Below are 72,089 nucleotides of genomic sequence, written 5' to 3'. Positions count from 1 at the left end.
TCTCTCTCTGCAAAGACAAAGAGGCTGCGTTTCTGATGCTCCTCCTCCATCCCAGGGTGAGAGCGGACCCACAGGAGAACCAGGTCAGCAAGGTTCCAAGAGCCATTCCATCGTGGGGCTGCAGGAAAGCTTGAGGCGACATCCTAAAGGAATAATACATGACAAGGTGACTTTGGAGGGTCACAGGAGACAAATACTGGAAGCCTAGACTTGTAGGAAGAAGATACATCTTACATCTATTAAAGAAGCAATCTGTCGCCCTGGCCAGGTGACTCTGTTTTTTTGGAGCATCGTCCCATACACCGAAAAGTTGCAGGTTTGATTCTGAGCAGGGCACATTCCTAGGCTGCAGGTTCCATCCCTGGTTGAGGTGCGTACGGGAAGTGACCCATCGATGTTTCTCTCTCAATCAATGTTTTTCTCTCACACACCTCTCTCTCCCTCTCTCTCTCTCTCTCTCCTCTCTCTCCCTCTCTCTCCCTCTTCCTCTCTCTTCCTCTCTCTCTCTCCCTCTCTCTCCCTCTCCCTCTCTCTCTCTCTCCCTCTCTCTCTCTCCTCTCTCTCCCTCTCTCTCTCCTCTCTCTCTCTCCCTCTCTCTCTCTCCTCTCTCTCCCTCTCTCTCTCTCTTTCTCTCTCTTTTCCTCCTCTCCTTCTAAAATCAATAAAAACATATCCTCATTTTCTCACAGTTCTGGAGGCAGGAAGTACTCCAGGAAAAAAAAGAAACCTGTCATTTGCACAAGGACCACCTTTAGCACAATAAGCATCCACAGGGACACACTCTCTGGATCCCTGATATACCAAGGACATATCAGTGTGAAGAAATAGCCTGCATGCCGTCACCTCTGACCTCTGTCACACATGATGCCATTTAGCCACAAACATATTTTTGTTAGAAAACTAAAGGTCTGTACAGAGCATATAATTGGAAAAGAACGCAATAGACAAAAATAGCTGCCAAACCCTGCAGCCTTGGAGGAAAATATTGTTCAGGCCTCTTAGCATTTCCACAGCATTCACCCCAGGAAGCAGCAGGACTAACTGGTTAGTTACCACCAGACCCACCTCTCTTGGGCTTACGGGCCTGAGTGGTTTGCCTCTCATTTTGCCACAGGCCAAGAAAGGAAAGAGTATAATCTGTATTTATACACAATTTTAGTAATCTAGATGCAATTTTATGTATTAAATATATTAAATGGTCTCTGAAAAGAGGAGAGAGTGAATTGCATTCTACTTTTTATTTCACAGAAGACATGCAAACCCCGTCAGTCAATGTCATGGATGCCTTAGCCGCACACTTAGAACACGGGTCAAGTCCCTCATCATTCATCATGCACCAAACAGGGCTTCCCTGAGAAGTCATTTTAAAAGTTTTCATATCAAGTAAACTCAAAAGCTCCTCTTATCAGTATGAAGAAGGAAACGTAAGAATATATCCAATTTCTGCACCTGTGCTATTTATGGTGTCATTTATATGATCCCAGCGTACAATTTATATATCAGATTAGGTGGGTCTTCCCACTCTATGCTGCACTGCAGAAAAAGATTAAGTTCCCTGAAGAGGAACTGTTATGGACTGATTTATGTCCCCACAATATCCCTGGGGTGAAGCCCTAACCCGCAATGTGACTGCATGTGGAGATGGAGCCTTTCAAGAGGTAATTAAGGTTAAAGGAGGTCACAGAGTGGGCCCCTAATCCAACAGAACCGGTGTCCTTATAAGAAGAGGAAGAGACACCCGAGATCTCAGCATGCACAGAGGAACAGCACCTGACATTACAGAGAGGAGATGGCCGTATGCAAGCCAGGAAGAGAGGGGGGGACTCATCAGAAACCGACCGACGCTGCTAGACCTTGAACCTGGACTTCCTGCCTCTAGAACTATGAGAAAAGAAGTGTCTGCTGTTGCCCCCAGCCTGTGGCATTCTGCAATGGCAGCCTGGGCAGACTTATCCAGGCGCCAAGGTGGCCAGACGAGGGGACAGAGAGAAAGCCTTGAACTTTCCTGTGAGAAGCGGAACCGCGCTCCTCGGGGCACTGTTTGCACGTAAAGCAGAAACACCCTAGATGTAACCCAGGAGCAAGACACGGGCTCATCTCTATACTTGGCTACCTTGTTCATGTGAAGAGGAGGATATTTTAAAAGTGGGCTTAGGTATACAGATCACTTTGACTTTCACACTTGCTGATAAAGCAGAAAGATCACACGACGAGGGTGGAAACTCACAGGTGTACACAGACAAGGCTGGAATCCAAGTCATTTTAGACATGAAATCCGTAATGGGAGAGATAAGAATATTGAAAAGTACCAGAATGTCTCATTTAGCCTAAGTCTAAAGCTTGTCTTATCAATTATTTTATGTTATTTACTTGTTCTGAGATAAACGAGGATATTTTTTCATGGGTTTAAGAAGAAATGTTTGACGTTTTCTTTTTTTTTTACTGTTGAAATTACATGAAATAGTGGTAAAAGGAATTGAACACCCCATCACAAATCAAGGCACTGATGCTAAGAGAAAAACTCCTTATCCCAAAGTGGGTAACGACACTCTTTCTTTCCCTGGAGAATGACTCCTGGTTCAGACACAATAAGGCTGTAAGTCATACACTTGGCAGCTGTCCCTTCAGCCTATGCACCAGATATTCTTGGGTATACATAGTATTTTTTATGTTTAGTTTTGTTTGGGTCTTATTTAGCATTTAAACAATTGGGTGACTTTACAAAACCTAGGTCTGCACTTTTAAATGATTATGTTTTGTATATTTTACCACAATAGGAAAAATAAAAAGGACTCAAGCATGCACTTTCTTCATGAAATAAAGATTGCAAAGTTAAAAGGGGAAAATAAGCAAGAGGCGCTATTGAGAATAGCCAACAGGACGGAAGGTGAGTAGAATAAGGGAGAATTGTAGATTAATTTCAAAATGGAAAAGAACATTGAAATTGACACTGGAGATACTACACAACTAAACTGCTGCTACAGAAAATTGCATCTGAATGACAAACATAAAATGAACCCATAATGTACAGAGAGCAGTGTCCCTGGCATATAGCAGGCACTGTAGAAGAGGTAGTAGCCAGGATTGTGTTTGGGGGAAGAAGGTGTAAGATCTTTATGATTCGGAGAAAAGTATAAATAAATGCAGTGGGAACATGTGAAGGGCACATAGCCCAGGCTTCCCAGGCACTATTCATGAAGAGCCTCCACACTCCAGGCAAAGTCAATCCAAACAAAGCAGATGGGCCACAGATTTTAATGGCAAGAATTTCTTTTTAAAACCACAGCATCTGGCCTGGTAGCTCAGTTGGTTAGAGCACTGTCCCCATATGCTAAGGCTGTGGGTTCCAGGCCCAGTCAAGGTACATGGAAGAATCAACCAATGAATGCATAAATAAGAGGAACAACAAATTGATGTCTCTCTCTCTCTCTCATAATGAGAAGTACTCAATCTTCAAACTACCAGACTCAACCTGTACTTCCTACAAAGCATGTATCATTGTAGCATTTTCCTCGATAGAGTATCTACTTTAGGATTTGCCTCAGATTTCAAGCTATTTTCTTGTTCCACACTTTTTAATCTGATCACTGTGGGTCTTGTAATCATTCTTCAGGCAGCCAGGATTTCCACTGGGGTCCTGTAATTCCACTTTGCGAGTGGCTGATGGCATGCCTGACCTGGGAGGCATTCATTCCTTTTGCAGGAACCTCTAGGCGCCTGCACTTCTCCCAACTTTTCTTTCCCGAATGTTTTCTTCCCCACCCCACCCCACCCCCATTTTTCTCCAGAACAATTTATCAGCACTGTTGTCCTAAGGCAGTGGTTCTCAACCTTTCTAATGCCTCGACCCTTTAATACAGTTCCCCATGTTGTGGTGACCCCCAACCATAAAATTATTTGCGTTGCTACTTCATAACTGTAATTTTGCTACTGTTATGAATCATAACGTAAATATCTGTGTTTTCCGATGGTCTTAGGCTACCCTGCTAGCGGTTCTCAACCTGTGGGTCGTGACCGCTGCTGTAGAGCCTAAGACCATCAGAAAACACAGATATTTACGTTACAATTCATTAACAGTAGCAAAATTACAGTCATGAAGTAGCAACGAAAATAATTTTATGGTTGGGGGTCACCACAACATGGGGAACTGTATTAAAGGGTCGCGGCATTAGAAAGGTTGAGAACCACTGTCCTAAGGAATCACATTTGTTTTAATTGCAAAGAAAATAAATTGAACTCTGCCACAGTCACTTTGGAAAATTATCTCTCAGTTGAACTGTCCAATTATGGCCTAGAGAGCTCCTAAAAATTAAGGTCAGAATCACTCCATTTCGAAAGTGTTTCAGAGCAGGAAAATCTTCATTGTATAGAGAGAAATGTGTGCCTGCGTTTACTCATAATGTGAAGGCTTTTCTGTACGTTTTCAAATATTTTGATTCTCATCACTGCTCTCAGAGTCTCAAAACTCTGAGATAAGGGCAAGATCATAGGTCAAACTTGAACTCTGACCCACATTTTGCAGCAACCAGTCCAGGAACCCAACCCATTGCCTTCAGTAACCAGCCCAGGAAACTAACCTACTATGTGCAACTCTGACTTGAAGGAAGTCAGACCATTGTCTTTGGCAACCAGTCCAGAGAGCCAAACAATCGGCCCTAAGCAGCCAGGACATGAATAATCCTATATAATAAAAGGGTAATATGCAAATTGACCCTAATGGTGAAACAACTGGTTGCTATGATGCGCACTGACCACCAGGGGGCAGACGCCCAATGCAGGAGCAGCCACTCAGTCAGAAGCTGGCTCATGGTTGGCCAGCACAGTGAAGGTGGTGTGAGCCTCTCCCACCTCCATGGCAGCACTAAGGATGTCCGGCTAATGGCTAAGGATGTTAGGCATGCAGGGAGCAGTTCTAAGCTGTTAGTCAGACATCCCCCCAAGGGCTCCCGGGATGCCAGAGGGATGTCTGACTGTCAGCTTAGGCCCAATTTCCTGGGGAGTGAGCCTAAGCCAGCAGTGGGACATCCCCCAAGGGGTCCTGAACTGCAAGAGGGCACAGGCTGGGCTGAGGGACCCCCCTCCCCCAAGTGCACGAATTTTCATGCACTGGGCCTCTAGTAACTAATAACTAGTTTATGTCCCCACATCCAACTGAGGGTCACCAGGAGAAAGCCAACAGGCCCCTCGAACCGATCAGAAAGGATGCCCCGCTCCTAGTCAGCCCACCTGCAGCTTCCCCACACCTGCAGCGGGGCACACCTGGAGCCTCCCTTTTGTCATGATGCAGCTTCCCACTCTCCTGTCTGCTTCTGAGTCTCTGCCAAACCCATGTGACGGGGGCCCACCCACTTGCTAGAGGAAGCTCTGAAGAAATAGCTTTGTTCTTACTTAGGGCATCTGTGTTTATAGCCAACTTAACTTTCAAAAACCCTGGTAAAACGTAGCCTTTATGTATGATGCCAAACCTAAAATGTTCACTTTATTTTCTATTTTATTATTCCTAACAGCATAAGGCCTCAACTTCTGTTTTGCTACATATGTTCCGTTCAAATCCCACTTAGAGCGGCTTTGTCCTTAACATAAAATAATTACTGCCTTTTTATCCAAGGGCTTGCTGTGTGCGAGGCGCTGGGAGAACACAGGCGGATAAGCCGTGACACCAACAGAGGTCCTGACAGTCCGGTACAGAGAGGACACCCCTGGGGTGGTACAATCCCACCATCTACTTCAGTGAGCATCGCCCTCTGGCTCTCACATGGTACCCTCAGTACAAGGCAGCAGGGGTATTTTACGTCTAATGGGGACAGCGTGGGCTCTTCCTCAGGTTCCCGCAGCTCCCACGGGGACATGTGGGTGAGGAAAATCAAAGGAGTGTGGCATTGCCACTGAGGACCGATCAGAGCCGTTCTGGTCTCCAGAAAAAGCAGTCACAAGGCTGAGCTGAGAAGCAGCGGCTGGCCAGGTCTGTGATGGAAACCCAGAGCTCTGTGTCCCTCACAGGCAGTTTCCTTCTGATCCCAGAGAAGCACGGGGCCCTCCTCTGGGCTGTAACAAAACCTCCACAGCAGAGCCCTTGGCAAAGCTCCGCACCGGCTTAAAGGGGCAGGGGGGAGGCCCCCTGCATCTGGAACGTCTCCCAGACTGATGGACAGCGCTGGTTGTCCCCTTTCTTTCCTCTGCTGACTCAGAAGTCAGTGAGAGCCGGCGGGCACAGTCACTGTCGGGGACATGGGTCCCGGTGTTTCCACACCTGCTTGAATGCGCCGAGATTAAGAGTTTCCAGTATAGAACCTGCTCTCCTTCCTGCACGCCCACCTTGCTTACTCCACCCATTGGGGACTGTGTCTGCCTCCCCATCTCTCCATCTCCACCTCTCCTTGAGGTCCACGCAGGAGCAGCCTCCAGGCAGGGCTAGCAGAGAACACGCCGAATACCAGTGAGGTCAAACCCATCTTCAAACAAACACATTGTGACCGTTCAGAGGAAGAGTTACTCGGCCAAGGCGCATGGAACTCAGTACAGGGGTCTGCGGACACAGGGGTTCTGACCCAAGGCAATCACTAATGACACCCTGTGCCGGGCTCATGCATTTGTGCTGGTGTCCATCTACCCTGACTGGGATGCAAACGTCCTTGTGTGGTGTGGCGTCTGGAGGAAACTGTTAGGCCTTCTCATCATGTGCCCTGTAGGATTTCCCCAACGCCCTGCCCCCCCCCCCAAAGGAAACTTCCAGGGGCATATACTTCTGGCTGCCTCCTGAAAAGGGAATGTTTGTAAATCTTGGTTATGAGGCCCAGCATGAGCATTCGAGAATATGCAAATTTCAGCCCCGAGCTCCTGTGTGCCTGTCAGGCAAGGACATAAAATTCACACCAGAGTCAGATTCTAAAATGAAAATATTATGCAAAATACTCTGATTACCCCACAACCCCCACAACTGCTTTGGGGATGTATCTATAGAGATTGCCTAAGTGATGGTTTCCTAATCATTAGCGTAGGGTTGGAAGACGTAATCAGGAGAGTTTTATTACATTTTCCTCTTTCTGGACCAATGACAACCTCCCCTATTTTTCAAGACTCTGGGGAAGGACATGACAGGTTCCCTCCGGGATGCTTCATCTGGCCCTTAGTCTAACCCACTCCCTGGGGTCTTGCTATGAGTTTATACTCATACTAAGGAAAGAGCTCCCAAACTATAAAAATTCGGGCATGAACCTTGTTTAAGATGATGCATTTACATATGCACATGCATCATAAGTTGAAGGATTTAATTATATATTCCTCCCGCCCATAAACCGAAATGAGGCAGTCATGATCCCCGCACGAGAAAAATAAAGAGGCCGCATCACCTACAGTTGCGTATAAGGTGTGATTTCTGACCCCACCGTTTTAGAGCCGAGGACTTGGTGCAACTTCCACTCCACTGAGCCTGCACGGAAGCATTTTACACTCTCCCGGATTCGTTACAGGTTTGTACCTTTAATTAATCCTCCCAGTGTAATATGAAGCTGAGCTCACACCCAGGCTCCTGCAGCGGCGGCTGAGCAGGTGACCTGGGCAAACAGATTGATGCCCGGAACCTGACTGGGGTGTGGGGCTGAGGGGCAGGGGTGAGGAGAACGGGCCACGGAGGTCCCACAGGCACCCACGCAGCCGCTGTATTTCCAGGGAAAGCAGGCTTCACTGAAGTGGGTAACAATGGCCGAGAAATTTTATGGCCCGCGTATTTCCCCAATGTAAACATTATTAAATGAAGGAAACAGGATACCGAATTCGGTTCCAGGGTGGATATCAATAACAATAATGGGCAGTAGCGAGCACCACGGCTGACCTCCTGGGCCCCAGGCTCATAAGCGTTGTCTGCTTATGATGACAAATGCCCCAGGGTACGTTCCACCTGGGAAACCGCCAGGGAAACCGCATGCGGAACGGAACAACTTCCAAGCCAGGACGCTTGGTCATTCTGTGCCGGGTGATCAGAAGGCTGCCTTCTCCAAATTTTGCTTGCATTTCAAATTCTTTCCAGAGAAGCGACTGTCTGCCCTGGGGAATAATTAGCTGTTATCATTGATGGATGAAGCAAAAACTGGAAATGCAGATTCTTCTGAAAGCATGTGTTCTTTACAAATATTTTTAGAATTATAATGACCAGCTAATGTGAAGGTTAACATGCTAAAATCACACCAGTTTTATGTATGTAGGAGTGGGTACTAGACAGACTGTTTACTGACACTCATGATCGCATCACTAAATCGTTTGTGTAAAGAGAATAATTCTGAAATCTGGTCACGGTCATCATGCAGTTTGTAATCTGGAACGAAAACAAACCATTTATGAAACAACAAAGATCGCATGGAATAGCTTAATTGTGTCAGGGGACTGGACGTCTTTTTGGAGAGAAGGGAAAGGAAAGGGGTTTTCAGGAAGACTTTCAGGATGGAAGCCAGGGTTTCAGCTGACCCTGGAAGGAGAAGTGAGAGAGAGAGAGAGAGAAGAGGCAGGGAAACGTTTCGGATCTGATGGAGAATAACACGAGTAAGACGGAAACCACAAAAAATAATTGAGTACAAAATTAACAGAGAAAAAAAAAATCAATAACTTGCCCCTATACTTATACTAAACAAGTGAACAACACAACAAAAAAATCCCATTCATGAGAGCCATACAATTTTTAAAACTATAGAACTTATGAATAACTCTCTCAAAAAATGTGCCCCACTGGGAGAGGAGGTTAAAACTGAATGCAACATCTGTGTCCCCACACCCCGAAGAGACGTGCTCAGATGGGCACTTACTAGAAGTCATTCACCCGCACCCACTGGAACGTGTGTGACATATGTTCCCACCGTGGCACTAGGCAGGGGGGCTTTGTCGGCGCTCTCTTGGGGATGATGGTTCTATTTACCGTGTCCAAAGGTATCTCAGCCAAGAGCAAAACATCTTCATAGCAGACTGAGTCCTCTGTGAATGTACCTGTCAGGACACCAGCTTCCCACACAAGTCCCCGCGGCTCTGGAGAGAGACTGTGAGGACCCACAGCATTGCGGACGTCCCTCCTACTCCCGGGCTCAGCATGCAACAACCCAGGGCCCCAGTAGGCCCACCGCCGGCTCTCAGGCAGCATACAAGCGGATAATGGTTTTTACATTTTTAAAGGGTTGGAAAAAATAAAAATAAAAAATATTTCTGATGTGTGAAAACAGTATGAAATTTAAATTCCAGCCTCCATAAATAAAGCTTTATTGGAACAGAGCCCCGCTCATGCATTTTCCTCCTGCCCGAGGCAGCCTTCACACTACGAAGACAGTGATGAGTGGCTGCAAAAGCTTGAAATATTTGTTATCTTTCCTGATATAGACTGAATTGTATTCCCCAAAAAGTCATATGCTGAAGCCCTAACCCCCAGTGCTTCAGAATGTGACTGTATTTGGAGAAAGGCCATTATAAAGGGGTGATTAAGTTAAACAAGGCTGTTAGAATAGGCTCTGACCCAACATCACTGTGTTCGTATAAGAGGGGATCTGGACACACAGAGACACGAGGGACATGTGTGGGCACGTGAGACAGCCCTAGAGAGGTGAGGACACGGCGAGATGGCGGCATCTGCAAGCCCAGGAGAGAAGCCTCACAGGAACTGAACCGGCGGGCACCTTGATCTTGAACTTCCAGCCTTCAGAACTGGGGGGAAACAAATGGTGTTCAAGCCCCCTAGTCTAGCAGTCGCCAACCGGTGGTCCGTGGACCACTGGTGGTCCGTGAGGTCCGAAAGGTTGGCGACCGCTGCCCTAGTCTGTAGAGTTTTGTTAAGGCAGCCCTAGAAAACGAACACATATCTCTGTTCAGAGAAGTGTTCTGCCCTTGTCCTATAGCATAACACCCGCCAAAAATTCACCTATGTATCCAGTAGTCCAGTGTGTCCTCAGGGGCCCAGAGAGGTTTGGGCCTGGTCCACCCCATCTCCTTCCAAGATGATGGCGAGGGGGCATCATGCAGTCGCTATCTTTTGGGGAGGATCATGATGGGCAGTGACCCAGGACAGGCCTCCAGATGCCCCGTCAGGTTGGAGAAGGAGGACCCTGTGCTGCCCTGAGATGGGCTGAGGTGGAGGCACAATGTCTGACAGCTGTCCCTCCCTCCAGCAGGCCCCTGTCCTAAAGCTCTGTCTACAGGCTCCAACCTGTTCCCTTCACTTGGCCTCAGCAGCCCAGGCTCTAGTGGACAGTGCTGACCTAGACAATCTCCCATGTAAAACAGTCTCCCAGTGACAGACATAAAATAAGTCAGAGACCCACAGACTGACAGGGCTTAGAAACATGTCCTCGGGCCATGACATATAACCCTCCCACAGCATTTATCTTGATGATCCAAGGCTCTGGGTCTTCCTTGCCTTCCTCTCCCTGGGAATTCATGTAACTCCCTGGCTGTTCTGCTATCGGATTGGTCTCTGCGTGTGTCACGGTAAAGAAAACACTCCATGGTTCACCTCTCTCCTGCTCTCACAAAGAGGATGGTTTATCCGCATGTGCTCTCTCGGCTGACATGTGCTTCACAGACACGCGAACCCTGGTATGGGAATGATACCATCCTGCCAGGCACTGAAACCGCAGCTGCCTCTCAGGCCAACGCCATACTTGCCAAGCACAGCCTTGCTCAGACACAAAATACACTTGAGTGTTCTAAGTCCAAGCCAGACAAAGTGCATAGACCAAGGAAGCTGTCTTGATAAAAGCTCAATCTTTTTTGGTAAATACATAGATGGAGATTAATGTAATGTATCAGTTATGAATTTCTGGTATTTATCCTCATTTTTATTTATTGATTGATTTTAGAGAGAGGAGGGGGGAGAGAGGGGCACTGATTTGCTGTTCCATTTATTTATGCATTCATTAGTTAATTCTGGTATGTGCCCTGACCCGGGATCTAACTGACAACCTTGGCGTATCGGAATGATGCTCTAACCAACTGAGTTACCTGGCCAGGTATTTTATCCATATTTTTAATGGCTCCAAGTGTATATTAAAAACAAGAAAGGTAGGTCCTTTTTATCAACCTCTCATAATTAAGATAATAGCAACCACAAACACACTTGGATATTAAACACCTACATCCTAGGCCATTAGTGCCATATTAGCAATTAATAGGAATAAATGAGTCAGTAAAATGATTACACTCCTCAGGTGTGATGCTAGGGTCCAGAGATAAATAGGATATGATGTTGTGTTGCCTTCAAGGAACTCGTGGTATTGTGGAGAAGGCATGTGAACCTTATACGGAGGTGGGTACGGGCAGTGTGAGCAGAGTGCCCACCACACAGCAGAGTGGGAGGCTCATCCAGGCCGAGGGAGGGTGAGCCTGGCATGGGACCAGTGGGCAGGAACCAACGACACCTCCTGGAGTACATGTACCTGGGCTGAAGCTCAAAGAATAGAGAGATTAGCTAAGTGACAAAGAGGACAAAGGAAAGGTCCAGTGTGCCATCTAGGTAGAAGGAAAGCTTCACATATCAGAAAGCTTCTGAAACGTATCAGGAGTTGATTAAAATTCTAAATAAATGCATATGCAGCATCAGAAGCATGACAATATTTACTTCTCTGATGTTCCTCAACACCACATACACACAAAATACACCAGCAAGACAATTTACAACAGCTAATATCTGGAAACAGCCCAAGTGCCCATCAGTAGATGAGTGGATAAAAAGCTGTGGTACATTTTCACCATGGAATACTATGCAGCAGTAAAAAAAAAGAAGGCTCTCTTACCCTTTGAGACAGCATGGGGGGACCTGGAGAATATTATGCTAAGTGAAATAAGCCAGTTAGAGAAAGACAAGTATTACATGATCTTACTCATATGTGGAATCTAATGAACAAAATAAAATGTTAAACAAAATAGATCCAGATACATAGAAGCATGGAACAGACTGTCCAATCTCAAAGGGAAGGCGAGGGTGGGTGGGTAGGAAGAGTTCAAACAAAGAACTTGTATGCATATATGCATAATCCATGGACACAAACAATAGGACGGCGAAGGCCTGGGGTGAGGGGGGCGGCACAGGTGGGCTATAAGGGGCCAATGGGAGAAAAAAGGGGACATATGTAATATTTTCAACAATAAAGATTTTAAAAAATAAACCAGCAAAAAATGTTCATTAACCAAAACAGACTAAATTTCTCCCTCACAAATGTTATTTGTGAATAACATTTTCACAAATCAAGTTGAACATATTTAATCACAGGTTTTTTAATCCAATGATCCCATTCCACTAGATACATTTTGGATCCTGTTCTAAAATAAAGAAAACCTTTAAGTTAGAAAAGTTCTCAGAACTTGGGATGAAAGCTATTTGTGCATAAAATAGTTTAGAACTAAGAGGCAGAATTGAAAGAACTAAAAGCAAAACTAAAAAGAGAAAAAGGAAAGAACAGATGACAAGGATGACTGACTGTGATTCAAGTTCAAATTAAAGAAGAAAGCAGTTATGAAATGAAAGGAACAGAGAAAAAAAGGAGAGAGAGAGACAGAGGAGATCTGGGTGCCACCAAAGATCCCTGACAGCAGAACCATAAAATGAAATGGACCTGGAGAAAATGGGAATTTGAAAACCATCATTATATTTGATTTATGTAATCCAGTTTAGCTACCTGTTAGAAAAACATTTGGTTCACATCCATTGGCAATTTTTTTTAGCTGTTCTCATTTTAGAAGATTTATTTGCAACAAAGCTATCTGGTTGAAATTTCGTAACAAAGGTGAATGCAAGTGTGTGTATTTCTGTAGGTCCAAGTTCTAAAAATTCCTCTTTCTCCTCTTTTGGAAGAGCAGAAAGTTCTGAGATATTTTTTTAAATAATAAAAATTAAAGATGAAAGATTTATTAAAATAAATCAAATTAAGTCCACCTCAAATCTTCATGGCAGCCAGTGGCATATTAAATGCCATTTTTTAATTATTCCCTTTTAGGTCTTGAAGGAACACAATATAAAAATTAAGATATATGTGTTCATAGAAGTGCAAGTCACTACATAATGTACTTTCAATTTTGTTGATAAAATAAGATCATAAAGTATTAAGAAGCAGTCTCTTCTAACCTACGTTTAGGGTTAGACACCTCCGTGGCTTCTTTCTGGCACAGCCATCTCTTTCCTGGCATTAATGCAATGCCCAGTTCTGTGATCATTATTACTATTGAAATGTCAATTCAGTATCCACATTCATTACCATTGAAAAGCCTTAAAATATAAGCAGACATTTTATAATGAAATTATAGGCAAACATTACATAAAATTGAAATTGCCTTTGATCAGTTCATTAAAATTATTGGTAAGTCATCCATTTCCCCTCTAACCACCTTACAGAGAAGGACATTTATTCACTCGTGTTGATCCAATAACAAGTCCCTGTGCCTGATACACAGTAGGATTCCAACCAATGGCTGTTGTACCAAATTGAAGCCAGGTCCCTAACAATGTTTTCCTAGTCTTTCTGTATTGTATCTACGTGCTGCTATGAAATGGATATATGTGTCCGTCCCCCACCACCCAAAACTCATATGTTAAAACCTGGTCCTCAGTGTGATGGTATTGGGAGATGGGGCCTTTGGGAAGTGACTGGGCCATTTATTTATTAAAATAAATCTAATTAAGTCCACCTCAAATCTTCCATGGCAGCCCCCAGCATATTAAATGCCATTTTTAAATTATTCCCTTTCAGGTCTGGATGGAATACAGTCTAAAAATTAAGATATATGTGTTCATAGAAGTGCAAGTCACTACATAATGCACATCCATATTCATTACCATGGAGAGCTCTCTCTTGTTCCTTCCCCCAGGGGAGGTCATGGCAAGAAGACAGCCAGGAACCACCGGACATGGAATCTGCAGGTGCCTAGATCTTGGGTTTTCAGCCTCCAGAGCTGTGAGAAGTACACGTCTGTTGTTTTAAGTCCCGCAGGCTGTGGCGTTTTCTTACAGCAGACAGACAGACTTCGTGAATAAGATCCACTTGATTGTATGTGATCCTCAGGTGTTTGATCATCAGCATGCACGATCACTGACACACTGGGAACACACTTCTATGAAAACAACACTATTCCTACAAAACTAAACAGACTCTTACCATAGCATCCCATTACTGATACTTAACCAAAGCAGTGAGAAACAAGACCACACAACACCTGCACATGGAGGCTTATAGCAGCTTTGTTCATACCTGTCAGACCTTGAAGAACCAAGATTCCCTTCTGTAGGTGAGCAGGTAAATAAAGTGCGGTGTATTCAGACAATAGAATATTATTCCATCACGAAAGAAATGAGCTATCAAGCCAGGAAAAGACATGGAAGAACCTTACATGCATGTTGCTAAGTGAAAGCAGCCAATCTGAAAAGGCTACATACCATATGATTCCAACTAGATGACATTCTGGAAAAGGCAAAACTATGGAGACAATAAAAAGATCAATGGTAGCCAGGGGTTGGTTTGGCAGAAGACAAATAGGAAGAGTTAAGACAGTGAAATACTCTGGATGATCCCAAAATCTTGGATCCATGTTGTTGTACATTTGTCAAAATCCACAGAATGTGCAACACCAAGAGTGAACCTTCAGGTAAACTATGGATTTGGGGTGATAATGAAGTCAATGTAGGCTCATTGATTATGAAAAATGCACCTCTCTCTCTGTAGGGGATGGTGCTAATGGGGAGGCTGTGCATGAGTGAGGGCAGGGTCTATGGAAAATCTCTATACTTTCAGCTTCATTTTTCTGTGAACCTACAACTGCTCTTTAGAAAAATTAGTCTATTAAAATTGAAAAAAAATATTCATTGGTGATCTGAAATTCAGTTATAACAGGTGTCCTGTATTTTCACCTGCTCAATCTAGCAATCCTATTAGGAGAGCACAGAGATTTCAAATTACAAAAACCCTAATGAATATTTTAATGTGTTGGGCATATTTTGAGCCTCCGTCTCCACCCCCAGCAGGAGCTCCCCCATTATCTATCCAGCCGAGACACTCAGGTGAGTGGAAGGCGAGGTATCGACGGGCTGCATACCCCAGTGCTGGATTAATTTGCCGGAGTTTGGCTCCCTCTAAAGAACCTCATGATTTAAAATAGAATATGTACATTAATTTCTAATTTCCTAAACTAACACTTTGTTTACATAAGGTTTATTTTACATGGGTCACAGGCTTCTTTGTTCACATGTGTTATTTCAGTAATTTCATTAAAGCCTGTGAAATCGGAAAGTGGGGTTTCAATTATTGCACGCTCCCCAGTAACCTAATGCGACACCCAAAAAAGGCTCTCAATAAATGCTTGTTAAATGATTCTTCTCTTGTCTCAGATATTTTCAAAGTCACACATCTGATCTTTAATGCAACACTCTTTATTTCCATTAGCAGGGCTATTTCTTAGAAGCCCACTCACATGGTACCAGTATAAATTTAATATTTAATTTATTCAAGCGGCAATCGCCACCAAACTTTGCAGAGCCAGGATTGGAATATCTATGTTTCTGAAGTCACCTGCCGATGCAACGTTGGCTGAATAATTACAGTTAGCAATCTCTAGCCTCAGGCAATCCCAGTTGCAACAGCTCTGCCGAGGCTGAGATCTCAGGCACCATCACATCACCAAGATAACAATAAAGCTCATAAAACTGAGCCAATTATCTGCCAAGCACATCTCTGGATACTCACATCTGGAGAGAAGTCTATTATGGAGATACTGACGCACATCGCAGCTCCGCCATCCAACTACACACTTACAGTATTATTACTGACAGCAAGCTTGTCATCAGCCACCCTCGGCTGATCTGCCTGGGACAGATTTCATTTCCTGACATAAAACATTCTCATTTTCTGCTCTCCCAGGTGAGACACGTGCCTGAGAGGTCACCTGGAGGAATAGTTCCCACCCCAGGGGCTGACTGCGGGCCGCTGATTACTGCTGGACACTGGAAATTCTTTGCTACCGCAAAACTATTATAAATATGAAGGGACTTTCGAGCTATTCATAGACTTTCTTAGATGCTTTCACTCAGAGGCTTTTCCCAAATCCACAGCCAAGATAAAACAGCTCAGCATGGCACTCATTTTTAATGACTCTCGAGCTAGAATAAATCCCTGTTCAGTGCATTAACTCTCATCAGGACTCTAACAATTGGCCTCGGTCCTGCCTTTGCCCATACTGGGCAAAAACCCTCGGCCTCACCGTGATGCCAAGGCAGGCCTGAGCAGAGCCACAGAATTCCTAACAGCGGTCTGGACGCTGGGGAAGCACCTGCGATTCCCACATAGGGGAGCTGGCCTCTCCTTCCCCGTGATGCCTGCACCAGACCTCCCCACGCACAACACCTGCCCCCCAGCAAAGACAGAAACAAGTGAGGGGCTTTACTATTTATTCTCAGTGAACAGAGAAGCCCTCAGTGGAGTCAGACATTAGGAGCAAGTACCCCAGTTTGGGAGCAAGAGCTATGTTCTTAGTGCTTCTGTAAAGAAAAATCTAGAAAGTAACACCCTTGAGCAAAACCTGAGAATTCAGACCCAGCATTGCCACCCATATCTTTAGGTGTATCCGTGAAATAATACACAGCGATGCCTAAGAATAAACATTAAAGTTGGCATCAAAATATAGAGGTGGGCGACCCCATGCTAATTTAAAATGCACTCGCACAATAAACGTCACTTCCAATCAACGATGCCCGCCCTTCAGCCTGACAGAGCAAATTAGCCACCCGATGTCCAATGAATGACATGACCAACCCTCTCTACCTGCCAATGACATGTAAACCTTGTTCTGTGTGTGTGCCTTTAAGGATATCTGCTGGTATCTGGAAAATCCCACCAAAAGATAAAATGTTATTAAAAATAAATGACAATCCCATGTCTGCAGGCAGAAGCCATTCTGTGCTTCGTTGGCCAGGCGCACGCACCTGCTTTCACATGTGGGTGTTCAGCACTCCTGTATAAAACTGAACTTTGCCGAAACCGGTTTGGCTCAGTGGATAGAGCGTCGGCCTGCGGACTGAAGGGTCCCAGGTTCGATTCCGGTCAAGGGCATGTACCTTGGTTGCGGGCACATCCCCGGTGGGGGGTGTGCAGGAGGCAGCTGATCAATGTTTCACTCTCATTGATGTTTCTAACTCTCTATCCCTCTCCCTTCCTCTCTGTAAAAAATCAATAGAATATATTTTTTAAAAATATAAAAAAATAAAACTGAACTTTGATTTCACATCTGGTCCACTAAATGGTCAGCTCAGTAATCATCCTTGACAGGTGTTTGGTGTCTCTTTGGTACTTTTCTCTTCATTTTCTCTAGTACAGTGGTCGGCAAACTGTGGCTCGCGAGCCACATGCAGCTCTTGGGCCCCTTGAGTGTGGCTCTTCCACAAAATACCACGGCCTGGGCGAGTCTATTTTGAAGAAGTGGCGTTCGAAGAAGTTTAAGTTTAAAAAAATTTGGTTCTCAAAAGAAATTTCAATCGTTGTACTGTTGATATTTGGCTCTGTTGACTGAGTTTGCCGACCATTGCTCTAGTACATGAGGCTTGTGCCTTTTATGAATTCTCTGTATGGCACTCAGAGAAAGTGATTCAGAGAGCAGGATGGAGCCAAACCTGAAACAAGGAGTCCCAGCCCCACACTAGATCCCTAGCCCAGGATCCCAGAGCTGGGAAAAGAAGTCCCCATGGGCAGTAAGAACTACAGGCTGTAAAAACCAGTGCGGATTGGGGCTCAGTGACACAGAGGCTGCTGGAGACCCAGCTGTTCCACTTAAAAGGCTGGCACCATGAATTGAACTTACAAGGTCCTGCTTCCTCTGAGCTCCAGCACCAGGGAGAGGCTTTGGGGAACACAGACACACACAAGGAGGACCTGGATTATCTGGCACTGGGGCAGGAACTCGGGAGCAGCTTTCTCCCAGATGGAGGTGCTCATAGTGATCATTGTTCCTGTGCTGAGACCTCCCCGATTGCAGGGCTGGCAGCCATTTCTGTTTGCTCCACCCTGGTGATTCCCTAAGACCTGCCTCATCCAATTTACAACCCCACCCAAGCTGTGTGCACTGGCTTTTGCATATGAATGGCCTGTCCTTTTTCAGACTAAAAACCTGTCAAATAATCTGCAGCTGGGTCAGGGAGCCCCAAACCTATCAATAAAAGGCCCAAGACCCAGCACTAGCACAGCCTGCCTTGCTTCATAGCTTGGGTCTCTTCTGGGCACTTCCAACCCCAATACAAAGAGGAGGAATCTGCAGATTTCTCTGGAGCTCCTGCTGGGTAGTTCCAGGCTGTGGCTGACTTTGCACCTCCCTGGAGACCCAAGAGCCAGTGTACCCAGTGGTCAGTATGAGACCATACCAGATTACAACTCTACACATCCATAAGCAACATACTCAAGCAGTAGACTCAGTGAGCACCAAATCCCCACTGAAGCAAGTCCTGCTCCATAGGGATGTCTCTTGCACAGCAACTCTCCCACTGTAGTCTCAGCTGGTCCTCACAGCCAATTGGCCTGGAGGTCAATTCCTTCCAGTGACACCAACAGCAATTAAGTCTCAACTACAACAAGTCTATGCTCACAGCCTACAAAAGGGTGCACCTAGAGCACACAGTTCAAGTGACTGGGGAGGCTGAGCCACTGGGCCCTATAGAACACCCACTACACAAGACCATTCTACCAACTCACTGAGGTATAGCAGCTCTACCCAATACATAGAAACAAACACAGGGAAGCAGCCAAAATGCAGAGACAAAGAAACAAGTCACAAATGAAAGAAATGGAAGAAAGCAAACTACTGGATATAGCGTTCAAAACCACAGTTATAAGGTTACTCAAGAATCTTCTGCAAACCTCCAAAAAAAATGTAAAAGGACCAGTCAGAAATTAAGCATACACTGACTGAAATAAAAAATAATATATAGGATTATGAGGAAGCAAAAAACACCCAACCAGAAGAGCAAAAAGAAAAAATAATCCAAAAATATGAAGATAGTGTAAGAAGCCTCTGGGACAACTTCAAGGGTACCAACATCTGAATTATGGGGGTGCCAGAAGAAAAGAGAGAGCAAGATATTGAAAACCTATTTGAGAAATAATGACAGAAAACTTCCCCTACCTGGTGAAAGAAATAGACTTACAAGTCCAGGAAGCATAGAGAGTCCCAAACAAGAGGAACCCAAAGAGGACCACACCAAGATACATCATAATTAAAATGCCAAGGGCTAAAGACAAAGAGAGAAGCTTAAAAGCAGCAAGAGAAAAGCAGTTAGTTACCTTCAAGGGAATGCCCATATGACTATCAACTGATTTCTCAACAGAAACTATGCAGGCCAGAAGGGAGTGGCAAGAAATATTCAAAGTGATGAATAGAAAGGACCTACAACCAAGATTACTCTACCCAGCAAAGCTATCATTTAGAACTGAAGGTCAGATAAAGAGCTTCACAGACAAGAAAAAAGTAAAGGAGTTCATCACCACCAAACCAGTATTATATGAAATGTTGAAGGATATTCTTTAAGAAGGGGAAGAAGAAGAAAAATATCAAAAATATCAACAACAAAATAGCAACAAATACATACCTATCAATAATTGAATCTAAAAATAAAAATAAATGAATAAGAAATCTGATGAACAGAATAAACTGATGAATGGAATAAAATCAGAGACATGGAAATGGAACAGACTGACAATTCTCAGAAGGAAGGGAGGTGGGGAGACCAGGAAAGAGATTAAACAAAGACCTTATGTGCATATATGCATTATCTATGGGCACAGACAATAGGGTGGTGAAGGCCTAGGGTGGGGCAGGAACCAGGTGGAGGAAGGCAATGGGGGGAAAAAAGAGGGACATCTATAATAGTCTCTACAATAAAGATTTTTTTAAAAAAGACTCAGTATTATGTGCTGGCTTGACATTCAGTGAAACCAAGAGTCTAACCCATCTCCACTCTGCCCCAAAAGAAAAGATCCCCTTGCCAATGTCCCTTATATGGACCAGGTACAGCCACTGCTTATCCCACCTGTGTTTCCATTTCCAGCCAGTCTGTGACATTGTTCAAACAAGCCAATCACATTCCTCCCATGGAAACCAGGGACCACCTCCCCTCATGTTACTACAAAGCCTGCCTTCCACATCCAGCTGGTCCCCCCTCCCCTCGCCAGCTCCCCGCCCCTGAGTGCACCCCAGGTGGTGTGGCAGCATGCCTCCTCTGGGCAGTGACTACTAAGCCTCTGTCCATCTCATCTGTCCACAGCCTGGTGCTGTGCATTCAGCCATCCCCACTCCCTAGGGAGGGACTCTGTCCCTCACCAACAGGGGAACGAGGAGGTGATTAAAAAGACACATTTCATAACTGATAATAAGAATGAGTATATATCTATACTCATCTACTCTTCCTTTCTCTTCTTTCATGCTCATAATGTTGATGTTAAGAACAACTTCCCACCTACAACAAAAATTATGTCCTCCTTACTTTACCTATGAAAATACTAAAATTTCTGCCACAGCCATTAAATAATGAATGCTTTAGAGCAACACTTTTAGCCTAGACACTCCAGGGTTTAGAGATGTATTTATAGGGATCCCCAGGGAACTACAATTTATCGCATCACATGCTAGTTTGTCTCCATAACCCCCAACCACACTCAATCTTCTCTGAGCAGAGGTGTGACAATCACCACCAAGCCATCTTCCAGGGAGGTCAGGGGTCCTCCCAACAGCTGGAAACATCTGGAAATATGTCCAGCTGACCCATGTCCCAGGGTCAGTGCAGACTGAACAGCAAAGGGTCTGTTCCCAAGACCACCAAACCCTCCGGGTCCCCAAGAAGAAAACAAGCGAATGACTAAAATCCATTCACAGCAGCACCTACCACAGTGAATCCTACCAAAGCTGACTTAAGAGACCTTTCTTTCTACTCCTTGTATTTAAACAAACATGTATTGCAGACCTGCTATTTAGCAAGCACTGTCCTAGATCCCAATGCTACCGTGATGTGTGGTACTGTTCTTCTTTGGCTCACAGTTGTGGGCGACACAGCAAAAGAAGCAGTTAAGATTCTACAGGAAACAGGAGATGAATGGATAAACAGTGTGGAACACCTACACAATGGAATATTATCTATATACTAGAGTCCCGGTGCATGAAATTTGTGCATGGGTAGGGTCCCTAGGCCTGGCCGGTGATCAGGGCCAATCAGGGCCTTCTGGCTGCTGGCCAGGACCTCCCTTCCCCGACTTCCATGCCACCCCCTAGTGGTCAGCACACGTCAGAGCGAGCGATAGGACTCCTGGTCTCCCAGTCAAACTCCTGCAGGGACACTTTGCATATGAGCATTTTATATATATAGGAGATATAAAAGCCTAAGCAACCGAACAACCAGTCAACTGGTCACTATGATGCACACTGACCACCAGGGGGCAGAAGCTCAATGCAGGAGCTGTCCCTGATGGTCAATGCACTCCCACAGCGGGAGCACCGCTCAGCTGACCAACAGAAGCCAGATACCAGGCTCACGGCCGGCAAGCACAACTGCAGTGGCGTGAGCCTCTCCTGCCTCTGAGGCAGTGCTACCGAGTGGCAGCGGCAAGCACAGTGGGACCAGAATGAGCGGGAGCGGCACAGGGCCCAGCTCAGGCTCCTCCCTAGTCACCGGTCACTTTACATACTACAACATCCCCCAAGAGGTCTTGGATTGCAAGAGGATGCAGGCCAGATTGAGGGACCCCACCGGTGCACAAATCCGTGCACTGGGCCTCTAGTTCCTGGGGTTGGGGGAGGGAGGGATGAAGATGTGGACCAGAGGATGTTTATGGCCCTGAAACTCTTCTCTATGATGCTATAAGAGTGGATACATGACATTATGCATTCATCAAAACTCACAGAATGTACAACAGCCAGGGCGAACCTTAACGTAAACCACAGATTTTAGTTCATGATAACGTATCAATATTGGCTCATCCATTGTAACAAATGGGCCATCCAAATGGGAGATGTTTGTTAATGACAGGAGAACTATGTGTAACGTAGAAGAGTATCTGGGAAATATCTGTACTAGTTGATCTATTTTTCTGTAAACCTAAAACTGTTCTAAAAATAATATTAATTTAAAAAAAATTTTAAGTATATAGGAAAGTCCAGTTTGAGCACCAATTCTGATGTTAACAATTAACCAGTAATGACTGCTCAATGTTTTACATACATATTGGCACTTAATCCTCACAGCAGCCTGTTATTATGCCCATTTTACAGATGGTGAAACTGAGGTGGTGAAGTTGAATTGTTTGCTTAAATTTACAAAGTTTGTTATTGGTAGGCCAGAGTCTATTTGATTCCAGAACCTAGGTCCTCACAACAATCTAAGCATATTTTTCCTATGGAATGCCACATAAATGCTATCAAAGGAGGAAAGACTCACCCTGCTTTGGGAAGGGTGGAAATGGAATCCTTGAATTTTTACTGTGTTAGGGGCACTAACGTTATTTATACAAAGAGGACTGGACCCCTGGCCAGACAGCTAGAGTCCACAGTATTCACTCCCCAGGATAAAATAGATCAGGCCTGAGCTGAACATTTACAGGTAATTACGAAGTAATGACCCACTATACTGAATCCATTACCAGTCATTGTTGATCTGGACAAAGAGAGAAAAGGTTTTCTTAAGATAACAATAATTTGCAAGCAATGATCATTTTAAATAAAGGATTGTTCAAATTCAGTGACTCAAAGCTAATCTTCAGATTCTCTGCTATAACACCCCTGAGGCTGTCATTACTCTTCCCAGTGGAGCCTGTACCAATATCTGACCTCTACATAATGAACCAGCCCCAAGTAATTCTATTCCAGTAGCCTCACCAATCCAAAATGAACGTAAGATGCCAACCACCTAGCGGTATGGAAGGATTATGTCTGCACAAAGATTGCCACAGGTACCCCAGCAGCCACCTAGGGCAAAGAGGCTAAATCCAATGACCCAACGTTAATCTTCAGACCTCTCGCTATAACACCCCTGAGGTTGTCATTTGCTTCCAATTTAAGACAAGTCATGATATTTAGTCTAAAGTAGTAGTTTAATTTTTATCAAAATCTCAACACATACTGCATAACTGCTACTTGGCATTATTCCAAATTAGAAGTATTTCCCTTAAAAGGTTCCCCAGTAATATTTAATGGTCTGAATTTGGCAATATCTTTAGGGGGAGAGGGGCAGTAAAGCACAAAATATTTATCTGGTTAAAATTTCTATTGTGCCAACCCATAAACCTAAGTAAAGTTAGTAATGACACTGACTGTGGATTAAAGCATCAGAGAAGGGTTTTGATTCCACACAACAGCTATCAGAGTAGGAACTTGCTACAAACTGTCATTAAACATATCTTGATAAATTAGTAAGAAATCATCAGACCATAGAGTTTATGTCTTTGGAAATATGAATACTGTCCTAAGATGAGAAATTTGAAGTAGGTTCTCGACAGTGTTTATGACTCAGGGCTTGGTGCCTGGAGGCTGTCTTCAGTCTGCACATGTGATGAAATCCATATTTATATCAAACTAGAGACCCGGTGCATGAAAATTCATGCATTGGAGGGGGTGTGGTCCCTCAGCCTGGCCTGCCCCCTCTCACAGTCTGGGATCCCTCAGGGGCAGAAGGCAACCCAGCAGTCAGGGGAAGGCAATGCCCCCATCACACCTCTGCTGCTGCCACTGCTGACAGTGCAAGCCTCGGCCGGCCCTGGTTACCTGATCCTTGGGCGGCCCTGGGTGGCTGGGCAGCTGCCATCCGAGGCTTGCCTGCGCCTTGGGCCTGTCCTGAGCAGCTGGGGGGCTGAGGGGACTGGGGGACTCTGGAGGCAGGTGCATGGAGCGGCCAGACCCACCTAGGGGTGGGCCCAGCCGTGCTGCGTGCCTGCCGCCCCAGTGGGGCTGAGGGGACTGGGCGCCACCATCTTTGAGGGTGTGGCAGTCAATTAGCATATTCCCTCCTTATTGGCTGTGGGTGCCGCCATCTTTGCGAGGGTGTGATGGTCAATTAGCATATTCCCTCTTTATTAGATAGGCTAGATGAGCTTCAGCAAATCAGAGCAGTGGCATTCATGGGGCCAGTTTAACTTGCAATTTAAATGAAAAACATGAATGCATGCATTGACTTAAAGTGCCAGCCATGCTAGCCAAGGGCTTTCCAGATTGCCACCAAGTGCAGATGAGTTCAAAAACATGATACCTTTTAAAATGTTTTAGCAGAAGATGGAGGGGAGGAAATTATGCTCTTAAAAATATTTTAGAATACACAGATTCATAGGTGGGAACAAATTAAAATATCTTTGCAAACAGATAAGAATTTTTTGCAGAACCACAATATGTTGCTACTATTCAAACAATATGCTACTACTCAAGCAATATCTACCTCAATGTTTACAACATAATATACTAGAGGCCTGGTGCACAGGATTTGTGAACTGGTGGGGGGCATGGCCTGCAGGGATCAGCCCGCTGTGGGAGCACTGTTCATCCTGGTCAGCCAAGCGGCGCTCCCACTGTGGGAGCACACTGACCACCAGGGAGCAGCTCCTGCATTGAGCATCTGCCCCCTGGTGGTCAGTGCGCATCATAGTGACTGGTTGACCAGTTGTTCTGGTTGTTGCGCCGTTCGGTCACTGGGCTTTTATTATATAGGATTAGGAATTGGTCTTTTATCTTTAGTGTAAGATTGAAAATTAAATCACATAATGGAATAAAAACCATTTTCAAGTGAATTTAGAAGCAGTGCTATTTATCAGAAAATTAATGTTTCATATCACCTTCCTAAACAGATATAGGTACATTCATAATCATGTAGACGTGGATGCACAGACATTTTTTCTCTTTGTTCACAAATAAGAAAAACTTATACCATTTGTCTGGTTCCTTCTGCGCAGTCCTCTTTTAATTTCTGGCACGTATTTTCATCTGAAACAGTAGCAAAGCACTTGCAAACACACCTGAAGTGCTGTGATACCTTGAGCAGCCTGTGTGGAGGCACGATCAGTGGGCAGCGCCCTCTGCTGGCCAATTTCTTAAACACTGCATTAAACAAAGTCCCTGAGTGTTAAAGTTACAGTGTGAAGACAAAACCTACTAAGATTTTTTTGGTATTAGAGTTATAATTCCAGAAAGTCTCTCTTCATTGCTGCAATTCCTTTACTAAACAAAGGTTTACCTTTACTCAACAAAACAGATGGAAGGCCTCGTGTACAAAGAAATATCCACTGCAAAAAATAGGACATATTTGAAGAATTCAACTTTATATGCCCGCTTCAGGTCCCAGGTCAAAGTCACATCACCTGCACCCTCCTTCTCAGTGTATTTCCTCGGTGTTCTCACAGCCTCTCCGCGGTGGCACGAACCACCTGTACTGCAATCTCTCAGCTTGTATCTTCTCCGTTGGAACTGTGAGCTCAACCATGGCATGGGCTCGAGTGGCTGATCTTTGAAACCTCGAATATTATAAACATTCAGTAAATGCCTAATTTTTTTCAAAAGCTGCAGAATAAACCACAACACCGGAATGCAGTGCTGCACTAAGCTTCCTGGTGATGAATTTAGAAAGTTGTCCTGAGTCAAGAGGCATGTGATCTTTAGTCATAAGAGGTGACAAAGAACACAGTATGTGCTGCATACTAGCCTCTGGCTGTGTATTCATTAATTTCAGGAAAGAAAATAAGCATAACACTGTGCTAGACTTAAATGGGTTCCTGCCTGAGAATCCCATATGAGGTGTAAGCCAGATTCTTTGGTCCAGAGGCCAGTAAGGAGGCTGAAGGAAGGAGGACAAGGCGCTCTTCTGGGACAAGGCAGGGCAGAGCTCTGAAGGAGGTGGAGGCAGACCTCTGGGACACAGAGGAGGGGGAGGCAGGCTTCTGGGACAAGGGAGAGAGCATTCTGGACTTGATTTTATCTGGACTAAAACAAAAGAAGTCACTTTCACAAATCCTGGATTCACTTCCATATTCACTGCAGGATTGTTCACAGTAGCCAAGCTATGGAAATAACCCAAGTGTCCATGACAGACAAATGAATAAAGAAAATATGCTACATACATACAATGGAATATTATACAACCATAAAAAGAAGGAAATCTTGCCATTTGTGACAAGGTTGGAACTTGAGGGCATTATGCTAAGTGAAATAAATCAGAAAGAGAAGACAAATACTGTATGCAGTGAACAGTTTGCTAGAGGCAGGGCTGGGTGGTCAGTGAAATGGTGAAGGGGGCAAACGGTATAAGCTTTCAGCTGTAAAACAAATAAGTCATGGGGATGTAATGTACAGCATGGTGACTGTAGTTAATAATACTGTATTATACCATATATTTGAAAGTTGCTAAGAGAGAAGATCTTAAAAGATCATCACAAGAAAAAAATATTGTAACTGTGTGGTGACAGGTGTTAATGACACATTATGGTGACCATTTTGCAATATCTATAGATATAAAAGGCTAAGTGACCAACCGTACGTCCATCCAACTGTCTAACCAACCGGTCAGTACCTAAAACACACACTGGCAATTTAAAAATAAACATTGACTTGCACATGCACAATACATATAAAGCTCTCACTGGCGCCTATCGCATGTGTGTGTTTTAATCTGTCATTGTCCATCATGAATTTGGTTGACACTTCTATTATAGAGAAAGGGCAAATAGTGATATTAAAATATTTCTTCTAATTAATTTCCTTTCAATGTGCATGAATCCGTGCACCGGGCCACTAGTATGAACATATCGAATCATTATGTTGTATACCTGGAACTAGTGTTATATGTCAATGATACCTTGAAAAATAAATTTTAAAAAACTAAAAAAATTGTGAACAAAATTTGCAAATTAAGAAATTGTTCGTTTGTGGAAAAGAGATGATTTTTTAGAGAGGACAAAAAGTAAATGTTAATTAAAAATAGAGAAATAAATTCTTGAGACTCACACCCTGTGAGCTGCAACAGGAGGATCAGGAAGACAGAAAAATTCACCAAATCTTTGCAGATGGCTATTTAAACAACATACCAGGATGTCTGAAGAGTATAAAACAAAACTTATAAATCATAAAGATAAAACTGTGTGATTTGACTACATAACAAGTTTTCACTGTGCGAAACACTATTACCCAAATGTCAAAACACTAGTGACAAACTGGGAAAGTTCTTGCAACATATATGAAAAGGCTAAAGTCCTTACTAATTAAAAAGTGCTGCTGCAAATCAGAAAGAAAAATTCCAGCCACCAAATGAGACACATATGAGCAATTTTCAGAGAGAAAGGAAATGCAGATTGTCTTTAAGCATTTGTAAATATGCTCAACCTCACTAACAATTAATGATATGCAAATAAGATACACTGTTAATCTAACAACTATCCAATTGATAAAAATAAAAACATTTTTTAATCCTGTGTATTAAAGCAGATATGGGCAAATGACCTCTCTAAATATACAGTTGGAAAAATAAATAAATTTCTACAACATGGCCATATTTATTATAATCAACCTTACAAATATGCCCACATATAACTAAGCATTTATATTCACACTGGTACAAGGATAGTCATTGCATCATAAGATGTAATAGCAAAAATGGAAACAACCTAAATGTCCACCAGAAGAGGCCAAAATGAAAATCTTGGTACATATATACATTAGAATTCTTTACTGACATTTGGAATGGGGATGGAATTAAGACACACCAATATGAAAAGGTTGCTGAGACACTGTTCACTGGGAAAATGTGCATAATAAAGAATATCATTTTGTGTTTAAAAAACAGATATACATGATTGTTTAAAACAGCATCTCTCTGGAAGTATCTGGAATAACTCCTGGGAAGTTGGGCTGAGGAGGAAAAACCAGGGAGAGCTGTAATCTTCCTGCTCTGGTACTGTCTGGTCTTTTTAATTTTTCAGTTTTTTACTCATTTTTTTTTTCATCCTTACCCAAGGATATGCTTAGGGAGAGGAAGAGAGGGAGAGAAGGAGAGAGGGAGAGAGGGAGGGAGAGAGGGAGAGGGGGAGGGAGGGAGAGAGGAGAGAGAGAGAGAGAGAGAGAGAGAGAGAGAGAGAGAGAGAGAGAGACATCGATGTGAGAGAGAAATTTCAATCTGTTGCCTTCCATATGTGCCCCAAATGGGAATTGAACCAGCAACCAGGTATGTGCTCTGACTGGGAATTCAACTGGCAACCTTTTGGTGCATAAGACGATGCTCCAACTCTGGCTGAGCCTGTCTGTCATTTTTTGCCTTGTTCTTATATTATTCTTTTTTTTAAATAAAAATTTTAAAAACATGTTAGAAAGAAAAAACTATCTCCAGCAATTCTGCTTCTACAACATGAACTGCATATGCACAGTGACAGTGAAGTCATTCTGTCATAGCTTCTCATTTGTGACACTCGGCACACAGGGAGCAAGGATGGTGAGACTGAGAAGATAAGCACATAGCATCTTGGAAAGAGGTGAGAATGAGAACAGGAGGTAGGAACCGAGGCTGGTTGCTCAGTCCCCCACAATCCCTGTTACTCAGAGTGGAGAGTTGCATGGTATTCTGCAGAGTAGGTTTGTCTACTTCTAATGAACAGAACATCCATGGTCTTTTGCAAGTGTATCCTTAGGCTTTGGGCTCCAGTGGTTGACTGTAGTAGACAAAACTGCTCTAGGGCAGCCATCTTCAGCTCCACAAATTCCCTGGTTCTATGGAGAATGAGGCCCGTGGAGCTCCAGCACAGCTCAAGGACAGGCAGCAGGAGGCTGAGGTGGCCTGCACAGACCCCAGGAGGCTGAGGAGCAGCCTCCTGCTGGTGGACACCTTTGACCATTAGTGTGTGAGTTCTCTCTATGGTCATTGCTATCCAGGCAAAACACAAGTTTGATGGTTTGCAAAGTTGATGTGATTTAGATACTTTTAAATGACTTAAAAGAAGCAAACAATTCCAACAATATGTATATGAATGATTCCTAATGAGTCTGTCAACTATTTTCAAACTTTTTGATTGAGGGTCCCTATCCATTAAAAAAAATGGAGTATGTTTCTGCACTCTACATATCCTAATATATAAAAACCCTGGGTCTGTCACATCCACAATGACCGGAGGCTTGACCAACCAGAAGTTAGTCCTGCAGTCAGCACTGGGTTGCTGTAGCAACCCAGTGCTGACTGCTGAGGGGGCTGTGAATCAGGCCTGGAGAGAGGCCTGAAGAGAGAAGCAGGGTCTGATCCATAGCCTCTGTGGCAGCTGTTGATCAGCACTTGCCTCTCTCTTTCTCTCTGGGCCTGGCCAGCAGCTGCCTCGCCTTTCTGATCAGGCCCCATTGATAGGCCCAGAGAGGCTGACTGGCATAGAAACTGACCAATCAGAACTAAATCTGGGTGAAATGTGAGGAGCCAATGGCTGCCTAGGAGGCGTAGCTTTTGACACTGACTGGCATAGAAACCGACCAATCAGAACCAAATCTGGGTCAACTGTGAGGAGCCAATGGCAGCCTAGGAGGTGGAGCTTTTGACGCTGACTGGCATAGAAACTGACAATCAGAACCAAATTGGCCAGCAGAGGAGGACAGTTGGGGGCGAGATCAGGCCTGCAGGGAAGAGCAGTTGGGGGCAAGATCAGGCCGGCAGGGGAGGGCAGTTGGGGTCTCTCAGGCCGGCAGGGGAGCAGTTAGGTGTTAATCAGGCCGGCAGGGGAGTGGTTAGGGGGTGATCAGGCTGACAGGCAGAAGCAGTTAGGGGCAATCAAGTAGGAAGGCAGGCAAGCGGTTAGGAGCCAGCAGTCCCGGATTATGAGAGGAATGTCCGACTGCCAGTTTAGGCCCGATCCCACAAGGGACATCCCCCGAGGGGTCCCAGATTGGAGAGGGTGCAGGCTGGGCTGAGGGACACCCTCCCCCCACTGCATGAATTTCGTGCATGGAGCCTCTAGTATTCACATAAGTATACATACTTATCACTGTACTTGATATTATGCACATTATTAAACAGACACAAACAGAAATTGTTAAAGTTTAAGATGGACTTTAAAGATGAATGGGCCCTAGCTGGTTTGACTCAGTGGATAGAGTGTCCGCCTGCAGACTGAATGGTCCTAAGTTCAATTCCAGTCAAGGGCACATGCCCTGGTTGCAGGCTCGATCCCAGTAGGGGGCATGCAGGAGGCAGCCGATCAATGACTCTCTCTCATCATTGATGTTTCTATCTCTCTCTCTCTCCCTCTCCCTTCCTCTCTGAGATCAATAAAAATATGTATTTTTTTAAAAAGATGAATGGCAGTTTTGCTATTTTCATGTTCACCATTGGGAAACCAGGTAGAGAATCTACATGATGCTTCTCAAATGCTGGCATCCACATACCATTAATGGGTTTGGGGTACAGAGTGGGGCCACCAACTTTAGTAAAAAAATTTCTAAGTCATACCAATTTTTAAAAAATAAAATCAGCATTAAATGTGAAGTGATTCCTCTTTCCAGTCAAAGGACGACACCTTGCTCAATAGGTTGCCTGACGCACAGGACAGTAGGTTCATCTACTTCTAACAAACACAACATCCCTGGTCTTCTGCCAAGTGTTTAGGATTGCCAGCTGGTTCTATACCTCTGGCTTGCTCATGGCTTCAGGAATTATGAAGAAGTTCTGACTACAAATCAATTACAGGACTGGAGAGAGACTACATCGAAGGCCTTTCCTACTCAAGAGCCAGAAGTTTGAATTACATAAATTTAGGACATCGCAGCAAATAGATTCCTAATCCTCTCTTTGATTGATTTAGCTCCAGAAAGTATTTCGTCATGTTCTGTGGCAGCATTAGGACGTGGTTTATAAATATTCCCAATAAGCCCTCATTGATTTCTTTCTCTGAGTAGGGGAGAAAATCATCAAGGACTGGGAAAGAGTCAAGCTCTCAGAGGCTGTTATTTGGGTAGTGGAGTCTGGGATCTGGAATAAATCCTAATATTATATTCTCTACAATAAAAATGGTGATCATTCAGTTGAAGATGACAGATTCAGGCTAGCCCAGAAATTATTCCCTTAAACCACTTGATATCAGAGAATCATCTGTACTATCTTTATCAATAACATGGAGAAGGTTTTACCTCCGTGAAAATTTATGTGGATAACTTTCCCATCAGCTGACAATGTATTTTGACATTAATAAAATGTAGTTTCATAGCCTGTTTCTTCAAACTATTGTAAAAAACACACACACAAACAAAAAAAAAAAACACTCCATGGCAATGATTTCATCTCATTGACAATTTCCTTCAAGAGTAGATAAAAATGGAGAGTCCCGTATTTGACCACTACTTTTCTCTTTAAATAAAGACTGCCCTGTGAGTGTCCTCTCCTTAACTTTACATCTTGTTCACTGGACACATTTCTGCTCCCTTAAAAATCGGAGTTAGTCCCCATGATGCTGCCCCAGGCTCATCAGAGCTCACAAAGTAGTTGTGAATGCAATGAACAAAAACTCACATAGTTTGTGTTTAAATATGTGTGCAAATAACCCTAACACTTGCTCACCTGCTGAAAACAGCTGCATGACTTCCCATTTCACTGGAAGTCAACTCCCACTCCTCCCCATGGCTCGGGGCCCGGACAACAGACTGGAATAAGTCCTCCTCCTCCTCCTCCGTCTTGGCCTGCCCCTCCTGGCACATGGGCCACACCCCCACACACAGGTATGTGAGCAGGGGCACTTCTGAACCCTCACGTGCTCCCAGCTCTTTGGAAAGCTGGCTGTCTCCTCCTTCAGCCCAGTCAGGAGAGGCCCCCTGACCACGCAAGCAGTGTCTGTTCCTTTCTGTTCTGGCATCACTGTATCCACCTCTTTTCCTCCATGGTATTTGCTACGTGTTACAATTTTTTCTTGTTAACTAGTTCACAGTTTGTGTCCCCTACCAAATTATACATCCCAGAGCACAAGACCACATCAGTTTGTGCACTGCCTCGTGCTTCTGCCCGAGGCTGGGTACAACATACAGTCTACCATGCACTGTTGACTTTATGAGCTCAAATGCATGTTGCACGATAATGAGTGATTCAGCAGCTGACTACATGTGGGAGGCTGGAGATGGCACAGTTCAGAGCTGAGTGGTCTTTGGGGTAATGGAGTTCTCCCTATAGTCAGTCTCCCGCCCCCTAAAGGGCCATGAGACTGGCACTTTTACCTCCCCCATTGTAAGGATGAGGAAACTGAGGCTTAGTGACATCTCACAGCCAATGCACAGCAGCAACAGAATTTAAATCAAGTCGGTCTGGTTCCAAGGTTCAAAATCTTCAGCATGAATTTATATTGCCAGTGGCCCCCATGACTCCGTTCAGAAGTGCTGTCTTCAGTTTGCCCCACAAATGTGTTCCCTCCCCCTTCCTGCCAAATCATTATCGACCACAGAGTTCAAGGTTCAGGATCCTGAACTTCTACAGGTAGAATCTTTGTCAAGAAAGGTCCCTAAATTAATACCATTAATTCATCCAGAGGCTTATTCATCCAAAGGTTGGTTCCAAAAATAGTAGAGATATTGGACAAGGGCATTCTCTTTTCCTTCTGTCTCTGTAGATATTAACATCTTAAATACCAATGATGATTGCACATGTAGATGGAAAAGACACACACAATGGTCTGAAACTTCTGCCTGCAGTGAGATGCATCAGCCGGTGGTGATTAGTAAATAAAAAGGCCACATTAAAGAAAATAGGTTTAATAAAATGTTGATGAGCTCCCTTTCTTCAAAGGTTAATAACCAGGAACAGTTCCAAGCTGGTATTTCACTGGTACCGCTAAGCTGTAAACATGAAACTCACTTCCCAAGCTCTGATACTAACTCATCAACCACAATTCAGCGCTCCTAAAATTAGTGATGTCCAGTTGCCATTAATGGCAATAAAATAAAATAAAACAGTATGTGCATTAATCATGAACATAAACTGACCAGGGATGAATTTCTTCTAAATCATCTTGCTCACGAAAGAGGATTGCCTAAGGAGAATCATAATTCTATAGAATTATTAACTGTATTTTTTCTTAAAGAGAGCATCAATTTCTCCTTCAGGACATTTGTGTTTTGGGTATTGAAGAAATAGATTAATCCTATATTAATCCTGAAAGTGATAATCCTGTTTTTATTTTCAAATCCATATCAGTGCATGTGAGCTGCATCTAAACAGCCAGCCTGTCTCCTGCCTGCCAATGTTTTACATGCCAAAGAGATTTTTCCCAAGGATGCCTCCCATCTTAAGGTCATACCAGGATCCCTGGAGTCTCCTGAATCAGTCCAAAAAGAGCAACAACGGGGTTTCAGAGTGGCTCCGGCCCTGCTCATCATAAGTTTCTGCCAGGTAACCTCCAGCATTGTGCAGTAGCTTTGAAGTCGCACCTGCCAACCCGGGTCTCAGCAGAAGCCTGTGCTCCATCCAGAGCAGGAAACTCCCACGCGGTGTGCCAGCTGTGAAGTGCCCACAGGCCTCTGCTGGAGGTGGGGAATCTCAAACGGGCGGTGAGAGAAGGGCACCTGGCAGGGGGCTCAGCCCCGTAGCTGAATCTGAGCATCTGGGAGCTCACGGTGTTGACTCTGGACTGCAGGCAAGCTTGACCCTCTCCTTCCTTCAGGTCTGCAACTGAATCGAGTCTTGTAATTACACCTGGAGTCAGGCCAAACACCATCTACATCTCACAACCGGAACTTTAGGGAAGTGGATTCTTTTTCATGTGCAGGACCTCTCACTAAACTGACCAGTCCTTCATTGCTGCTCACTTTTATGATAGTATAATTGTTGTCAATAGCACAGAAAACCTATCCTATGAAAGGTGGTCGACCCAGGCTAAGCAAACCTTCAATGACACCCAGGGGAAGTCACAGCCAGGTGTACACCCATGGGCATCTCCACAAGAACCCGCTGGACAGAAAAGGGAAATAATGTTTTTATTCCATGTCATTTAGACCAAATTTCCATGCAGATTCTTAAGGAACAAGAGAAAACGGCTCAATCTGTAAAACAGATTTTAAGCAAAGTATCCGCCCACATAGTAATGCACATGGGTGTATGCACACAAGATCTGAGTTTTGAATCTCCATCATTTTACTTTATCCTGACTCTTTTAAAGAATAAAGAGTCCTTTTTATAACTACTAAGGAATGATTAAAGATGACATCTTTCTGCCCAGTTTGAGAGCTTTGGAGAAGAGGGTCTTGTCCCCAATGTGTCCAAGAGCAAATTTCAGTGAGCAGTGGCCCTCTATGGGCACCGTATTAGGAAGAAACGCACTCACCTTCTCTGTGCAAACTCCAAATAATTCATTGTAAATGTACAACAAGATGCTTGATCCTTTGCAAGAAAGCTCTACCTCTTACCTGCTCTGGCATACCCCAGTCTCTTTAAAAGTTTTGGCTAATTGTACAATGAATTGCATCTGTACTGCACCTGAGGCCCTCAGACTGGGAACCACCTGAGGCTCTCAGAGAGGTGCCCTATCTGAGGACCTGGAAGTTTCTTCGTCCCCTACCTATCCCCGTTGTCAAGCCTGAGGGAGTCATTACTGAGAGTTTGGAGCTTGTGTGCTGGGCAGTAGCTCAGATCACTCCTAACTGCGGGGAGGAGGGTGGCGGGCTGGACCCTCACACAGCCCACTTGAGCATAGGCCTCCGCGAGATCTTGGCTTGGAAGCTGGAACTGGCATCATGTCTCTGGTTCCCCTGGATTCATCACAACCCTAACTCCCCTTTCCTGTTCCTGATCTACACCCTTTGACATTTGACCTTCATAGATGGGTCACTCCCTGCTTTCTCTGGGATCCTCCCTCACCTTCAGTTTAGGCCTTGGAATGGGCACAGAGACACACATGTCCTGACAGCCCAGACAAGCAGAAGGTATGGTGTCAGACCTGCAGGTGAAGTCCCGCTCCATCCCCAACCTACGTGACACCTTCGGAAGGACTACTGATCTGAGAAGCAGCATATTTCCTTCTGGCTGGTGGTTTTCTTGCTTGTGTTCTGAGAAAACCTCATGCTAATAATGTGAGTCCTGTGAATATCAAAAGTCTTTAAGAAAGGGAGTCATTCTCTAAGGGGCTTCCCCTAATTATATTCGGCATTTTAACATTGATGATCCTTAAATTTGCTTAGAAGAGTGGTTCTCAATCTTGGGATCACCTGGGGAGCATTGAACACACCCCATGGCCTGGCCACATGCCAGACCAATTAAGTCAGATGCCGAAGGTGAAACCCAGGCATTCGTAGTTATCAAATCTCCCAGGTGAGTCCTTATGTGCAGCCAAGGTCACGGCCACTAGTTTAGAAGATCCTTCCTTAACTAGTTTTTAACCCTTTGGTTTTAGCAATTTATATATACCACAATACATTTCTTCATGTAAACACTGAAATAGCGATAATAAGGAATAGCCTTTATTAAGAGTTTACTCTGCCAGAGGCATTAGATATACAAAAATTAAGGATGACTATTTCAATTAAATGAAGTAAAATACAGGGTGGGGCAAAAGTAGGTTTACAGTTGTTTGTATGGAAAATAATGCAGTAATTAATAAAAAAAAAATACTACAAGAACAAACTGTTTCGCATACTCACAACTGTAAACCTACTTTTGTCCCACCTTAATATGCACTAGGAAAACCAATAGGGCTTCATGCTTGTAAATATCTATAAACTGACATATTTCAATATGCATAGAAGATGTTTTGAAGAATAGACATCAAACTTCTAAAGATGATCCCATTTGGGGTGCAGAGTAAGGTAAGAAAGAATGGACTTTATTTATTTATTTATTTTAGTATTCTTCATCTTTAAAGTTATCATCAGGAAGATGTATTATTGAAATTGAAAAATACAAAATCAATGAGGAGAATTTCTTTCCAATTTGGGACTTTAAGTTTGGTGTTAGGACTTGGGGTTTGTAAACTAAGGCTTACCCGGTGAGCAAATATGGACAACCAGGATGGAAAAAGAAATAACCACCTCATCTTGGAAGAGCAAGATTTAAACAGGTTAAGAAACCCAAGAGGAAAATCACTTTTTAAAGGCAGCCAAATCTTCCGATTGAGAGCAGGTGAGTGATTATTTATAGTTATGCAGGACTAATTGAAGTTAAGGGTCAGAATATTAAGCTTGTAAAAGATTTTGACTCAGGCAGGGAGGTGACAGGGAGGGAGAGAAAATAACAGGGACTCTTATCCAGAGATGCAGCCCAAGGACCAGGACAGTCTGTCACAATCCTGGAAACTGTGAGGAAGGTGACAAGACAGAGATTCTCACCTCCAGTTAACAGTCATCAGGTGGGCAGACGGGAGGAGGGGCAAGATGGGAAAGGGTCAAGAGTCTCTTTCCAGTGGACACTCAGGAGTCAAGGAATGTGGTCCTGGACAGCAGGACCCCTGCTGGGGACAAACCTGGATGCTCAGAGAGGAGGCATGAAAAGAATAAAGTCCCCTTCTTTTCTTTTATTGCATTTTTAAAATAAAAATTGTATATATTTAAGGTATATACATGATGTTTTGATATACATAGCAAAATGATTACTACAGTCAGGCTAGTTAAAGTATCCATCTCTTGCCGAAACTGGTTTGGCTCAGTGGATAGAGCGTCGGCCTGTGGACTAAAGGGTCCCAGGTTCGATTCCAGTCAAGGGCATGTACCTTGGTTGCGGGCACATTCCCAGTAAGGGGTGTGCAAGAGGCAGCTGATCGATGTTTCTCTCTCATCGATGTTTCTAACTCTCTATCCCTCTCTCTTCCTCTCTGTAAAAAATCAATAAAAAATATATTAAAATAAATAAATAAAGTATCCATCTCTTCAGTTACCAGTGTGTGTGTGTGTGTGTGTGTGTGTGTTTGTGTGAGCGTGCATGTGTGTGTGTGCTTGTGTGTGTGTGTGTTTGTGAATGTTTGTGTGTCTGTTTATGTGTGTGCTTGTGTGTGTGTATGTTTGTGTGTGTCTTTGTGTGTGTGTGGTGAGAGCATTAGAGATATACTCTCTTAGCAAGGGCCCAGGACACGATACAGTATTAGTAACCAGGTCACCATGCTGCACATGTATGACAACGTAGATGAGCCTGGAGAATACTATTCCAAGAATTCTCTAATAAGCCAGACACAAAGAAAACACAGCCTGATCTCACTTATATGCAGCATCTGAAAAAGTCAGGTTCATAGAGACAGAGTAGAATGGCAGTTACCATGAGCAGGGACATGGGGAGATGGACAGATGCTGGTCAGAGGAGACAAAGTTGGATTTATGCAAGAGAAATGAGTCCCCCCTCTCCTTGGCCAGGGTTCTGGGGAGGGCTTGAGGAGATGAGACCCTCACAGAGCAATCTGGCAGAGCTTGAGAAGTAGAGAAGCCAGCAGCTCTGACTATGAAGGTCAAGCTACGGCGCAGAAGGACCACAGGACCCCGTCCCCACCCTGAGAGGCCCTGGCCTGATTGGCAGACAAGAGAATCTAGGAACGAAGTAAGGAAGCAACCCATGTGGTGGATCTCTAAATCCCAAGTCTGCATGGGTCCTACCATTCCCAGCCTTCCCAAAAGCGGGGCCAGACATCACTGGTGTAGCGTATGCAGCTCAGGACTCTGGGAAATCAAGAAAGCAATGAAGGGTGAGCTCCCAGGAGCATGGGCAGCTGGGACCATGAGGCAGGGCAAGATGACAGAGCACAAGGCAGTGTTCCTCACAAGGACGGTCACTGTCTACCTGCCTGAGCCTCACCTGGGATGCTTGTGAGAAACACCCATTCCTGGATTTCCTACCAATCCTGCTGAACCAGAGAGGTAGGGAGCAGGGCCAGGATCCAAATACTGGACAAGTCTCCATGTGATGTGACGTTTCCTTTGCACAGGTGACATGGCGGTGACCAGAATAAGCTGTGTCTCAGCATGCTGAGATGCCCGCCAGCCCCGTGGTCCTCATGTGACTCAGGCAAGTCACAGACCATGTCCAAGTCACAGGCCTAAAGCCTTCATGACACAACGCAGACCTCAGCGAATGATAAGCTCCATCCGTCACCATGAGTGGATGCAGATGTGGCTGCCCACCTCCCCTTCACACAACCTGGCTAATGGCCCGCATTGCACCAATTTCTAGAACTCTCAGCAGGTTCTTAATATCTTTACGAGATGATTTAAATAATAAGTCATACCTGTGTCGAGATCGAACAGAGTTCTTTCTCACAAGAGCAATGCAAGATTAAAGCAAAAAAAAAACAAACAAACAACAAAAAAACACCCTAGTTTTCTTGCCTCTTCTCAATCTAGGAAATATCTCATTGTTCCTTTCTAAATTGCCTCAGGCAAAATCCCCTCCACAACACCTGTATCACCTTCCATATCATATCACAGACATCACACTGACAAGAAACCTTCATTTCAGTATGGAACCACTTACTTGTATTAGGAGAAAATCTAATTTGTAGTTCAAGTATTCTTCTGAATATGTAAATTAAATATCTTCTTCCTATGCATTTGAGAAAAAATTATATATATGACACTGCAGAAATGTGTTAGAAATTAATTATTCAAATATGCATACACTGGAGCTAATGAGATGTATGGGAATTGTAAGTTAATAATGGAGATGTTGGAAATACACTTTCCCACACGTAGATCTGAAGGTGTGGGGTTGAGAAGAGAGACACGGGGAATGGGAACTCACTAACGGGGTCCTCGCAGCTCTGACCTGGCTCACTGGGGACTGTGTGAGAACTAATTTTGTGTGGGGGCCTGGTTGGGCCCCAGGGTGCCCAGATATCTGTCTACACATGATTCTGGGAGGGTCTCCCTGGATGATATTGGCATTTGAATCCATGGACTCAGGAGAGCAGATCGCCTCCCAGCGTGGGTGGCCTCATCCAGCGCATCTAGGGCCTGAACAGAACAAAAGGCTGAGGAAGGGGGAAGCCGCTCTCTCTAGCTGAGTTTGACCTGGGACGTTGGTCCTCTCCTGTCTTCGGTCTCAAACAGTCTGGAATGTAAACCACCAGGTCCCCAGGTTCCCAGGCCTGTGGGCTCAGACAGCAGCTGCCCACCTGCTGGCCTCACTCTCCAGCTTGCATTACAATAAACACATTATAATCAATAGACAATAAATGATAGTATATTATAATAGCCAAATTACTTGCTATAGAAGTTAGTATAATACATATTATAGGTGTACATATATAGTGTGTGTATATATATATATGCATATACATATACATACACACACACACACACACACACACACTCACACTATATATCCTATTGGTCTGTTTCTCTGGAGAACCCTGACTAATTGATGAGCCCGAATCCTAATTTGTAAAATGAGGAAATTTCATCAATTGTTCATCTGGCTCCTTTCATTCACACACTCAATGGGATCTGAATACTGACTTCTCCTGTGACCCAAACTTCTTTGGAAAACCCATTGAACTAGAAGTTCAATGTCAGAGTAATGGTGTGCCTTGGAGGAAATTAGCAGCCCTCTCTAGTTCTTAGTTTCCCAGAAAAATGAATCTATTATTAACAAACCTGTTTGGATTGCTGAGAGCTTGCCAGAAACAACCCCTTTTGGTGTGTAGACCTACTCTGCATTTGCCACTTTTTTGACTTTTCTTAAATTAGGCAAAGCCTGTGGGTTTTAAGTACAGACCCAGCAAACTGAACTTCCTTTTAATGCAGTGGTTTGAAAATAAGGACAAATACTGTTTTATATTAGCACTAGAGGCCCGGTGCACGAAATTCGTGCACGGGGGCGGGGGGGTGCCCCTCAGCCCAGCCTGCACCCTCTCCAATCTGGGACCCCTCGAGGGATGTCTGACTGCCCGTTTAGGCCCAATCCCACTGGGCCTAAACGGGCAGTCACACATCCCTCTCATAATCCAGGACTGCTGGCTCCCAACTGCTTGCCTGCCTGCCTGCCTTCCTGATTTCCCCTAACCACTTCTGCCTGCCAGCCTGATCACCCCCTAACCACTCCAATGCCAGCCTGATTGATGTCTAACTGCTCCCCTGCCAGCCTGTTTGCCCCCAACTTCCCTCCTCTGCCAGCTTGGTCACCCCTAACTGCCCTCCCCTGCAGGCTTGATCACCTCCAACTGCCCTCCCTTGCAGGCCTGGTGCCTCCCAACTGCCCTTCCCTGCTGGCCATCTTGTGTCCACATGGAGACAGGATCTTTGACCACATGGGGGCATCCATACTGTGTGTTGGAGTGATGGTCAATCTGCATATTACTCTTTTATTAGATAGGAGAGAGGCCTGGTGTATGGATGGGGGCCAGCTGGTTTGCCCTGAAGGGTGTCCCAGATCAGGGTGGAGGTTCCCTTGGGGCGTGGGGCGGCCTGAGCGAGGGTCCTGTGGTGGTTTGCAGGCCAGCCACGCCCCCTGGGAACCCAAGCGGAGGCCCTGGTATCTGGAATTTATTTACCTTCTACAATTGAAACTTTGTAGCCTGGAGTGGAGCCAAGCCTCCTGCTCGCTCCATGGCTGGCAGCCCTTCCTGTTGGGGTTTGTGTATATCCTCTATAATTGAAACTTTGTAGCCTTACATGGAGGCCTGGGCCAGCCAGGGTGTGCGGAAAGCAGGGGGCAACCCTAGCCTCCTGCTCTTTCCAGCTCCATGGCTGCCGCCATTTCTGTTTGGATTTGTTTACCTTCTACAATTGAAACTTTGTAGCAGTGAGTGGAGGCTTAGGCCTGTAACGGCATGCGGAAAGCTTGGCTTCCTTTGTTACCAGGGAAACCCAAGCCTCCCTCCTGCTCTCTGTGGCTGTAGCCATCTTGGTTGGGTTTATTTGCATACTCGCTCTGATTGGCTGGTGGGCGTGGCTGGTGGGTTTGGCTTGTGCATGTAGCGGAGTGATGGTTAATTTGCATATTACTCCTTTATTAGGTAGGATGGTGACGGGGTTTTCACAATATGCATATTTTAAAAGGAGGGTGGGTTACTTCCACTTGGATCCCCCTCTCCCATCCTTCAAAGTCTGCATGCTCTTAAAAAAAAAAAAAAACTCAGGACTGCTCAACAACTTACAGAGCTGCACAGGACTTGTTCCCAGTCTGCATTGTCACAGCTGAACTACTAAGAAACACTGTTTGGAAAGACGTTCTCTCTGGACCAATGCAGGAAAGACACAATTTTAGCAGAGATCTGTGGACTGTTAAAAGAACTCTCACTTCCTCTAGAAGTTATAACTCTTCACTTCCCTATTTGGCTAAGAATCCTCCTTTTCTTCCCCATTAGGTCTCAATTCATTCACTCAGTGATGTATTGAGTGCCATGTGCCAGGCACTGCATGAGATACATTAGTGAATAAAACAAAGCAAGACTCCTGCCCCCTACGTTCTAGTGAAAGAGAGATATGCAGACATAATAAATAAGTAAATTAAACTACATACTAGAAGGTGATACATGCTATGGAAGAAGAAAAAAGTAGAACAAGAACAGGAGGGGTTGGGAGCGCAAGAAAGGGCTGGTTGGGTGGGGGGAAAGGATGGGAATTTCCATGGGGTGACCTCGTCTTCCAGGTGGTCCCATCAGTAAGTGGCCAGCCTGGTCCCCCCAAACTAGTTATGCAGATGTTTGTGTTAGCATATTTTTAAACTCTGAAACATAAAAATAAAAGGACCTGTTATAATAACCATCATTACCTAATAAAAATATGAGCTAAGAATAATTGAAGAATCTCAATTTCTCTCTCTCTCTCTCTCTCTCTCTCTCTCTCTCTCTCTCTCGCACATGCACACGCACATGTACACGCACATGCACACACTCCAGTCCATTCCCATTACCAGACTTTGTTACCCACACTCTTACTCAACGTCCCACGTCACCTTTGAAGAAGCACCTCTATTCAACAGGGCCTGGGACTCTCACCTTCTCCCTGCCCCTCTGAGCTGCCATCTCTGCATTGAGTTGGCCCCTGATCAAAAATACAAAATCACGTTCAGGTTATGCCACACTAGCATAATGAGGAGGTTTCTATGGCCCTCCACTGCCAAGTGATGCTCTCTTTTATGGCCCGCTCTTTCATTTAAGCTTCAATAAGACTTCTCCTCAATTTGGACAGGCAGTTGAGAATTGAGAATATTGAGGATGCTTTGTGGTGTTTTTTGTAACATGCAGGGAAAATGATGGATGATTTTCCATCCTTAGACTAATGACATTTTCTGCCTTCAGCACATGCTTCTTCTCAGTGATTTGGTGCTTTACTCAATAATGTTTCCCTTACCTGCGAGGGCGGCTGTGGCATTATGTCCTGGAATATTTGATTGCTTGGCTCACATTTCAGACATGCTTCCACCAAACTGCCTGACTGCTCAGACCCCGGGTTCTCTCAGCTCCTTTTCTCTTTGGTGAATTTTAAACTTCAGAGACTTGGAACTTTCCTCTCCTTCTGAAGTGGCCGTAACCTGTTCTGTGTAACAGCACGAATGCTGGCACGGGTGAAAAAGGAGCCCAGAGGCTGGCAGAGTCCCATCGCTGGGAAACCCCCACTGATAAGGCTGCCAGCAGGTCAGAGCTGTAACAGACAGCAACGGCCTAGCTGCACCCCTTGCACAGCGGGACCCGGCTGCTTTCGTGACTGGCAGAAAACAATTCCCATTCATGAAGCAATAAACATCAAATTGAGTGTGAATTCTCCCAAGGTCATTGCCTCTGACCTTGTAACATCAGCAGTGAGGGCTACAAATCCCACTGTGCACCACATGGTCCAGAAGAAACCAGAGAGTGACTGCTCGGCTGGGGGTTCGGTGGGGCGCTGCCTCCCACGGAGCACAGCTCTGTGTCAGGAAACAGTGGGAAGATGCTGCCTGCCTGCCGCCTGGCAATAGGCATGTGTCTGTGCCATCTCTAGAGTTCTCTTTGGCTACCTACAGTCTTTGTGGCATGAGGAGGGACTGCTTGCCCATCAGGGTGATTGCCAACCTCCAGGACTGCCAACCTCTAGGACTGATTGCCACTCACTCCCCTGCAAGGCACCTCTGGACCTGCCAGGGACAACTCAGAAGATGCTCAGTGACAAATGGATAGCCACAAGCCTCCCCACTGTAAAGACCCATCTCTCTTATACAAATACTAGTGACCCGGTGCATGGATTCGTGCACATTGAAAGGAAATTAGGTGGCTGGCGGGGCGGGGCGTAACTGGGTGAGCTAGGCTGGACACACCCTAGAGCCAACCTCCTGCAGTCCCTCCCCTACCAGCCACACCTGGGGTGGTACCGTGGCTCGAAAGGCATCTGCCTCCCTCTGGCAGGTGGGGTCCCTTGGCCTGGCCTGTGAGATCAGGCCAAAACTGGCTCTCTGACATCCCCCAAGGGGTCCCGGAGTGGGAGAGGGCACTCTGCAAAGTTGCTGTTGTACAGGGTGTGGAATGCAAAATTATTAATAATTAACAATTCATTAAGTGTGTAGTAAACCATATTTGGGCCGACAGTGCCCCAGCAACAACATAACCCATGGCCGAAGGTGGAATTGCGTAGCCCCATGAGGAATCGGGCTCCCTCCTTTCTGGTTTCGGGGTGTGTAACCCGAGAACCGCTGCTGCCAAGTCACTGCAGTTCCTGCATTGAGTGTCTGCCCCCTGGTGGTCAGTTCACGTCATAGTGACCAGTCGGATGGTCGGACACTTAGCATATTAGCCAGATGTGTGTCATGGGGGAAACACTGAGTGGATTCTATGATGAAAAGGGAAACTGAAAGGTAATCTAGCCCAACTAGATTATAGTTGGGCTAGATTACCTTTCCCACCAGAAATGCCCCCAAAACTATCCTGGTTAAGAGCATCAGAATTATAAAAACATGTGAAAGTGCTCTGACACAATAAATAAGCAAACTCAATGAAACCCCTATCAAAATCAAAGCAGGCTTTGTTATAGAAACTCATAAGCTGATTCTAAAAGGTATGTGTTTACAATGCAAAGGACCAAAACCGCCAAAGTGATTTTATAAAATAAGAACATAGTGGGAGTGCTTACACTACCCAATCCACAATGACTACAAAGTCACAGTAAGAAAGACAGGGTGGCAGCGGCATAAGGACAGGCACATGGATTGGTGGAACAGAATTCAAAGTCCCCAAATAAACCTTTACATTAATGGGCAGTTGATTTTTGACAAAGGTGCTAAGACATTTCAACAAATGGTGCTGGGATGCTTGAATAGCCACATGCAAAAAAATAAAAAAAATAAAAAGAACAAAAAGGAACAGAAACCTTTATCACACACCATACACAGAATTTCTATATGGATTAGACACAAAACTGTAAGAGCCAAACTTGACAAGAAAATATAAGCAACATTTGTAATGACCCTGGGTTGGGCAAAAAGTTCTCAAACACAATACCATAAACACAATCCATAAAACAAAATAAAATAATACATTTTACTTCATTGAAACTAAAAACTTTTGTACTTCAAGAGATAGCACTAAGAAAATGAAGAGCCAAGCAGCAAACTGGTAAAGAAATAACTTGCAAATCACATATCTGATACAGGGATCGCATCCAAAGAGCTCATAATTCAATAGTGAGAAGACATTCAAAGTTTCAAATGGGCAAGAGATGTGAACAGACATTTCACTACAGAAGCTATGCGAATGGTTAATGAGCACATGGAAAGCTGCTCCATGTCATTAAAACCCCAGTGAGAACCACTCCCCACTGGAATGGCCATATCAAAACAATAGAAAGTTTATGGTTCAAAGTGGAAAAGCATCACCATAATGTAATGGAGAGGAAGCTGAACCAGGATCATAAAAACCTTGATGCAAATTCTGCATTTCCACATCCTGATCACATGCCCTGGATCAAATCATGAGGCTTTTCCATCTGAATTCCCTTCTCTGTGAAAAGGCATAAATGTTCTCAGTCCCAAACATATGTCGTCCTTAGGGTTAAGTGATATAATGTACAGGGTGGGAAAAAGTGGGTTTATAGTTGTGAGTACGTGAAACACAGTTTATTCTTGTATGAGGGGCCCGGTGCACGAAATTCATGCACTGGGGAGGGGTCCCTCAGCCCAGCCTGCCCCCTCTCACACACTGGGAGCCCTCAGGGGATATCCTACTGATGGCTTAGGCCCGCTCCCCTGTTGAGAGTGGACCTAAGCCACAGTCTGGCCTCCCTTTGCGGGAGGCGACCAGGCTGATCAGGGGAAGGCGCCAGCCCCATCACCCCACTGTTACAGCCACTGCCAGTCACTGCAGCCACCAAGGTATTTTCATCAACACAGACTCCAGTGCCTTCACCATGAAAAAATGACAACTTTCTTTAAGCATTTTCAAGATGTGTCTTTCATAGGCTATGACATTTCTTTCTTTATTTTTCTTTTTCTCCTCACCTGAGGATATGTTTCCATTGATTTTTTCCCCTTCCCTCCGATCCCAGGCTCAGCCCCTCCCCCGCCCCCGGCCCCTCTGATCACCAGCTCAAGCCACCCAGGCTTTAGGCTTGGGCAGGTGCCCCCCCCACACACACCCCTCTGATCGTGGGCTCGGGCTGCCCAGGCTTTAGGCTTGGGCAGGAGGCCCCTCCGATTGAAGGCTCAGCCCCTTCCCAAGCCTAAAGCCTCGGCCTGAGGCTTTAGGCTTGGGAAGGGGGCCCCCCTGCCCCTCCAATGGCCGGCTGGGAGTGACCTGGGTGCCAAGGAGGTTCCTGGGACCCAGGTATGTATACAAATTAACCACCATCTTTGTTGGGTTAATTTGCATACTCACTCTGATTGGCTGTGGGTATGACGGAGGTACAGTCAATTTACATGTTTATTATTATGTAAGATTATTATTTATTCATTATTGTGCTATTTTCCATATGAACACCTGTAAGCCTACTTCTGCCCCACCATGTAACACAAACATGGGTTACTAAAAGGTGCCACACAGAGGTGTAACATGTTATTTTGAATGTTTTTTTCACAGGAATTTTCCAAAAGAACAAAAAAAAGAATCATCTTGCTCTTTCTCTTCAAGCTGCCTTCTTCATGCAGTGCGCATTCCCCTCATGGGTCAAGAATTTTCAGGATCCCTTCCACTCTGTTTAAAAATCAATGGAGGTAATAGATGGCGGCGGGAAGGGAGTGAGCAGTCTGCGCGGCCCCGCACCCACAGGAGGAAATAGAGGGAGCAGCTGAAACGAGAGGAATCCAGCCCGAATTGGCAAAGGAGAAGCGGCTGGTGAGACAGTTTGCAGCTGGGAAGGGCAGAGATCTCCTGGAAAAAGGTAAAACAAGGTTCTGGGCATTAGAATCTGCCGGATCTCTAAACCCAGAAGGTCAGGGGAAAACTACACGGCGCCAAGCCGCGTCCCTGAGGACAGGCAAAGTGTCTGAACTTGAGAAAAAGGGTCCACAGGACTGCGGGAGGTAGATTTTAGACCTTGGAGTCTGATTTGAGAACTGAGCTCAGAGGCAGCCCTGAAGAGCTAACTGCCCGACCGCGCAGTGCCGGCAAGAGAGGAGATTGCAAAGACACGGTCCCACTTCGCGCCGGGGCCTGCGTCTTTCTCCACTGAACCTAGTTCGTAGGACCTTTCGGATACAGACACCTACCCGTGCTGAGGTGCAGGAGAAGGGGAGGAGTGGTGGAACCTGGGGAGAGTGGGCAGAGGTGGAAGCGTGTCTGGGGCTGAGTCACATCGGATCCCCGGTCGCCATTTTCTCCTAAGAGATAACCCCTCCCTCCAGTCTCCAGGCAACCATTATAGCCACACCCAGATACCACTCTGATTAACACTATAGGATTTGAATACTCCTTGAGGCCATAGGTACCGCCCAAAAGAAAAACCTTTAGTATCTATTAAGCAGTTATACTACCAGAACTCCTCAGAGTGCTTCAGTGTGCCTCGCTGGCAAACTTACCGCGGGTGCTCCTCTGAGCTGCCACTGGGAGTAAGCACCTATCCACCACAGGTACAGCATTAAAAACTGAGTCTGCCCACCCCACCACTACATAACTCTGGGCAACACAGTCACGCCTTTCCAGAGTGCAGGCCCCCCGAACTACATCACCCCGACAGACGGTTCCTTGGAGCCACTGTGAGTCCCCACTGGGCAAGCGTAATTTCAATTTAGGGTGCAAGACAGAAAAATTGGAATACTACCCTCCACGACTGCTGACCTCTAGACACTGCAGTTGTGCCTCTCAAACTCGCAGGCCTACATCAAGAGAACCCAAATAGTTCAAGTAGGGAACTACACTAGATTACCAAGCCCAGGAGAACTGAGAGATTACATCAGTAGCACCATCACCAAAAGAACCTGGGTAGCAAAGCAATTGAAACTACAATCAAAACATTACAGGAAAACATGGGGAGACAGAAAGGAAATTCTCAAAGGAAGGAACAGGAAGAATCACCAGAAAGGGAGTTAAATGAACTTGAGGCTAGCAGCTTAACAGAAAAAGAATTCAGAGTATTCGTTATAAGGATGTTTAAACGGATGGATGACAAATACACACAACTCAATGAGAACTATAAGGAGCTGAATGAAAACGTCACCAACATGAAAAGAAACCAAGAGGAGATGAAGAACGACATAGCTGCAATAAAGAACACAATGGAAGGCTTAAAGAGTAGAATAGAAGAGGCTGAGGACCGCATCAGCGAATTAGAGGACAAGGTAGGAAAAAACACACAAACTCAGCAGCAACTGGAAAGAAGACTTAAAAAGCAAGAGGAGAGCCTAAGGGAGCTTTGGGACGACAAAAAACGAAACAATATTCGAATAATGGAGATAAAAAAAGGAGAGGAAGAGAAGCAAGGACTAGAAAACCTGTTGGAAGAAATAATGACAGAAAATTTCCCTGATATTGACAAGAAAAAAACTATCCAAGTCCAAGAAGCATTCAGAGTCCCAAACAAGTTGAACCCCAAAAGACCGACATCAAGACACATCGTAATTAAATTGACGAACACCAACGACAAAGCAAGAATCTTAAAGGCTGCAAGAGAGAGACAGAAAGTTACCTACAAGGGATCTCCTATCAGAATATCAACTGATTTCTCAACAGAAACACACCAGGCCAGAAAGGAATGGACTGAAATATACAAAGTGATGCAAAACAAGGGACTGAATCCAAGAATACTATATCCAGCAAGGCTATCGTTCAAAATTGAAGGTGGAATCAGAAGCTTCACAGACAAAAAAGGGCTAAGAGAGTTCATCACTACCAAGCCGGCAATGAAAGAAATGCTAAAGGGGCTGCTGTAAAAAGAAGATAGAGAAAGGCAAGAAGAAACATAAACACTAAGGAAAATATGTCAACAAACAGGTACTTATCAATAATAACATTAAACGTAAATGGATTAAATGCACCAATCAAAAGACATAGGGTAGCTGAATGGATAAGAAAACATGACCCATATATTTTTGTCTACAAGAGACCCACCTTAGAGCAAAAGATTCACACAGACTGAGAGTGAAGGGATGGAAAAACATTTTTCAGGCAAATGGAAATGAGAAAAAAGCTGGGGTTGCGATACTTATATCAGATAAAATAGACCTCAAAGTAAAGGCCATAATAAGAGATAAGGAAGGCCACTACATAATACTAAAGGGAGCAATCCAGCAAGAAGATATAACTCTGGTAAACATTTATGCACCCAATGCAGGAGCGCCCAAATACATAAAAAATCTCCTGGAAGATATCAAGGGAGAGATCGACATCAATACAATCATAGTAGGGGACTTTAATACACCACTGACATCAATGGATAAATCCTCTGGACAAAAAATCAGCAAAGGAACAGCAATTCTAAATGACACACTAGATCAGATGGACCTAATTGACATCTTCAGAGTATTTCACCCCAAAGCCATGGAATATACGTTCTTCTCAAGTGCACATGGGACATTCTCAAAAATAGACCACATTTTGGGTAACAAGCAAAGTCTCCCCAAATTCAAAAAGATTGAAATCATATCAAGCATTTTCTCAGACCATAATGGCATAATATTAGAAGTAAACTACAATAAAAACATTCCTAAAAATTCAAACACTTGGAAACTGAATAGCATGCTACTAAACAATGATTGGGTTATTAATGAGATCAAAGAAGAAATTAAAAACATCCTGGAAATGAATGACAATGATAACACAACATTGCAAATCCTATGGGACACAATGAAAGCAGTCCTGAGAGGGAAGTGTATAGCTCTACAGGCCTATCTCAAAAAACAAGAAAAAATGGTAATAGATTATCTAACTCAACAACTCAAAGAATTAGAAAGGGAGCAACAAGAAAAGCCCACAGTGAGCAGAAGAAAGGAAATAATAAAGATCAGAGCAGAAATGAATGACATAGAGACCAAAAAAACAATACACAAGATCAACAAAACCAAGAGCTGGTTCTTTGAAAGGATAAACAAGATTGATGAACCTCTAGCCAGGCTCACCAAGAAGCAAAGAGAGAGGACCCAAATAAACAAAATCAGAAATGAAAGAGGTGAAATAACAACAGACCCCAAAGAAATACAAAGGATTGTCAAAAAATACTATGAACAACTCTATTCCAACAAACTAGACAACCTGGAGGAAATGGACACATTCCTAGAAAAACACAACCTTCCAAAACTTACTCAGGAAGAGACTAAAAATCTCAATAGGTTGATAACTATGGAAGAAATTGAAGCAGTCATCAAAAAACTTCCAGCAAACAAAAGTCCAGGGCCAGACGGGTTCACAGGGGAGTTTTACAAAACATTCAAGGAAGAGCTAAAACCTATCCTCCTCAGACTATTCCAGAAAATTCAAGAAGAAGGAACACTCCCAAGCTCCTTCTATGAAGCCAGCATCACCCTAATACCAAAACCAGATAAAGATAACACAATGAAAGAGAATTACAGGCCAATATCCCTCATGAACATAGATGCCAAAATCCTCAACAAAATTCTAGCAAATCAAATCCAGCAGTACATCAGAAAGCTCATACACCATGACCAAGTAGGATTTATCCCTGGGATGCAAGGATGGTACAATATTCGCAAATCAATAAACGTCATACATCACATAAACACATTGAGAGATAAAAACCATATAGTCATATCAATTGATGCAGAAAAAGCATTTGACAAAATCCAACACCCTTTCTTGATAAAAACTCTCAGCAAGATGGGAATAGAAGGATCATACCTCAACATAATAAAAAACATATATGACAAACCCACAGCCAACATCATACTCAATGTGCAAAAACTAAAACCATTTCCCCTAAGAACAGGAACAAGACAGGGATGCCCACTCTCACCACTCCTATTCAACATAGTGTTGGAAATACTAGCCATTGCAATCAGACAAGAAGAAGAAATAAAAGGCATCCAAATTGGAAAAGAAGAAGTAAAACTGTCCTTATTTGCAGATGACATGATACTGTACATAGAAAACCCTAAAGACTCCATCAAAAAATTATTAGACTTAATAAATGAATTTGGCAGAGTAGCAGGATACAAAATAAATGCTAAGAAATCTATGGCATTTATATACACCAATAATGATCTTACAGAAAGAGAGACTAAAAAAGCAATCCCATTTACCATCACACCAAAAAAATTAAGATACCTAGGAATAAACTTAACTAAGGAGGTAAAAGACCTATACACGGAAAACTATACAACACTGAAAAAACAGATAGAGGAAGACATAAACAGATGGAGGAACATACCATGTTCATGGATTGGTAGAATCAACATCATCAAAATGTCCATACTACCCAAAGCAATCTATACTTTCAATGCACTTCCCATTAAAATTCCAATGGCATACTTCACAGACCTAGAACGAACTTTTCAAAAATTCATCTGGAATAAAAAAAGACCCCGAATAGCTACAGCAATCCTGAGAAAGAAGAATAAAGTAGGAGGGATCTCAATACCAGATTTCAAGCTATATTACAAAGCCACTGTTCTCAAAACTGCCTGGTATTGGCACAAGAACAGACATATAGACCAATGGAATAGAATAGAGAACCCAGAAATCGATCCAAATCGCTATGCTCAATTAATATTTGATAAAGGAGGCATGAACATACAATGGAGTCAAGACAGTCTCTTCAATAAATGGTGTTGGGAAAATTGGACAGATACATGCAAAAAAATGAAACTAGACCACCAACTTACACCATACACAAAAATAAACTCAAAATGGATCAAGGACTTAAACATAAGACAGGAAACCATAAAAATACTAGAGGAATCTACAGGCAGAAAAATCTCTGACATATGCCAAAAGAACTTCTTCACTGATACTGCTCCTAGGGCAATGGAAGCTAAAGAGAAAATAAACAAATGGGATTACATCAAAATAAAAAGCTTTTGCACAGCAACAGAAACCATCAATAAAACAACAAGAAAGCCCACTGCATGGGAGAACATATTTGCCAATGATGTCAACGATAAGGGTTTAATCTCCAACATTTACAGGGAACTCATGCAGCTTAACAAAAAGAAGATAAACAACCCAATCAAAAAATGGGCAACTGATCTAAATAGAAACTTTTCGAAAGAAGACAGAAGGAAGGCCAAGAGACATATGAAAACCTGCTCTAAATCACTAATCATCAGAGAGATGCAAATCAAAACAACAATGCGGTACCATCTCACACCTGTCAGAATGGCCATTATCAACAAGTCAACAAATGACAAGTGCTGGCGAGGATGCGGAGAAAAAGGAACCCTCGTGCACTGCTGGTGGGAATGCAGACTGGTGCAGCCACTGTGGAGAACAGTATGGAGTTTCCTTAAAAAACTAAAAATAGAACTCCCATTTGACCCAGTGATCCCTCTTCTAGGAATATATCCTAAGAAACTGGAAACATCAATCAGAAAGGATGTATGCACCCGTATGTTCATAGCAGCACAATTCACCATAGCTAAGATTTGGAAACAGCCTAAGTGCCCATCAGCAGATGAATGGATTAAAAAACTGTGGTACATCTACACAATGGAGTACTATGCTGCGGTAAAAAAGAAGGAGCTCTTACCATTTGCAACAATATGGATGGAGATGGAGAACATAATGCTTAGTGAAATAAGCCAGGCAGAGAAAGATAAATATCACATGATCTCACTCATTTGTGGAATATAAGGAACAACATAAACTGATGGGGGGAAAAATAGATCCAGAAACAGAGAAACATCAATCAGAATGTCAAACCTCAGGGAAGAAATTGTGAGGTAACCAGAAACCCAAGAATGCACGAGAACGCCTTTCCAGCCATGCTAGCAATCATCAGATGTAAGAAAACAACTCCGAGACATGTGGATTCCTGCAACAGAGAGGAATTGACAGGAGTGCTCCAGCCATGAAGTCAGAAGAGAAACAGTCCAGAGATGGAAGACGCTGACGATGCCTTGCCATACTAGCAGTCAGCAGATATGCATCACTGCAGATTGCCCAGGACCAAACCAGAGAGGGTCGGACCTGCAATACCACCGTTTGTCCACCATCCAGAGCTGCAATATCATTGCTGTTATGAACACATTAACAACTGCTGGACATGGAAACCGGGACTCAAAAGAACTGTTGGCCCAGAGGGAGGCTCACTACAGACTGATTCATTTGCCTCTCAGCATAACCATTATTGCTTGTCTCGTTTTCAGTCCCTATAAGTGTATTCCTAGTATCACATGAGCTCGCTCATCTAGGGGAAATGATGAACAGCATAGACTGAGGAACAAGAACAGCAATGATCGGACTGTCGGACCTCAGAGGGAAAGTAGGGGAGGGTGGGGATAAGGGAGATAGATCAACCAAGGGACTTGTGTGCTTGCATATGAGCCTAACCAATGATCACGGACAACAGGGGGAGGGGGGCTTGCGTGTGGGGGGGATTTGGAGGGGAACGGGGGGAGGGGGTTGATGACAAATATGTGATACCTTAATCAATAAAGTAATTAAAAAAAAAAAGAAAAAAAAGAATCATCTTGAACTCATATTTGCTGCTTCTCTTCAATGCCTTGCCTAGTATTAATAGATCTGATGATGATTTCTTAATGCTGATGAAGATTTAATGTGAAATTTTCAAATTACACTTTTGAAAACGGCGGCATTTTCATAAAAAAGGAGCTGGCAGCATTTACATGCTCATAATAGACACTGAACTGTGTGCACTCATTAAAATAAAATGTTCCAAGACAACAAGCTGAGAGTTCTTTACGCATTTGTAAGTTCTTGGTGCCATTAGGTGACTGTCTGAAAATTCATTAGGATGAAGTTCAAGTGTTACTATGTGTAGGATCGCCTCATTTGTTAACTAGTAATAATATACTGAAAACAAGCTACCCTAATCCTTCCATTTATTAAATGTGTATTTCACACTACCATGGTAAGGAGTCATGATTTTAAATTAATAGGAGATTGAAAACACTGCAATCAATCTGCCTCCAAAGTCACATTTTTAACTTTGCCAAAAACAAAAAATAACTATCCCTGCCTTTTTCCACAGTGAGAAATTCTGACACTTTAAACATGACTTGTCACTTAAATCAATAGCGCAAGGCCTGTGTATGGTGAAAATTATGAACTGTACCTTTTGTTTTTTTGCATTCCCAAATCTTTTCCACTGTTCTTCCCTTTGTTCATGTCTAGCCACTACTTCTTTTTTCCCCCATATTTTTTATTAAGGTATTATATGTGTACATATCTTACCATTGCCCCCCCCCCACCCCACTCTCATACATGCCCTCACCCCCCAGTGTTTTGCATCCATTGGTTATGCTTATATGCATGCATACAAGTCCTTCGGTTGATCTCTTATCTCTCCCACCTCTCCCTAACCTTCCCGCTGTAATTTGACAGTCTGTTTGATGCTTTACTGCCTCTGTATCTATCTTTTTGTTCATCAGTTTATAGTGTTGTTTATTATCCACAAATGAGTGAGATCATGTGGTATTTTTCTTTCATTGACTGGCTTATTTCACTTAGCAAAATCTAGCCACTACTTCTAATATTTTCTAGCTGTCTTGGTCTCAGCAACTCATTAATACAGAGCCTCTGAAAATGCTTTGAGCAGTCCAGTCCCTGCATTGCACAGAAGGGGCATAGCACAGTGGGTGATGACAGGAATTTCCATCGTGAGCAGGAGAGGACCATCTGTGTATGCAGGGAAATAGATCCAACAGATCTACTATACAGATCTATGTAAGAGGACCACTGTTACAGGGATACGCTTGGGAAGTTTTGGAGGCCAAAAAGTCCCACTTCTGGCCATCTGCAAGCTGGAGACCCAGAGAAGCTGGTGGTGTAATCCCTGCCTGAACCCAAGGCCCGAGAACCAGGAGCATAGATGGACAGATGTCCTGGCTCAAGCAGGGGGATGCGCCATTCTACTGCCTTTCTGCTCTATCCATGTCCCCAGGACTGCATGAAGCCCACCTGCTAATCTCTTCTGGAGATACCCTTCAGACACACCCAGAAATAACGTTTTGCCAGCTATCCATCCCTCAGCCCAGTCAAGTGGACACATAAAATTAACCTTCAGTCAGGTGCAGGAGGAATCACAAGGCTCAGATGGCAACAACTCCATGTAGCCACCTGTCTGAGGTCACTCTAAATGGCCACTAACCAACTCGGCGATGGTGTGTAAAGCCCTCTGGATCTTAGATTATTTGAGTTTATTCATCTGTAAAACAATGCAGGGGAGAAAATTGACTACTGGATCCAATTATGTGATTTTATTATTTTACAAAGAACCAAAAGCAAAACTAAAGCAAAATTTCAGTTAATGTTTATGAGTTCTTCCACGCTGAGGAAATCCGCACTTGGTCAATTAGATTTGTGTCAAATCCTTTCCCAATTTTTTGTTTCATTTTTAAAACCTCTGGTATATTACTCATATTGTTTTATTCCCTTTCTAATTCAAAGTATCCTTGAATTTATGAAAAACAGATGAATTTTAGATTTAAAAAAATGGGTGAGATTGTGTAATATTCTTCCAGATTTCCTTCCATGAGGCATAGCTCTCTAACTGACACTTTATCCTAAAGCATTCTGAACTTGAAACAGAATGACTGGCATTCATTTCTCACCATGTCATTGTGTGTGACGATGAAGGGTTCCAGGAAACAACTGGGGAGAAGGGTATACAATTTTTCATTCCAAAACTAAATAGCCCCAACCCTGTAAGAAAAATGCCTGAACAATCAGAATAGTCTGCTGGCAAAGTTTTGGGTTTTGTGGGGGGGGTTTTTTAAGATGTAAGTTTGACTGCTTCAGAAAAGGCTAGAATCTTTTCCTTTCATTTTTGCTGCCAAAATCAAAGCCAAGTCTCTAATATAGGGCTGCTTCTCTTTTCCTCAAAGGAATGAAATAGTTCGTGGACTTGAACTTTGTACTTTCACACTAACAGAAAGAACCAAGAGCTATGGTGAACCATTGTCCCAGCAAGCCTGGGCCACTCCCCAGAACCCAGGAGGGCAGCATGCCCTGGAGCTCTCCCTCCCGCACACCACCCACCTCCCAAATCAGAACGCACACACACCTGCGCGCGAGTGCACACACCTGCATATGCGCGCACACACACCTGCACGTGCGCACCCACGTGCACACGCCTACCTTAGGAAAGAGCAGGAATTTTCCCAGAGAGATCAAGGAGAGCTCCGCTGACCACGTCCTGGGCTTGGGATCACCTTCACAGAAACAAAACTTTGCCAAAAAAGTCTTACGAATGTCAAATTTCTCGAATGCTGGTAAACATCACACGTTGTGTGGACCAGCTGACCCCGAAGGAGGTGCTGTCCGCAGGTGGGCACTGGGCCTGGTTCCCGCCAGCGACACGCAGGAGGCCCCGCACAGACGCTGGTGCCGGGGTGCAGGACGCGGACCCCAGGAGCCTCATCGCACAGTCCGGCAAGAGTGGAGCTCCAGTCTGTGGCCTGGGGAGGCGCCTGTTTAAGTTCAACGTGGACTCCTTCCAGGGGGTCCCCCTGATCCTTGGTCAGAGCTGGTCCACGCAGGGTCTCGGGCCTTCCGCCCAAAGGCAGCCCCCGGCTTCCTGGGCGGGACTTCCCAGGGGTCCTGGAGCACCTGCGCACCTCAGTCACCGCCCGTCCTGCCTGCCCCGCCCCAGCGCCCTCCCCCCACTCCCTGCTGCGCGCACTCCTTGTTCCTTCCCTCCCACCCCAATCCCTCACCCCACTCTTCCACCCCCCACCCCCCACCCCCTACCCAATAGCGCACCCTGGAAGCAAATGCGCCTTGGGTCTCATGAGCTACTTCCCAAGACACATTGGCACTCCAGAGACCCACGGGGTCGTGCCTGCCGCTGTATTACGTGACCCCAAGCAGCCTGTGCAGGCTGGAGCCCACTCCTCCGCTCCCACCTGGCTGCACTGGCTGGGACCCTGGCCTGCCCGGGTTTTCGTGGTACCCCCAGGAGTGTGTGGAGGACATGACCGGAGACAGGCAGACTGTGCCAAGGGCCCATCACTGCTGCGGAGTTGTGAACAGACCAGAGACCCCCAAGCAAGGCCCGGCGGGCTTAAGGCCACGTGCGGGTTCTTGGTGCATGACCCTGCGTCTCGCTTTTGGGCATGACTGTAGTGTACAGGGGCTGTTCATACTGTGGTCAGTTGCCTTCAGGAGCCAATGCATGCTTGGGTGGTGGCATCAATGCCCATTATCTTGGGTTGATTTCTGGCCTCGAAAGGATTCTGTTTGTTTGTTTTTGGTGAGGGCTGCCCGCAGGGATCGGGTCAGGCTCCAAGGGCCTGCAGCCATGCATTGGCTAAAATGTGGTATGTTATGGGAGCTGTTCACACTGGGTCAGGCCCCTGTGGGCCAACAGGGCTCATCTCTGGGAGGAGGGAAACGGAGGCATGAGGCAGATACCTGGGGTTGGAGAAGGTTAGGTCTAGCCCAGTGCCCTAACAACATACCCTACGCTGGGGAGGTGTGCTGGGCCAAAAAGTCAGCAGTGGGAGGGAAGGGAAGTCACACTAGTAACTTCCACCAGCAGTGGGTGTAGGAACGGGAGGAGGTGGAGAGTTGGGAGTGGAGGTAAAGGTGATAAGAACACGAGAAACAGACTGGCTTTTGCTGATTTAAGAACTAGAAATATTGAATAAACGCACAGAGTGACATGAAAAAATAGGCTGCTAGGTATTGCTAACTTAAAAAGAAGAGTGAATTACTTCGTTCAAAAAAAGCTGCTTTAAATATAGAAAGAATTCCAGCAAAATGGATAGAGATTTTTCCCTCCTCATTGTGAAAGGTCGCAGTGACCCTAAGTCCAATGTCCAATTACCAGGTATCACCAGCACAGCAGAACCAACTCAATTTCAATCTCGGGCATTTGCCTCACCTTTACTAGCTTTGGTATGACACACTGCAATTTTCTCATCAAAAAGCTAATTTTAGGAGTGAAATGTCAAAAGATGAAAAAGAAGAGCCTGGTTTTGCCGAGGCTGGGATTTTTTTTTTTTTTTTTTAATTTAAGCTGCTCTTGTAAGCTTACCTGTCAAATCAGTCACCATGGATGCCTCTCTGATGTTTTTGCTGTGCTGTGAGGACTTTAAAACAAAACAGAAAGACAAACCTATTTGTCCCCTCCCTTAATCTCAAATGTAGGGTGGCATTCTGTTGCAGATGGTCCCTAAATTTTGACCTAACCTGATGATTAAAAATATAATAATTCTATTTGCATGAGCCCTTGGCATAATGAACACGATGTATGATGGCTCCTAATCCGGGTGCAGTTGTCCTGTAAGAAAAGTAATGACATCTGCTAGTATATAAGGAGGTAAAATAATTTTCATTTTCTAGGCTGATATTTCCATTTTTTCACCACAGAGAGGAATGATCTATTTAGTTTCAGGAGTGACCAGCACATTCTATAGTCAGCCCATGTGTAGAGGTCTCCAGCACAGGGTGATCTGTCTAAGCATCTGGAACATGTTCTGTAGGTCTTATGGAAATTCCTCCAATTCTGGGAAATTCCTGTCTTATGGAATCAACATGAAAACCGTAGAAGAGTTTTCCAATTACCTCCTGTATTCTTGGAAAGTCAGACTTCTGATCTAGAACACAGTTCTTGTTCGTTCACTTAGAACTATTGACAGTGTTTTCTTCTAAGCCTTTGACCATATTTGCTCTCTGGTTTGATCCTATGTTTAAAGGCTGCCCTGGTCTGTGAGCTGCTATCACAGTTATCTTTTTGCCATATTATCTCAAGATTATTTTTACTTATTACTAATTTATTCTAAGGCAGTACCACAGGATGGCAATTGAAAAGAAATCTAAACTCTTGATTCCCTCCTCCTCCCACTAGTGTAGACAATCTTCATTGGTAGGTTTTAAGAGTGAAAAGTAGTAACAAATCTGATGGAGGCATCGGAAATGTAGGGGCATGGTTCCTCTCCCCTAAGTGAGGGCCCTGCCACCAGGCAGTGTGGTGGGGCACTGACTTGACTGTGATCACTCTGAACCCAGCCCCTTTGAAGAACAACTTCCCAGGCAGAGGGCTCTTTACAACTGTGGGGCGGAGGGGCATGGACTGTGTTCCACCCGTGGCCTTGGCTCCTGTCCACAGCTCACCTCCACAGCTTAGGGTATTTTCAATGATCTCTAAATGACCTCCTAATCTAAATTATTCCAACAAGACCAAAACTGGAAGGACAGAGGGAAAAGCAGTTCTAGCAATAAAAAACTATAACAACCACAAAACAAACAACAACAAAAAGTTGTCAAGAGGCATGGGAACAGACAAATGTCAAAAGGGAGGGGTGGGGGAATGAATGAAGGTGAGGAGATTAGCCAAATAACACATATGCATAACCCAAGGACACAGACCACAGTGTGGTGAAGGCCAGAGGGAGGAGGAGGGGCTGGGTAGAGGTGACAAAGCGCGGAGGGGGGAGGGGGCGACTGGGGGACATCTGTAATAGAGTCATCAACAATAAAAGAAGCAATTTTAACATTGGTTTTAACTCTAGAGTTAGAGCAAAACTCAGCAAGATATTCAGCTCATGTGAAATGCATTAATTCTGAGTTTTAATCCTATAATTGGAATCATGGAGACTTTTTCTTTTAGAAATTTAAAGCCTATGTTAGCCCTAATTTGGTGAGTCTATACCTCTCACATATGAAATTTTTATTCAAACAATTTCCAAATAATTTCACACAGAATTTTAGTATGAGCTTATAAGGTGTTGCACAGATACATATTTTAGTAGTTAATGAAAAAGTTTTGAGAATTTATATCCTAAGTTCAAATAAAGATAAAAGGAATATGATACCATGAAATAACAATAACAAAAAATACTTTAATCTTGAGAAAAGTATATTTTAAAATTAAAGTATTCAAGTGTTAAAAAGCAAGTCATGAGCAAGAACTTGACATGGCTTTTTGCCACTGACTTCTTGGTCATTGTGATCAAAATGTCTTCACTTAGGCTCAGTCCTAAATTTAATATCATTAGATAAGTTCCCCATGCCATAAGAATGAATTTTAGGCTGAACTAACAGATACAGCAAGAGAAAAGAAAAATGAACAGCCTGAAAAATAAAATAATGTTTATAAATCAAATTTAGCCTCTCCTTGTCCTTGACATTTTCCCCACTATTTAGAATTAAGAAATGCATATAAATGCCACAAGGGGGCGCTGCTGATAAACCAACAAGAGCCCTTCCTTAACCACAGTGATAAAACACAACTAAATAATCTTCCTATTTCCACCGTACTGGAAGATGGAGATAAACTCGTACAATTCACAAAAGAAGGGGGGAGGTTTTAAAATAGGAATGTATTCAAGAACGTATATCCAGAAATAGAGCGTCAAACATAAAAACGTATTGAAAGGCAAACACAAGGGAGTAGCAGGCCCTTACTTCCCTTATCTTATTTCATAGTGACAATCTTTGCTTCTTTTCAACAGAGCATTAAACTGGAGATATATTTACTCTTCATTCTCTTTGGGAAACAATCTGCTTATAAAGCATCTCAAAGCTGAGTACCCTTAGGTGGGAGGATCTTTTATGTTTCCCACCACCACCTGCCATCTAGCCTCCCGACTACTCTTCCTATCATTTCAGTTCAAAGTGCTGTCTTTTACGTTACATTCTCAATGGCCAAGTGAACAACAAAAGCAAGCAAACAAAAAAGCCCTAACTCCTGAGTGTCTAAAACGCCAACTGAGTCCTGAAATTCAGAGTTAGGCTCTCCTGGGCTCAGAATGAATGCCTCAGTCTTGGAAGAAACACTGAAACTTGAGGCCTGACCATTACCAGCAGTATTGTTATTTTGCTGCAAAACTTTCCCATGATTGACAACTTATCTTCTCTCCCAGGCCTAGTTCTGTGTCTTTTTAATAAAAGCACGTATTTGATTAGTAAAATCTGTGATATCTTAGATTATGTTTCAAGGATCATTTTCAGCATGTGCCACAAAAATTGTTTCATTCGATCTTGTTAACCTAACATACTATCCCCAAATCAACTGAAATTCAGCTTTTTTTAGATACTTCATCCCCCCCACCCCCTGCTGTTCTGAACTTCAGTGGACAAAGCATCAATTAAATTATAATAAAATTAAAGGGGTGATGGTGAGCATGGGGTTAGAAAGCTAAATAATTATTCGTTCCCTCCGGGTACTTCTACCATGCCTCCGTTATTTTTTTGTCAGTGCTTCCCATTGCTTACACACAAAAATGGCTTTGTCTGTAGCTGTCAACCAACTTCCTCCATGCTGTGATGTAGAGTTCTAGGAGTCCTCCCCTCCAAGCCTGTCTCATCCTGCTGATACCTGTGGTTTCCTTTTTGTGCTGGTAACAATACTCTATTGTGTGCTGGAAAGTTGCTGACAGAGTAGATCTTCAGATTTCTCATCACAATAATAAAAATTCTGTAACTATGTAGTGATGCATCTTAACTAGACTTATTGTGGTGATTTCACAATGTATACTAATACTGCGTCATTATGTTGTACACCTGGAACTGATGTAATGTCATATGTCAATCATATCTCAATTTTTAAAAAAAAGAGAGGCGTGAAACCAGAGAAGGTGCCCGGGGATACTGTCATCTTCAAAGAAGCTGAAGATAATGGTGGTGAATGAGGAAGAGAATGGGACACAGGTATGTTGGAAAGTAAATTGATGGAGTGAGAAGAATAAGGAGATATCAGTAAATAAGGAATAGCTGACTCCAAGGCCTTCCTGAGACTCGGTTGATAAAATGGATTCATTGACAGGAATGAAAGGAAAAGGGGAAGTGCAATAAATGCAGGAAATAGCCACCGACTCAGAGGCCCAGAGGGCAAATTGGCACCTCCTGCTCTGTGAGGCTCCCACACGCCTGGAGGGTTCCCGCACATTCAGCAAGGAGCAGAGGGTTCTTTCTTACATGTGGCCTTGGTGACAGAGTTATAGGTTAACTATATCCACATCGTTAAGTAAAAGTAAATTTTGTGGACTGAAAATAACCATTTGTATGACAGAGAAATTATTAGAAAGAAAACTCTTAGTAAAAAGGAAAAGAATAATTTTTTGAGACTCTCTGGCCACAGGAGGTCAGTGTTGCCTCAAAGCAAAATTACCCTAAATCCCTTTGGGGATATAAAGGTCCTAAAGAAATTACATTTTTTTTTCTTTAAAAAAAAGTTAGTTTTGATATATCTGATTTTTAGACTTAGTGACAGATGGTTACAGCACACTATAAAATACCAACTTGTTAAAAAATAAACTTGTTAAAAATATATATTTCATGCAAAAATGAACTTGGATCTTCCCCCTTCAAAAGCAGTTTGAGAAACTGAGGAGGGGGTGGAATTTATATATATATTACATGCTTCCTCCCTGACATACATGTGTGTGCGTGTGCGCACACGTGTGTGTGTGTGTGTGTGTGTGTGTTCACTTAATTCAGTGCCAACACGGGGAGGGGCGAAGACATGTCTTTACTCCGTAACTGAAGATGTCAGACACACACTCATGATTCCTCTTGGTGAAAAATAAAAAATACATGCTCTGCTATAGACAATGAAGGGAGAGATGAGTATTGGCAGAATCATAGAGGTAACATTTCTACAAAATTCCTAATTTGTAGAAAATGTGTCACCATTAAAAATGCAAGCAACATGGTTGGGGGTTGGAGGGGGTGGCTGGAGGTGGAAGAGAGCATAGAGAGGATAAATGGTGATGGAAAAATGAAATAATTGTTAAAAGCTAAACAAAATGCAAACAAAACCATTAAAGAATTTAGCAATAGCTTTGGAATAAACAAACAATGACCTTGTACAGAATTTAATAGAAAATAAAAGTGAGGCCAAAAAAGTAGTAGCATAAATGACAGTATGCAAAGAAATAAATATTAAAAATATGGACAAGGTCTTTATGGAGAAGATGATGAACATCATTGAAAGACACAAAAACATTTTGAATAGATGGAAAGATTCATAAATATATTGAAATTTACCTTAAAAAAGGAAATTCCAATTAAAAAACAACAGGGTTTTTTTCTTATAAATGGACACATACAGTCTCAAATTCATATAGAAGCCAATAATAGCAGAGGCAGTTCTGAAGGAGACAAGCTGAGAGGAGAATGAGAACTTGCCTGTCCAGTAATACCTATGACAAGAACATAGTCAATTGGAGGAGTGGATTTGGTTGCAAGATTAGGGAAGCAGACCAGTGCCTCGGAGAGCCCAGAGGCACCCTGGTCTTTTCAATACATATGAGACAATTTGTCATCGACATGGAAAATATTATATCCCTCACTTTCAGCATATACAGAAATAACCCAAAGGTTACTTATTAAAAACCTAGGCATAAAAATTAAATCCATTAAAACATCTAAGAGAAATATAAAAACAAGATTGTACCACTTTAGGTTAGGAAAGGTTTTCCTAAACAAGAGTCATTTAAAAGAACAAATCATAAAGAAAAAGATAGGTATATTTGACTACTTGAAATTTTTAAGTTTCATTAAACAAAAGACACCGTAAACAAAAAGAAGAGATAAGACACAAACTGGTAAACAATCCACGCAATACTTCATACAAACAAAGTGCAAGCATCCAGCATCCACAGAAAGTGATAAATACATTTTCAAAAAGGTAAACTACCTGATGAAAGAGAGACAGAGGACATGAACACGCAGTTCACAGAAGAAGCAGAAGTAGTCAGCAAACATGTCACAAGATGCTCAATCTTACTAGTAATCTGAAAAGTAACAAGTAAACAAAAAGTAAAATTAAACCATGCAATGAAATTAAACAATTTCACAACCTTCAGATAAGCAAAAATTTTACACTCTGGTAATAACAAGAGTTGACAAAGACATGGAAAAATGAGTTCATTTATAGCTGGTGAGAAGCTAAATTGTCACAAATACTCTAGAGGAGAATTGGGCAAGATCTAGAAAAATGATAGGTGTGCCTACCCAAGACTCAGCAATTCCACGTGTAGGTACAGACCACTGAGAAACTCTTCCTCCTGTGAACCAGGAGCCACGTGCAGGAATAGTCAAAGCCCCTTCGTTGAGAACAATGACAAAGTAGAATCGTCCATCCTACAAGTCCTTCAGCAATTGAACGAATAAATGTATTCTTTAAATAACATGTGAGCAGTTCCTATGTTTACGAGGTATTCTATTGGCAAGACTTTACAAATATGACCACATTTAATTCTCAAAACAACCCCATGAAGTAGGTAGGCTTTTTTGATTTTTGGTAACTCCACTCTTTATGGTGACAACTTTTTCCATTTTCTAGGTGAGGGGATTGAGACACAAGAGAAGTCAGCCCAAGATCACACAGCTAGATAGTAATAAAGTCATACAGTGGAACTCTACAGAGCAAAGAAAATGAGTAAAATTAAAATGTGCATAGCATCATGAACAGATGTCAAACAGGGAGAAAAAGCGGGTTGTAGAACGTTTTGTACACCAAGTTATTATCATAGAAGCTTGAAAGATGCAAAACAACACTGTATCGGTTTCCTGGGGCTGCCATAACACATCAGCACACACTGGGTGGCTTTCAACAAACACTCTCTCACAGTCCTGGAGGCCAGACGTCTGAAATCAAGGTGCTCTCTCCAAAGGCTCTAGGGGGCAGCCCTTCTTGGCTCCTTCCAGCTTCTGGTGGCTCCTGCAGTTCCTTGGCTTGTAACTGCATCACTTCAATATCAGACTCCATCCCCGCATGGCCGCTCTTGTCCCTCGTAAGACACTTGCCATGAAATTTGGGACCTGCTGGATAAATCCAGAATCATCTCATCTAGATCTGCAACTTAATTACATCCACAAAGACCCTTTTCCCAAATAAGGTCGCATTCACAGTCTGGGAGTTAGGAGGTGGACATATCTTTGGGGTCCACCATTCAACCTTATCAGATATTATCAGTAATTTAGAGATAAGTGCCAAAGTGGGATGGTGACTTAAAAAAAAAAAAAAAAATCACGCCTGAAATGGAGTGGGGGAGGAGTGCAGGAGAGGAAGACCTCATAGAGGGGGATCAAATATATCTGTAAGGCACCCTCATGTTAATCCATCTGAAGCAAATATCGCCAAAGGATGAGCTAGGAGCGAGACATGAGTGGTAAGTGCACATGTTAGTGGTGTTTTTCTCTGTGATTTTCTATAATTGTGATATATTTTATAATTCTTAAAAATTGAGCAACGCTATTTAAAAAAATAAAATAAAAAAAGAAAAGCCGAAACCGGTTTGGCTCAGTGGATAGAGCGTCAGCCTGCGAGCTCAAGGGTCCCGGGTTCGATTCCGGTCAAGGGCATGTACCTTGGTTGCGGGCACATCCCCAGTAGGGGGCATGCAGGAGGCAGCTGATTGGTTTCTCATCGATGTTTCTAACTCTCTATCCCTCTCTCTTCCTCTCTGTAAAAAATCAATAAAATATATTTTAAATAAAAATGGAGCAACGCAAAGATGTTCTCTCCCTTGGCTCTGTCGCAGTATTTGACAAGTCCTCGCCCAGCCTTGCCCACAAGCTGTTATTAAATATCTCTCGTATAACTCATTACCATGCTCAGTCTTCCTCAAGACAGCGGAGTCAGCTCTTCCTCGCCTACCTAACTCACCCCCTAAAATGTACAGCCCTTCCTTCCTGCCATGTGTTCACATTAGATGTTTTCTTCTTATTAACAACGCTACTGCTCCAGTAATGACGACATGTTCTCCAAATATCAAAGGCGAATCAAAGTACATGTTACAAAGCTAGACATTTTTCACTTAAATGTTGTTTTGATTTCTTATAGTTGCTGAAACAAATTAGCACACATTTGATGACTTCAAACAGCACAAATGTATTATGTTAGCAGTTCTGGAGGTCAAAAGTCAGAAATGGATCTCACTGGCTTGACCTCACCCAGTATGTCACGTTCCTCTCTGGAAGTTCTAGGAGAAAATCCATTTTCTTGCCTTTTCCAGCATCTAGAAGCTGTTACATCCCTTGGATCTTGGCCCCCTTCCATCTTCAACACCAGCAATGGTCACCTGAGTCTTTCTTATATTGCATCACCGCATTTAGACTATCCTGCCTCTATTTTTCGTGCATAAAGAACCTGTGATTACATTGGTTCCATTCAGATAGCCAGGATAATCTCCCATCTCATGGTCAACTCACTAGCAACCTCAGTTCCACCTTTAGCCTTAATTCCCCCTTTACCATGCAACAGAACATATTCACAGTTTCCAGGGATAGATGTGGACACCTTTGGGGGGGGGGGGGGGGGGCGGGGCACACTATCCTGCCTTCCATAAATATATTCCAAGTATCCTTCTAGTCCTTAAATATTCTCTTTGTGCTTTCCTTTTTAATTGCTACAGTGTATTTTATTGTATGGATATACCATAAATCATTGTGTACCATTTTCCTTCCATGAAGATATTTAAGTTGCTATCATTTGTAGTTCTTGAACAATGAAATATATTTTTATATTAATACTAGAGGCCCGGTGCATGAAATTCATGCACGGGTGGGGTTCCTTGGCCTGGCTGGTGATCAGGGCCAATCAGGTTCACTGCCTTCCCACCTCTGTCCCTCCTCCCTCCCTTGCTGCCTACATCCACCGACACCCACCCCCAGTTCCCTGTCCCAGCCCGGAGGAGCGGGAGAGGGGAAGGACTGGGAGGTTGGCTGGCAGGCCCCATCGGTGATCGGGGCCGGTGGGCTGGGGGCAGCTCCTGCGTTGAGTGTCTGCCCCCTGGTGGTCAGTGCGCATCATAGCAACTGGTCATTCTTGTCCCATCTTAACGGTAGCTTAGGCTTTTACATATATAGATTCCTGAAAAAGCAGTGAATGAGTTTCATAGCAGTGTACACTTCCTCCACGTGGGTTTGAGCCAACATTTCCTGACGCCCTCATAGACAGCGACCATTGTCTTTCTTTTATCATCTCTGCCAAATGGAAAATTCCTTTCCATTTTTATTTGCCAGTCTTTGGTTTCTATCAAGGGTGAACATGTTTTTATACTATTGTCAGCCACCCATGTGCAAGTATGTCTATGATTAGTGGACTCTTGTTGAGTATCCAATGATGTCAGCAACCTTGACAATGAGACTTTGTGGGAGGAACCTTCACTCTTAGGGAAATCTCTGGACTTGACTCTTCTTTGATCTCATAGTCACGGCATTATTAAAGGCCCACACTGCCCCTGCATGGTGGCATTCTGAGAAAGCTCCCGTGAGATCATTTGATAGCAGGTGGCGAGACTGCTGATTGATTTTTGAGTGATGGACATTCTTAAGAAGCTTCTTCCTCTTGCATTAGGTGTCCTTTGCATCCTTAGATCAGGTGTTGCTGTGGGACCCTCCTCAACAAAGAGAGCTGACAGGACTGTATTTCTAAATTGATAAAGAATTCTTGTGGCCTGATATCTGGATTTGCCAGAACTCTCACCCAACATATTATTCCCAACCCTTATTTTAGAAGCTGTTCTTATATTTATATTTGTCGTTATTATTTAACACCCTTGGTTTACTGTTTTTCAAGACAAAAAACAATTGCTATGCAGGGTCTTCACTGTGACAACATGACAGAGACCCCTGAGAACACAGGAGGGACTCTCTGGGTGCCCAGTTTGTTAACTTAGGCATCATTAATACATCCACGCTTTTTTCTAGATTTCATAGTCTCTCATCTCTGTATCCCACATTTATTTATCTAAATGGTGTTGGGTGACAGAAATGCAAATAAAAAAAGCAAAAACAAAAACACACTGAGCCTTCTCATTTGGAATACAACCCAGTGTTAAAATAAATAAAAGAGTATTGTGGTATCTGGCTGAATTTGAACAAATATCAAATTACTCCAAAATGCTGGCATCCCAACTAGAGGCAAGCATTTCACTATAAGTCAGGGGAGGGAGAAAGTTAGGCTGCAGCTGGGGATCTGGGACAGCCTTGGTCCCCCAACCCTCAGATTCATCTAAGTTCATTTGTCCCCAAAGTGCAGCAAATCCCATTTCTCTGGTTTTAGAGGTTTGTTTCAGAAGCCACCCCACATTTTGAAATGTAGGTAGATTTCAAAAACTGAAGTAAGCCCAGCATGCCCCAATTCTGTGCTTGTGGATGATATCCTATCAATATCCGAATGTTATCTAACACTGACTTCCTTCCATAATCTCCCTGAAAGAACATGGTTAGAAATGACAGATGTGGCCTCTAACCAGGGGCCCTATGTGAATCCCAGGCTGCAGAGCTCAGCAGTGAAGTGTGGACACAGGGTCGGTTACCTGGGCACCCTGGCTTGGTCACTCAGGAGGTGTGTGATCAACCACCCTCATGCACTTCCACGTCCTTATCTTAAAATGAGAGAATGATCATAACTTCCTCACAGAGGGTTTCAAGAATGAAATAAGTCAATACAGGTGCAGTGCTAAGAGAAGTGAGCAGTAAATATTAGTTTAGCCAATGATGTGAACACATACACAGTTGATACTAGATAAGGCTTATTGAGTATTTAATCTGTCAGGGTTTTTTTAAGCAACAATGAAAAAATAACAGTTTCTCTTACAATTCAGAACTAAATGGCCACAGGCAAGAGAGTTTCACTTTGACATTTGGACATCAGCCACATACCTGCAGTACCGTTCAAGATAAAGGTGCTGAGGAAGGCAAAATATCTCCTCTATCTGCCCAACTCTGACCATAAGCGCATATATGAAACCCCCTGAATTGTGATTCAGGAACCGGTCTACATAGGTGAACTCAACCTTATTTATATGAGTATTGATTTGAATAAATTGTTGAGATGACTTAACACATTGATTGTTCAGATTGGAATTAAACAGAGTAGCTTTGATTGATTCAACCTCACAATTATTCCTCATGGCACCTTCCCTCAACTCTTTCCTCAACATTTACTCAATATTGAATCCCCATTCTTAGTCCTACCTACTAGACTGAGATTCTCATTAGCCTAAGTAACACCCTTTAAAGGAAAAGCAGGGGTATATATTCTCCCAATATATACACCATTCTGTTGTAATGGTACCGAAGTCCATACAATCCTACTCACCAAAAGAGAAGTGGCTTCCTCTTACTAGTATAACATAGATATTATTCTGAGGTACATGGACCACATCAGAATTCTTTCATGGAAGTCAGAAATGTCCTACATTATTGGACATTTCACCTGAGACAACCACTTCTGACTTCTTGTTCCTAGTAGTTTTGGGTCCTAAGAAACTATCTTTCCCTTTGGGCCACATATGAAACCTTTAGAACTTCCATTAATTCGCTTATGGAACCAGCATCTGCTGAGCACCTGTTACGTCCTGAGCTCTCTTCCAGGAAGGGAGGTGCACATGGGGCCAGACCTGTCCCCTCGGAGGACTCCACAGTCACACAGGTGAGGCACACAGGTGAGTTGGGGGAAAGGACACAAAATATGTGTGCACCGTCAACACTCTGAAATGGGAGTTCTTCATTGATACTTCCTAAGACATAATTTTCCTGTGGGTGGGACAACGGCAGGCAGTCTCTACCAGATGGCCATGGCCAGCGTGTGGAGGCAGCCCTGTAAAGAAAACATCCTCCCCGCCGCTCACCATGCCCCCTCCCCATGCCTCACAGCAGCTCAGGGCCCCTCTGCAAGGAGGTTACCCTGGTGACGCCCTTGTCTCGGGTTTACAGGCAGCAACTGACAGCTCTTCCCCAGGAGACAGTTTGCTATCCTCTTGTCAAAGCAAATGAAGAAAACGCCGATGCTGGCAAATGAATCTGTTTTCCTGCCATTGCCAGGAGCACCAGGGAGAAAGAATTAGGGGAAACAGGGGGGTGGGGGCATGCGTGGGGAGGGGTGTGGGATGGGAATGGGGGGATGAGGACAAATATGTGATACCTTAATCAATAAAGAAATTAATTTTAAAAAAAAAGAATTAGGGAAGAAAATCAGAGATTTTCCCAAGCACCTCACCTCGGCCTGGTGTTGGAGCCTATCGGGCAAGACGAGTGAGTATAGTGACCATATGTGTCCAGAGCCCGGCAGGTGAGGGCCTGGGCATCGGGACACCTCATCACGGATTCCAGAGCGGAAGCTGGAAAAACCTCTTCCCTCCTCTCAGTGTCTTCCTCCACGATGAAAGATAATAAAACATACCGTATTTTCCGGCGTATAAGACGACTGGGCGTATAAGACGACCCCCAACTTTTCCAGTTAAAATATAGAGTTTGGGATATACCCACCCTATAAGATGACACCCGGCGTATAAGACGACCCCTGACTTTTGAGAAGATTTTCCTGGGTTAAAAAGTCGTCTTATATGCAGGAAAATACGGTACTTGTTGGCATCCGAGGGCAGCTACCTAACGGGCTTCTTGCCCCGAGCATAGTCCGTGTTCATGAGCAGTGTGGCTGCCTCACCTCTAGTTGAAGGTTCCTCCCTGTGAAAGGCCATCCCCTGGCCTGGCAGCAAAGTTGCAGGGAATTGTTGAAAACCAGCCTGGCAGACAGCCCTGGAAAGGTGGTGATGGAAAACAGGTCTTTGAAAATGATCATTTCACAAGATAACAAATCATGTGGTTGTCCATTGAAAATGAACACAATGTTGCCGGCTGGTGTGGCTCAGTGCTTGAGCGGTGACCTAGGAACCAGGAGGTCACGGTGCGATTCCCAGTCAGGTCAGGGCACATGCCCAGGTTGTGGGCTCCATCCCCCAGTTGGGGGCATGCAGGAAGCAGCCAATCAATGATTCTCTGTCAGCATTGATGTTTCTGTCTCTCTCTCCCTCTCCCTTCCTCTCTGAAATCAATAAAAATATATTTTAAAATAAATAAATAAAAATAAAATGAACACAATGTTATATCTCAATAAAACTGGAATAAAATTTTAAAATAAAAGGAGCCCTAGCCCGTTTGGCTCAGTGGCTAGAGCGTCAGCCTGAGAACTGAAGGGTCCCTGGTTCGATTCCGGTCAAGGGCACATGCCTGGGTTGCGGGCTCAATCTCCAGTAGGGATGTGTAGGAGGCAGCCAATCAATGATTCTCTCTCATCATTGATGTTTCTTCTCTCTCTCTCTCTCTCTCTCTCTCTCTCTCTCTCTCTCCCTTCCTCTCTGAAATCAGTAAAAATATATTTTAAAAATAAATAGATAAATAATAAAATAAAATAAAAAAAGAATACAATTGGGGATCTGGAGCCAAATGACAAATGCCAACTTTTTCATTCTTCTAAATGTGACATCAGAACTTCCAGATGGCTTCTGCAGGGTACCTGTCACTCAGGGGCATGTTCTCAGCCAAAGGAAATTAACCAGAGGGCAATAACAGTGACAGCAACTACAAGAGTATATTGCTTATTATGAGCCAGACACTGATCAGTAAATCCTCCTGATGAGGAAAATGAGACATTTTGGGGGGCTAGCAATCTGAATCTAGCCACTGCCCCTTTAATTGTCTGGTCCTGCAAGACCTGCTTATAAATCTTCCCCAGCTGAAGTTATCAGGGCTGATTCCAGGCCAGGCCTTTGGTTGAGGTCTCAAAGCCCTAGCACATAGGGCTCTTTAAGAACTTGCAAAGGGGACTGGGAAAACCCTTATTTGGGAGACAAAGAACTGGAAAAAGTATAAATAAGGAAAGCTTCCTCCATGTTTCTGTCCAGAAATTTGAAACACATTTTTCTCTGGGCCCGTGTATAATAATAATAATAATGATGATAATAATAATAATAATAATAATAAAAGTGTAACTCCATTTCTCTAAGCATTGCTTGGTTTTTCTCTGGTCTTCTGTAATACTCCAATGAGCCTAGGAGGTCAGTACTATAACCATGGTTTTTCAGAAAAGGTGACTGAGACTCATGGTTAATAGAGACTATAGACACACACCAGGACCACAAAGGGAGAAAGAGGCAAATATAAACAGGAAGGGATCAGAAGACAATAGAGAAGCAAGGAAATACCAATATATGGTGTCACATGGCTTCAGACCAATTGAAGGAAAGCCCATCAATTGAAGGAAAGCCCATTGAAATGATTAAAACATGTATTAAATGGAATATTTCTAAACAAATAACATTTTTCTTTTCATATACAAATAGAAACGTAAGAGATTAATAACATGATGATTAGTAAACGTTCTTGTTATAGTTCTAGTTCTTGTGTGAACTTGGTGGGGCTATGCCCCCAGGATCCACTCATCTAGGTGATGCTATGAAGATAATTTGTACATGGAAAATCAAGTCCATGATCACTTGAGTTTACTTAGGGGAGATTATCCTGCTTACTCTGGGTGAGTCTGGTTCTATCTGTTGAAAGATGTTAGGAGCAGAACTGAGGCCTCCCTGAAGATAAATTCTGGCCGGGGATAGTAGCTTCAGCCCATTCCAGAATCCCAGCCTGCCCCGTGGACTTCAGACTTGGTTAGACAATTTCTTGCAATAAAGCCCTTAATATTTATCTCCTGCTGTTTCTGCTTTCCTGGTTGAATCCTGACTGGCCCAGTTCTGAAAATGTTCTTTGTAATTAATGTGTAAGAATGAATTAACAGTAGTATATTGTGCATGTATAGAAGCTAGTGCTACAAAGTGTACGACAAAGTGCTTTAAAATTCTCCCTGCATTCTTGTTTACTGATAAATGTATACTCTCTCTCAGAGGAAGAACTTAAAAGATACCATGCAAAGCCAAAGTAAACTTTAAAATTCCA

Source organism: Eptesicus fuscus, chromosome 12, assembly GCF_027574615.1.
Source record: "Eptesicus fuscus isolate TK198812 chromosome 12, DD_ASM_mEF_20220401, whole genome shotgun sequence".
Taxonomy (NCBI): Eukaryota; Metazoa; Chordata; class Mammalia; order Chiroptera; family Vespertilionidae; genus Eptesicus; species Eptesicus fuscus.
The sequence above is the reverse complement of the archived record's forward strand: the minus strand, read 5'-3'. Positions refer to the sequence as shown.